Raw genomic sequence first — 60948 nt, forward strand, 5'->3', positions numbered from 1 at the left:
CCACGATATCAGCAAATGTTACAAATCAGGGCCTTTTTTTTTTTTTAAGATGGAGTCTTGCTTTGTTGCCCAGGCTGGAGTGTAGTGGTATGATTTCGGCTCAGCACAACCTCCACCTTCCAGGTTCAAGCGATTCTCCTGCCTCAGCCTCCCGAGTAGCTGGGACTACAGGCCCATGTCACCATGCCCAGCTAATTTTTTTGTATTTTTAGTAGAGACAGGTTTCACTATGTTGGCCAGGCTGATCTGGAACTCCTGACCTCGTGATCTGCCCACCTTGGCCTCCCAAACTGCTGGGATTACAGGCATAAGCCACCGCACCCGGCCAGGGCTTTTGTTTTTGAGAGCCTGTTTACCTGCTCTCCACCAAGTCTGCTCGTCTCTGGTCCAAAGACTAATGTCAGAGAATTGTTGACTGAGGGTGAGGTCGGCAAACTATGCCTGCTTTTGTACTGCCCATGAGATAAGAATAGATTTTAACATTTTTAAAAAGATTGTGAAAGAGGAAGAAGGAGAAGGAGAAAAGGAGAACAAGGCGAAGAAAGATGGGGAGGAGGAGGAGAAGAGGAGAATGAGGAAGAGGACAAGGAAAAAAAGAAGTAGTGATAGAGACTGTATGTGGCCTGCAAGGCTTAAAATGTTTAATATGCAGCTTTTTATGGAAAAGTTTTGCTGACCCCTGACCTAGGGAAGCTCCTTAAATCTGACTGCCTAGTAAAATCACCTTAGAGCTTTTTTTTTTTTGAGATGGAGTCTTGCTCTGTCGCCAGGCTGGAGTTCAGTGGTGCGACCTCAGCTCACTGCAAGCTCTGCCTCCCGGGTTCAAGCGATTCTCCTTCCTCAGCCTCCCAAGTAGCTGGGATTATAGGCGCCCACCACCATGCCCAGCTAATTTTTGTATTTTTAGTAGAGACAGGGTTTCGCCATGTTGGCCAGGCTGGTCTGGAACTCCTGATCTCAGGTGATCCACCCACTTAGCCTTCCAAAGTGCTAGGATTACAGGTGTGAGCCACTGCGCCCAGCCTCAGTTTGGCTGTTAGAAGGACTCATTTGGATGCACGCATTCCACATTAAGGTGGATTTCTAAATCCTGCTCTCCCTATGCTGTCTGAAGAGGATGCTGGCTTAGCCCACTGTCCCCCAACACCCACTGCAGGTCCTGCTTCCCCAGAAGGATTCTTTTGAACTTGTGCAGACTGAAGATACAGGAGAGAAGGGGAGGCTGGGGACAGTAGCCTGCTCCAGATCTCCATATGGAAATTGTGGGAGGCTGGAAAAGTTGACAGTGAGGAACTTGAAACTGCATTTGACATTGGGCATGCCTATTGTCAATATTGAAGAATGAATGAAGGGATGAGATTGTGGGAGGCTCCTAGTCCCCTAATCCCCCTTAGCACCAGATAGAGGGATTTGAAAGTGAAGTGTGAGACGGGTTTACAAGCAGACGGTGTAAATAGATGGGAGACAAAGCATATTTCAAAGACGTTTTGCTGTGGCCCACGTGTAGAGACCCTTTTGCAGAGTTCAGGAAATACAAAATCTAAACAACTTGAGTTTTTAATTTATTTTATTTTAAAAATTAACATCTAATAAAGTTGACATTCTTTCAGAGAATGTATAGTTCTATGACTTGTAATCCATGCATAGATATGTTTAAACACCACTATAATCGGCATGCAGAGAATTCCATCACCCCAAAAACCTCTCCCCTGCTATTCCTTTGTGATCATATCCCCACCCCAACCCTAAGCCCCAGCAAGCACCGAGAGGTTCTACATCATTATAGATTTGTCTTTTCAAACATGTTCTGTAATCATACGGTATGAGACTGACTTCTTTCGCTCATCTTAGTGCCTTTGAGATTCATCCAAGTTACTTCAAGTATCAAGAACTCATTCATTTTCCTTGCTGAGTAGTATTTTATGGTATGGATGTACCACAGTGTGTTTATTGATTCACAGTTGAATTTTCGGTTTTGGGCAATTGTGAGCAGAACTGCTATAAACGTTGGTGTTTTTGTGTGAACATAACTTTTCATTTGTCTAGAGTACATGCGCAGGACTGGTATTCCTGGGTCATCTGGTAAGGAATATGTCTGTTTAACTTTATAAGCAGTTGTCAAACTGGTTTCCAGAGTGGCTGTACCATTTTCTGTTTCCACCAGCATTGAATGAGAGCTCTGGTTACCCCTTGGATCACACATACTGCTAGTGTTTTCTATTGTAGTTATTCTAACAAGCATGTAGTGATATCTCGGAGTGGCTTTTATTTGCATTTCTCTAATGGTGAATGATGTTAAACATATTCACCTTCCATATGGTGTATTTTGTTAAAAGGTCTGTTCATCTCTTTTGCCCATTTTAAAATTCTTTTGTTGTTGTTGTCATTGTTTTCTTATTAATGAATGTTGAGAGTTCTTTCTTTATTTTTTTACTTTTATTTTTTGAGACGGAGTTTTGCTCTTGTTGCCCAGGCTGGAGTGCAATGGTGCAATCTGGGCTCACTGCAACCTTTGCCTCCCGGGTTCAAGCAATTCTCCTGCTTCAGCCTCCTGAATAGCTGGGATTACAGGTGCCCACCACTACATCTGGCTAATTTTTTGTATTTTTAGTAGAGACAGGGTTTCACCATGTTGGCTAGGGTGGCCTCAATCTCTTGATCTCGTGATCCACCGGTCTCGGCCTCCCAAAGTGCTGGGATTACAGGCGTGAGCCACCGCAGCTGACCCAGGATTTCCTTTTAAAGCAGTTTTTAGCCACAAATTTAATTAAAAAAAAAAAAAACAGATGATTCACATCATCTATTTAAACTTGGATGAGTTGTGGTCACTTTTGGCTTTTAAGGAGTTAGTTCATTTCCTCTAAATTATCAAATTGATGTCCATAGAGTTCTTCATAGTATTTCATATTATCTTACTACCTTTTTCAGGTCTGCAGGATCTGTAGTGATATCTCCTCTTTCATTCTTTTTTTGTTGTTTTTTTGAGACAGGGTCTTGCTCTGCCACCCAAGCTCAAGTGCAGTGGCGTGATTATAATCCACTGAAGCCTAGACCTCCTGGGCTCAAGTGATCCTTCTCCCACCTCATCCACCCAAGCAGCTGAGACTACAGATGCATGCAACCAGGCCTGGCTAATTTGTGTATTTTTTTGTAGAGATGGGTTTTTACCATGTTGCCGAAGCTGGGCTCAAACTCCTGAGTCTCTTAACAGAGACTTTTGCAGAGACACTTTAAATGAAATTTTAATTTTGATGAAGTCAAATTCATCATTTTTTTTCTCCTGTGGATTATGCTTTGGATGTCATATTCAACCACTTCTTGCCTAATCCCAGTTCACAAAGATTTTCTGCTATTCTTTTAGAAGTTTCATATTTTTGGTTTTACATTTAGGTGTTTGATTCTTTTTGAGTTAATTTTTGTATTTGGTGTTAGGTATAAATCAAAGTTCGTTTTTAAAAATGTAGATATCTACTTATTTCAATATCAATTATTGAAAGGACTGTCTTTTTTGACTGAATTACCTTTGCATCTTTGTAAAAAATCAGTTTTCCAAATATGTGTGGATCTATTGTTGGACTGTTATTCTGTTGAATTAACCTAATTTTCTTTCTTAATGCCAATACCATATGATCCTATTTAATACAGCTTTATAATGAGTCATGAAATCAGGTACTACTAGCTTTTTGTATTTCCATGTGAATTTTAGAATGAACATGTCAATTTCTTTAAAAAACCCTGCTGAGATTTTTATTGGAATTGTTTGAATCTATATATCAATTTGGAGAGCATTACATCTCAAAAGTATTAAATCTTCTGATGCATGAATATCATATGTCTCTTCATTTATTTATTTATTTATCCATTTATTTAACTTCTCTCAGCAATGTTTTTTAGTTTTCAGTGTAAAGAACTTTTCTTTTTCAGAAGACTTTAAACTGCAAATTCAATTTGTTTAATATATAGAGAGCTATTCTCGTATCTATTATCAATAGTTAACTATTGTCAATAGATAACTATCAATAGTTAGTTACTATTATCGATAGTTGCTATCGATAGTTACCTATTTCTTCCTGAATAAGCATTTATAGTTTGTATTTTCCAGATAATTTGTTTATTTCATTTAATTCATCTAATTTATTGGCATGAAATTATTCATAATATTCATTTAGTATCCTTTACTATTGGCAGAATCTTCAGTATGTCACCTTTCTCATTTTAATTTTTTAATTTTTTATTTTTTTCTCATTTTTAATATTGGTAATTTGTGTCTCTTTTTTTTCTAATCACTTTGGCTAGTGGTTTACAAATTTTACTTATCAAAGAACCAGCTTTGGGTTTCACTGATTTCTTCTATTTTTTTTAATCGACTATTTATTGGTTTTTGCTCTGATCTGATTTCCATTCTTCTGTTTCATTTGGGTTTCTTTTGCAGTAATTTTGCTGATTTTTTAAAAGATGGGATTCTAGGTTGTTGCTTCAAGAAGTTATTTTCTAAATAAGCATTTCAAACTATAAATTCTCTCTAAGTATTGCTTTAGCTGCATCCCACAACTTTTGATAAGCTGTGTATCATTTTTATTTAATTCAAAATACTTTCCAATTTCTCTAATTTCTTATTTATTTCTTCTTTGACTCATGAATTCATAAAAGTGTGTTATTTAGTTTTCACTTATTTAGGATGTATGCATAGATATAGATGTAGATATAGAAGGGTTTATGCATATAAGTACCACAATATACTATTCTTATTTTTGTTTAAACATCTACTTATCTTTTAAAGGGATTTAAATAATAAGGAAAAGTCTTATGTATTTACCCAAGAAGTTACCCTTTGGCTATTCTTCATTACTTTGTGTAGATCTGTATCTCCATCTGTAATTTTACTTCTGCCAGAGGAAATTCCTTTATTATTTTCTGTAGCGTGGGGCTGCTAGTGATGAATTGTTCTAGTTTTTGAATATCTGAGAAATCTTTCTTTTGCCTTTGGTTTTGAAAAATATATTTGCTGGGTAAAGAAATTTTACTTGTCATTTTTTTCCCCAGTACTTTAAAGATACTGCTACATTGTCTTCTTTTCTACATTGTTTTTGATGAGAAATACATTGCCATTCTTATCTGTGTTCCTCTGTAGCATGTCTTTCTGTCTTTCTCTGGTGCTTTCAAGTTTCTCCCTTTATTTGTTTTGAACAATTTCATTATGATGTACCTTAGTATAGTTTGCTTCAGGTTCTTGTGGTTGATTTTCCTTCTCATTATGGGTCACATTTTCCTGCTTCTTTGCATGCCTGGTAATCTTTTTTTGGTTGCCAGACATTGTGAATTTTAACTTGTTTGGTGATGCTAGATATTTTTGTGTTTCTATAAACATCTTGGAGCTTTGTCCTGGGACACAGTTAAATTACTTGGAAATAGTTTAATCCTTTGGGTGGGGAGTTGTTTTTAGACTTATTATTGCAAGACTAGAGTAGCATTTAGTGTAGAGGTAATTATTCTGCACTACTAAGTACTGAGTACTTCACTTAATGCATGTATCACGTGGGTTTTTATAGTGTTTTGTTGGACCAGGCATCCTTCCTACTCCTGCTGAACACCTTCCACTCTCCCCTCCAGTCGTTTCCATGGCTCTTTTCCCAGCCTTGGGTAGTTTTCTCACACACACATGCCAATCAGTACTCTGCTGAACAATCTTTTGGGATTCTCTGCAGATTTCTGTCTGTGCAGCTCTCTCCTCCTATCTGATATTTTGCCCTTCAGACCGTAGCTGATTTCTTCTCTCTGGACTATCACTTCCTTCTAACTCGGGGAGTCTTCCAGCCTCCATTTATGTTCCCCTTCCTTATACCGTGGTCTAGAAACTCTCTAATGCCATAAGCTGGGGCAGTGGTTGGGCTTATCTCTTTTTTCCCATCTTTCATTTATCACTGTATTTCATTGCCTGATGTCCACACTTTTTTTTTTTTTTTTTTTTGAGACAGAGTTTCACTCTTGTTGCCCAGGCTGGAGTGCAATGGCGCGATCGCGCCTCACTGCAATCTCCACCTCCTAGGTTCAAGCGATTCTCCTGCCTCAGCCTCCCAAGTAGCTGGGATTACAGGCATGCGCCACCACGCCAGGCTAATTTTGTATTTTTAGTAGAGACGGGGTTTCTTCACGTTTGTCAAGCTGGTCTCGAACTCCCAACCTCAGGTGATCTGCCTGCCTCAGCCTCCCAAAGTGCTGGGGTTACAGGTGTAAGCCACCATGCCCAGCCTCCACACTTTTGTAAACTATCAGTTTATATGTCTTGTTTGTTAATTTATTTCTTGTTATTTCAGGCAGGAGCATAAATCCAGTCTTTGTTATTCCGTCTTAGCCAGAAGTGACTCTTTAGGGTCTAATTGTAATTCAGAAGTTCTGGAGTTGCTCTATATAAGAATCGCTTGATGAGGCTTATTAAAATGCAGATGCTTCCACACAGCAATATGGTGTCTGGAGAGGGAGAAAATAATCTGCATTTCAGTGAGATACCCTGGCCACAATTTCAGAAGTGCTGACTTCAGACATCCTTCCATCTTTGGCCTACAACTGTAGTCTTCTTTATAGATTTCAAAGTGCTCTGGAGTCAGATTGGTTCCAGTTCCATCTCTACTTGTCACTACTGTAATCTCTTATCTATCATAAAAAGATAACCCAGAGAAGTTAAGAAATTTGTCTGAGATTACAATTGGTGACAAGTAAGGTTACAATAAGGAATAAATTATGTTGGCACATGGTAAGCCCTCAGTAGATGTTAGTTATTATTGTATGTATTGTATCTCTTGAGAGTTATAAGAGCCCATTTTACAGATGAAACTGGAGCCTTGGAGGAAGGTATAGTGACAAGGTCATTTGGCCAGCAAGTTGCAGAGCTGAAACAGAAACCCGGGTCTGACTTCTAGTACAAAACATTCTCTTTCCTCAGTTGACTGTGATATCAAGGTGGAGGGTTACCAGCAAGGGGAGAGGAACCACAGGTGTGTGTGTGTGTGTGTGTGTGTGTGTGTGTGTGTGTGTGTTTGCATTAATGAGGGGACACTGCATTACACTTTGCAAGAGGGACAAGTCAGCTATTGTCATTTAACTTTGTGGAGATTTCCTCCAAACTACGGGGTTTTATGTTATGCTAAGTCCTCACTACACTCCAAATTAAATCCCCTGTTGCTGGAGTTCCACTGATGTCTCTTGCATGCCTCTTACTCTGCCTTCAATATTTAGGAAATTGGAAGTGTGTGTATGTATGGAGGGAGGGTAGGACTCTGGATTTATGATCTGGTTCCTTTGCCACGTCTGTCAGTTTGGCCCCCAGTCCCATCTGCTCTAGTACGGCACATTCAGAAGCTCTTCAAGTGTGAAGCTATTTATAATACCGAGTAGGATCTATTTATAGATAAGGTAAGTTACAGTCACACAGCTCTGAGCCACTCAACTTGCCTGTTTGGTTCAGGTTTGAAGCAATTAACTGCCCGTTTCAAACAATCCACCTCTTTAATTACCCTTTCGTGCTTTTACCCTTTAATTCCATCTCTAGATCTTCTCTGAGTTGAGTTCTCTTTTTAAGCCTCTTTGGCTTATGGGGAAAATGGTATTTTTTTTTTTTTTTAACTTTAATACAGGGTCTACCAAGCCCATTTGAAAAGTTATGCTTATAAAGCACAAAGACTTTCCCCATGTAAGGTAGATCAAGAAGAATTTGGAATGAAGGACAGTACAAATACTAGCCTTATGCCTGGAATGTAGGACTACATTGATTAATAAGTTTCAAACTAATCATGGCTCTTCCCAGTTTGAATCACTTGTGCTACAGTGGGAGGAGTGATTTGTAGGTGTTCCCTCGCTATGGCAGCTGGTCTAAGTTCACCTGCATAATTGACACCTGAGAATTGGCTTTTTTGAACTCCAAGAAATAGCAAAGATAAATGATTTCATCTCTGGAGCCAATTTCTTTCTTTTTTTTTTCCTTTTTTTTTTTTTTTGTTGAGACAGAGTTTTGCTCTTCTTGCCCAGGCTGGAGTACAATGCCATGATCTCGGCTCACCACAACCTCCACCTCCTGGGTTCAAGCAATTTTCCTGCCTCAGCCTCCCTAGTAGCTGGGATTACAGGCATGGGCCACCATGCCTGGCTAATTTTGTGTTTTTGCTAGAGACGGGGTTTCTCCATGTTGGTCAGGCTGATCTCGAACTCCTGACCTTGGGTGATCCACCTGCCTCGGCCTCCCAGTGCTGGGATTACAGGCGTGAGCCACCGCGCCCGGCCTCTGGAACCAATTTCAGTGGCCTGGTGGTGGCTTCTGCAGTCATGGATGGAGACCATGCTGGTGCCCAGAAGTACAGTTATAAGATCCTATGTTGATGACTTACATTGGCATTGGAGTGTGTGGAGGTGGCTCTGGTTCATGGGCCAGGTGTTTGCCCTCCTTGCTACAGAGTTGGCTTCCCTGAGCTCCCCACACTCCACCATGTGTGTTTGCTGAAGTGCAGTAAACAGGGCAAGAGGAGGGAGAAGGTTAGAATGAGCAAAGCTTCACCTGAGCCTTCCCAGCGGGGGAGTCAAGAGCCACAACCCACGTTGTTCCACACTTATATGTTTCCAAAGCCTTGTATGGCTGTTACTACCCAGCAGACATCTCACAGCCATCCTCTGGAGTCTATAGTTCTGGCATCAATGTTCCCATTCCATAGAAGAGGTACACAGAGGCTGCCCAGGCACACACCCTCATTCCCCTGTTATGCTGACCAGGTGCTTTGGCTTAGTGGTAGAGGGGTTCCTTGTTTCACCACCAGACTTTTGCTTTCACTCAGAGAGAGAGAGAACGGAATGGCAGAAAGAGCAGTAGGTCAGGAGTCAGAAAGTGTGTGTTCCAGTCCAGCCCTGTGGCCTCGGGTGAGTCATTTTACACCCCATAGTCATTGTACATCTCAGCTTTCTCATGTGAAGCTTGCATAAGAGTGGTGCCTCGGCTGGGCGTGGTGGCTCACGCCTGTAATCCCAGCACTTTGGAACGCCAAAGCAGGTGGATCACTGGAGGTCAGGAGTTCAAGACCAGCCTGACCAACATGATGAAACCCCGCCTCTACTAAAATTACAAAAATTAGCAGGGCATGGTGGCGGGTTCCTGTAATCCCAGCTACTTGTGAGGCTGAGGCAAGAGAATTGCTTGAATCCGGGAGGTGGAGGTTGTGGTGAGCCAAGATCACGCCACTGCACTCCAGCCTGGGTGACAGAGCGAGACTCCATCTCAAAATAAATAAATAAATAAAATATAAAATAAAATAAAATAAAGAGTAGTGCATCTTGATCTTGAGCCCTGACTAATTTGAAACTTATTAATCAAGAGCCTCCCAGCCTATGACAGAGAATTGCTGCCAGCTATGAGAATTCCTTCTCAGCTGTGCTGTGTGGCTGTCTGGGGGTCCACATCGTTGTGCCGGAGGAAAGTTAAACCTGCAGGTAGAACGAAGACATTATACTTGAAGATCTGAGGACATTTAAAACACAGTGAACAAGCACAAGTGTATGATGGAGTAAAAGGTAACATTCATACACACTTTAATGATAAAAAGAGACTTTCAAGATATTCTTTGTTCGAGGCTGGCCTCTCCCAGCTCCATCCCCAGGTCTTGATTCTTCTCTCCTCTGTCATTAAGATGTGTTGGTTAACAAGTGTCCCAAGCAAGGAGAGGGCAGGCCCCTCCAGCCAGAAGCAGGGGCAAAGCCTTTGTCATGGGAGGGGGAGAGGGATCCTGAGCATATGGTCTCCATCGCTCCATCTGCCTCCCAGCTCCATTCTGCCATGAATTCCTGTGTGAGCAGGGCCCTGCGGGTGGACACGGGAAATATAATTTTCTAGCACCTTCCATCATACTGTGGCCCAAGCAGCATGGCTCTGAGATTGCTGTGACAGAGGGGACCGCTGGGGCACCAGGCCTTGCCTCCCTACTCTGCCACACTGCCATGCAGTCTGGCATTTTCTGGTGGATTTAATGGTGAAAAATGAAGCCCTATTTTGCAGGAGGTGGAGGTGGGGTCTAGTAGGGGCTGCCAGGTTGGGAAAGGCTGAGCAGTTGGGGACAGGCAAAGCAGCAGCCAGCCACAGACCCCACTGAGTTAGTACTGGGTGTGTTTGTGAGCCCACATGAGAAGCCACTTGGGGATTCCCAGAAAAGGGAAGGGGTGGGGTTTGTGAAAGGGGACAAAGTCCTGAGTAGCTGAGGGTTGGGGGACAGTGACAAGTGCCAACAGGCATTTAGTTGATTGGGTCTTTTGCTACCTTTGTTCACACAGGCCTTTGAGATCTGGATCTCTGGTTTCATTTGTTCCTCCCAGATCCCCAGGGGTTTATGGAAATTGTAATGGATTGTTTTAAATGTTTCAAAAACTCTAATGGAAATCATAATACATTTGTTTTATGCTTTTTGTATACCCGGTTATGGGGTTATGGATATGTTTGATTAATAAATCATGGGGAAATGAATTAATTATTCCTTAATGATTACAGTCTCTTTGGCAGACAACCTATGTCAAGACAAGGGAGAGAGGAGATAAAACTATAAAGGAGGGTTTTGATATTGACTAGATTTGGAAATGACAGCACCAGAGGCAGCCCAGTCTAGAGCTGCCCTAGGCTGGCGGGACCAATGGCACAGCGAGAGCCATGGAGGGAAAGGCAGATATCACAGCCATTTGTCCCCATGTGTGACTCAGGAAGTTTTTAGGCCAGCGCAAGAGGTGTTATTTGAGAGCCACATTAGAAGAATCCCCATCTCTCTCCTGAGCCACTATGACCAGCAGAAATTTGAAAACGAGAAAACCCAGCCTCAAGGGGAGTAGGGTGCTTGCTTAAAGAAATAGAGTTGTTTTGCCCAGTGGTTCTCAGACCATAGCTGGCATCGGAATCACTGGGAAGCCCTTTTTTTTTTTTTTTTTTTTTTTGTGAGGCGGAGTCTCGCTCTGTCACCAGGCTATAGTGCAGTGGTGTGATCTCGGCTCACTGCAACCTCTGTCTCCCAGGTTCAAGCGATTCTCCTGCCTCAGCCTCCTGAGTAGCTGGGATTACAGGCATGCATCACCACGCCTGGCTAATTTTTTGTATTTTTAGTAGAGATAGGGTTTCATCGTGTTAGCCAGGATGGTCTCCATCTCCTGACTTCGTGATCTGCCCGCCTCAGCCTCCCAAAGTGCTGGGATTACAGGCGTGAGCCACTGTGCCTGGCCGGGGAGACTTTTTAAACTGCAGACACACAGGGACCCAATCCCAGAGTTTCTGATTAAGTAGGTCTGTGGTGAGACTGAGAATCTGTATGTCTCACAGGGTTCCAGGGGCTGCTGCCGCGGCTGGTCCACTGGAACCACACTTTGAGAAACCTTTTCCCATTTCTCACTTTCTCTCTTCCATGGCTTTGCCACTGCTGTTCTCCATCCCAGCCTTCTTTTAATCCTCCCTTCATCAACGTCATTCCCTCAATACCTTTCACCCTTCCCCCACCCCACCGAGACCCCTCTCCTTCCTTTTCCCTCCTTTTTTGTACACCAGGCCCAGCAAGCTTCCCCATCCCACATGACTTTTTCCCCAAACAAAGGGAAACTCGATTTTCTTGAAAATTGAAATGTGAAAGAGTTGGGAGGAAAAATGAGTGCACCCCCCTAGTTGGCGAGGATACCTGTTGCAGGTGACTTAAGACAGTATAAGCTGGACAGGACTTGAGGTTCTTCACAGCTGACAGAGCTGCTTGGGGCTGGTGCAGTCTGGGAGGACTCCAAGTGACATGGTTTGTTTTCCTATGCCCAGAGAGAAGATGGACAAGAGGGGTTCACCCAGAGGGCAGCCCTCAGGCAGGCACAAGTTCAGCATTAAAAACTCTTTAAGGTGAAGTTCTAAGACTTGAGCGGGCATCAGAATCCCCTGGAGGGCTTGTTGAATACCCATTGCTGACTCCTACCCCCGTAGCTGCTCCGTTAGCAGGTCTAGGATACAGTTAGGATGACCAGCCAGCCTGGTTTGCCCAGGACTGATCAGGGTTCTCAGGATGTGGAATTTTCAATACTGAAACCAAGAAAGTCCTGGGGAAACTGGGATGAGTTTGTTACTCGACGGAGTGCTGAAGTCTTTGCATTTCTAACAAGCTCCTAGGGGAGGCTAAGGCTGCTGGTCCAGGGACTGCACTTTGAGAATCACTGCTCTATTGTTCCCAGGGAGCTACAGAGGTCTGGTGTTGGGTGTTGTAGCCCTGGACTCTTCTTCAGAGTGAGAGATCCTGGGCAGGGGTCAGAGTTCAGATTCTGAATAGCTGCAGCCAGGGAGGTAGATGTGAACTTGGGAAGGGAGGGCCACAGAGCCCCAGATTGATGGGGAGTGGAAGGGATTAGTCAGAAAGATGGGGTCAAGGGGTGAGAGGACATCCAAACTGAGTCTGTGTGTGTTGGGTATATGCCCAACACAGAAAAAAGCTTTGATGGAGGGCCTCTGTCCTTTTCACTGTGGGATAAGCCTGTGCCTTTGGATGGAAGTGAAGTGGGTGAAATAGGTAAGAGCTGTTCTCGAGGGCTGGGGCTGGTGCAGGCACAGCCAGTTTGAAGAAAGAAAAACAAGAAAGGAAAGAAAAGAAATAGATAATAGTAAACTGGGTGCCGAAACTTGGAAAGCAGAGGTGGGCCAAATTCGGCATTTAAGGTGTTAACTTATAAAATAGTGTGTAGAAATGGCATGCAAATTATTTGCATGCTGACTTGGGGGGGTTTGGGTACACACAGACCAGTGCAGTATGGGGTATGGCAGAGATGTCTGATGGCAGGGTGGCTCCAGTGGGAATCTGTACCTTATTTCTCCCTTCCTTTCCTAAAAGTTGCCAGTGTCAAATGCTAAGGAACCTTCCAAGTTCCGGTTGAGGCAGTCTTTGGGACCCAGGCTGGAATGAGGCCCAAGGTGACCATCTGTTGAATAAAGGAACGCATGTAAGCCTGCAACCATGTGGCTACTGTAAAGTCAGAGGCACCTGCTTCTGGCCATTCCCTTTGTTTAGTCCTTGGATCTGTGCATAGCACTGGCTCACACAGCAAAGCTGTGGTATTCCCAGATTCATATTCAGCTTCTGGTATTCTGAGCCTTTCTTCCCAATACCCCTGACAAGAAATGGCTTTTTTGTTATCCTTGTTTTCCTGGCTAGCACCTATTCCCCTTGTGTGCCTGCCCTGCCAAGAAACTTCTGGGAGTCTTGGAAGAACTGATTCAGCTCTTAAACAAGTTCAGTCAGCTATTAGTTGGCATCTATTGTTTTATTTTTCTGCCAGATTATTACTCTGTCTACCAGGAACAAACACAAGTGTATGCTGGATGCCTTCAAGTGCTGAGATGTATATCCCAGTATCACAGAGAGTATGTTTCCCCCGCAATTCTATTCCTTCTTGCAGCCCTTTTTCTCTGAGAACAAACACAGACGTTAGGTAAAGGAAGCTGAACATATCCGTGTGAAGTTTCTGCTACTAGGCCAAGCCTGTTTGCCTGACTCCCTGCACCCTTAGGGTTTGTTTTTACCCAGGAGGCTCTTCGATCCTTTATGCAAATACATTTCTGAGCCTGCCTCAATGGTGGCGGTCAGCTTGTGATCCAGCCAGGATAAGCTCCCCTTCCTCAATCGTACTGTAATTTCACTGAGAGATGAGTTCAATCTGAGGGGCTTCAAGGCTACTGATTGGGGGGTGGGCTGCCCTTCCACCTAGTATGACCACCTTCCCCTGGTTTTGTGGGTCCTGTTGGTCATCTCTGCAATAAGCCATGGGGATGATGTTGTGAGAAATGTGGACTTGATCATTATGGCAAACCTTACTTTAAATAGCTTTGAAAACAACAGGTTTATAGCCCTAGAATCAGGAGGTGATGGCCTAAGATTTACAGCTCTACATTTTGATTTTTTTTTTTTTTTTTGAGACGGAGTTTTGCTGTTGGAGTGCAATGATGCGATCTTGGCTCACCGCAACCTCCGCCTCCCGGGTTCAAGCGATTCTCCTGCCTCAACCTCCTGAGTAGCTGGGGTTACAGGAATGCACCACTATACCGGGCTAATTTTGTATTTTTAGTAGAGAAGGGGCTTCTCCATGTTGGTCAGGCTGGTCTCGAACTCCCGACCTCAGGTGATCCACCTGCCTCAGCCTCCCAAAGTGCTGGGATTACAGACATGAGGCATGATACCTTCTAAGGTATTTGCCAATTCAAGAGGCTGCAGAAGTCCTGAAGACTGGCGCTGGATCACTTGTGATTGTGATGTCATTATTATTACCTCCTAATAGGAGAGGGCTACCTATAGTCACTCAGCCTGTAAGTGGCAGGGTGGACAGAGTTCAGGTCACTGAAAAGGCCCAATTGCCTCCAGAGGGAATGAACAGGAGGAGGGGCCATGAGGTGGGCCTGGGGAACAGTAGGAGGCTCACCATGCCCAGCCCTTTGGTGGAGAGCTTTCTGGGAGGACAAGTCCAGATCAGACGTAGTCCGGCTCAATGTGGAGCTGCCTGGTGGCATTGTGGCCCCTCCTATTTCCTCCTCCCTCTCTGCCCTGTGTGAGGGGCACCCATGGGCTCAGCGCTGTGGTATCTGAAGTGACGCAGAGCAGTGTGGAGGCCCGCTCCTTCCTGGGCACGCGGCACAGCCGGGGTGAGGCCCGAGGGGGAAAGGTGCATGACTCTGCAGTATGAGCGTGCCGCACTTCCACAGCTGCTGACCTGCTCGCTTGCTTGTTCTGCCTGAGGCTCAGCAGGGCTTGGGAGAAGCCAGTCAGCCATTTATGGAGAGGAAAGAGGCCTTTACTGGCAGCCTGGAGACCTGGGCTCCAGACCTGGATCTGTCACTTTTCAGTTGCTTGAACTTGGTGAAGCCGCTTTACCTGCGGTTTCAGTTTCCCCATCCCTGAAATGATGGGGTTGCTTGAGAGCCTTTCTCTTCAAAGTGTCTCAGGAACCAGTAGCAGTAGCATGGCCTGGGAGCTTGTTAGAAATGCGGAGTTTCAGGCCCCTCCCCAGACCTACTGAATCTGAATCTCTCTATATTTTTTTTATTTTTTGAGTCAGGATCTCACTCTGTCACCCAGGTGGAGTGCAGTGACACAATCACAGTTCACTGCAGCCTCAACTACCCCAGGTTCCGGTGATCCTTTCGCCTCAGCTTCCCAAGTAGCTGGGATTACAGGCATGTGCCACCATGCCCAGTTAATTCTTGCATTTTTTGTACAGACTGGATTTCATCATGTTGCCCATGCTGGTCTCAAACTCCTGGACTCAAGTGATCCACCAACATTGGCCTCTTAAAGTGCTGGGATTACAAGCCTGAGCCACAGTGAATGTGCATTGATAAAGATCCCCAAGTGATCTGCATACAGTTGGAGAAGCATGGCTCCATGGTTTTTAAGATGTAATCCCAGCACTTTGGGAGGCCGAGGCGGGCGGATCACGAGGTCACGAGTTCGAGACCAGTCTGGCCAACATGGTGAAACCCTGTCTCTACTAAAAATAAAAAAATTAACCAGGCATGGTGGTGGGCGCCTGTAATCCCAGCTACTCGGGAGACTGAGGCAGGAGAATCGTTTGAAATCAGAAGGCGGAGGTTGCAGTGAGCCAGGATCGCGCCACTCGACTTCAGCCTGGGTGAAAGAACGAAACTCCTTCTCAAAAAAACAAAAGCAAAAAATGATGGCTTCAGGGCTCATGTCCTCCAATTCTGTACCGTAAGGAGTCTCTCTGAGTGGTATCCTTGTAGATGCTCAGGTACGGAGCAAGCCTTGCCCTGGAGGGATTGCCCTGCAATTTCCATATGCACCGTCTAGGTGGCCCTCTCAGTTTCAGTTCTTAAATGTGGTTGCTGGGTGGTCAATGATAAATTCCAGGAAATCCTCCTCTGTGGGCCTCCCTTTTCTTCCTGCAGGCTAATCTAAAGACTAGTAAGTAATCAGCGGGGACTGCATTTAATTCACCCCTTACTCCTATTATCACAGATTTATTCTGTAGTCATTCTACCAAGCAACATGGCCTCTAATTGGGTCGAACAAATGCTCTATATGGAGAACCACCATATATGCATTTAACTTGCAGACTAACAGCCCAAGTGTGAGAGAGGACGATGTAAATAGTGTGGGAAATTCCCTAGAGTGAGTGTGACATGTAAGGTCGGAATCTGCTGCTCAGCCACTCTCAGCTCCTTCAGTCTCTCTTAGACGTGAACATGTGCTCTGGCCTAAGTGTGATCCTAGTTTTTTAAGATTTGCGTATTTTAAACAATGTGGCTTCTACTAAGTGAGAGCCAACGATTGCGTTTGGTACCCAGCCAAAGAAAACAGAAAATGGTTCCACTTCTAGAATTAAAACAAAACAAAACAACTATGCTGGTCTCATTAAGAGAAGTCATGTGGCCTCCAACACAATGTCTTCCCAAGGAATTTTTCAGAGTGATTTTGATTACATTTAACTTTTCCTTCCCTGTGAACTTTAGAACCCCACGTAAGAGGCTCTGGCCCCTCACGGTGTATAGTCAGTTCAGACATTGAAAGAAAGTTCCAACTGGGAAGATGAAGAGGATTACAAGTGAAGGTGGTTGGGGGGAGATTCTGAGTAGGAAAGAAATCTTTCTTCTTAATTCCAAATGCTCTTTTGTGATAGCTCTTCAGGTTTCTGAGTCCAGCCCAATTCAGAGATAGTAGACTGGTGGCAGAGCACAGAGATGCCAGAAGACTTCCTGGTGTCAGGATAACCTGTGGTCTGTCTTTTTTTTTTTTTTTTTTTTTTGAGACAGAGTCTCGCTCTGTCACCAGGCTGGAGTGCAGTAGCACGATCTCGGCTCACTGCAACCTCTGCCTCCTGGGCTCAAGTGATTCTTCTGCCTCAGCCTCCCAAGTAGCTGGGACTACAGGTGTATGCCACCACCCCCAGCTAATTTTTGTATTTTTAGTAGAGACGGGGTTTCATCATGTTGGTCAGGACCATCTCCATCTTTTGACCTCGTGATCCACCCGCCTCAGCCTCCCAAAGTGCTGGGATTACAAGCGTGAGCCACAGCGCCCATCCTTGCTCTGTCTTTATCACACCGTGTTCTACGTGTCCCTTCCCTGGAGGCACTGTACTGAGTGCAGAATTACAGGATTTGCACCAAGGCAGGTTAAACAAATGGGAAAAGGATATCCTAAAACTGGGAGAACTGTTATGAGATCACGAAGACTCGCAAATCTGTCCTGTTACATAAAAACAAAGGCCAAATCTCCTTCTTTATTTAGGTAACCATCTCATACCATGAAAGATCGGAGGCAGCTTATAAGAGACACATACACTTTAAGGGTGAAATATAAATAAAAAGTACAAAATGAGACCGGGGAAATATAAATTAGTGGGGCAGGTCGGGCTCCGGTGGGTGGCAAAGCAGAGAACATCTATCCGGTTAGCCTATGAGGCTTGACCCTCGGAGTTGCTGTCCTTGGGCTGGACTTGACCAGCTGTAACTTAAGATAAAACAGTCCCACCCTTAAGGTCATCAAATGAAAGACACAAGGACAGCATAGCAGAGGCCTAGCTGGCTTGTCAGAAAAATGCACAGGGGATTTCAGTTGGCTAAAAGCTCAATATGAGCCACTGCATGGCCAGGCTGTGCAAACGAGTGGGGCTCCATTAATAGTGCACGGTATGGCCCCGCTGAGGAGGAGAGAGTCCTCCCACACACAGCACTGGCTGTACGTTCACATTTGCGATCAACACGTTGGAATATGTCACCATGTGCCAACTGGTCAGTATCAAAGGGTAGATACAGTGGAACCCTCCAGGAGCTCACACAGTCTGTCCAAAGAGCCAGTGAGGAGAAATAGCAACAATCCTGCTTGATATGTGCTCGCAGGAGATCCCATTTGGACTTTGGTGCTTGTGGTTGGTTCTAATTGTTTTTCTAAAAGGACATGCACAAGAAGAACTACAGAGGATGAGACTTCTCTTTTGGTGTCTAAGCCCCCAGCAAGGCTCCTGATAAAAACTTGCTAGCCACTCAGGCCCTTCATAAACAGCTGGCACAGCAGCAGCGATGTCAGATCTGGTGCAGGGATGCTGGGCTTGTGATGGAGCCTGGAACCTGCCAGAAGCCTGGCATCACAGCCATTCTCGGGCATCCTTGTGAGTACTTTGAAAGCCTCAGCATTGCAGCCTCTCGTTCCTCCTGGATGCTGTTAAAGGGTGTGCTGTAAAGGGAGGGCATCTCCTTGAATTGATTCTCCTCCATCAGATGGGACCTGTGTTGAACAAAGGAAGATAAAATGGATCAGCCCCCAACCCAAATCCATCAATTTCAAGCCTGTGTATGGTGAAACCAGCATAGTCTTTGGAGTTGCCAGACGTAGGTTTGAATCCTAGAGCAGCCTCTCCATGGCACTGTAACCTTGGGCTAGCCCTGAAACCACATGAGACTCAGCTTCCTTTGCCTGGAAAATGGAAATTTGAATCCCGCACTCACAGAGTTGTAAGCACTGAATGAGATCATGAAAATAAGTGATTGGCTTAATAAATATCAAGATTCTCATCAAATCTTAGTTTCCTCTCCTTACCCTTCCTCGCAGGCAAAGCCGATGCCTACCTCTCTCTGTTCTCTGGATTCTGCCTCAACCTCCACCTTGGATGTGATCACAGGTTCATCTTCGTCTATCACGTCAGCATCCTCTTTTCCTCTCTGCTGACTTTCTCTCCTCCACTTACCGTCTTGCTCAATGTTCTATATCCCTTCTCTAAAAATTCCCACCTTAGCACGGTTATGCCAGCAGGTGACTGCCCTACCCTCTTAATCTCATCACCAAATACTTTGAAGATGAATCTGCACTCACTCCTCACCCATCTTCAGCCACCCGATAAGTAGCATCATCTGATTTCTGTCTCCACCATTTACTGAGAAAGGCACATTGCTGGGTCTGCCTAACTGCCTTTCCTTTTTTTTAATGGCTTTGAAGTGTTTGATGATCAATTCCCCTCACTCTTGATAATTGTCCTTCTTTGTCCTCTTTGCCATTGGCATAACGTCTCTTCCTTATTATTACTGGGAACTTCCATTTGGGCTCTTCCATCTGCTTTCCTTTTCCATTTCCCCACATGCAGGCGTGGATCAAGGTTCTGACTTGGCTCCTTTAGGAAACATACGTGACTAGGCCAGGGGCTGGCAAATGTTTTCTGTAAAGGGCCAGGTAGTAAATGTCATAGGCTCTGCAGGCCACATGGTCTCTGTTACCATTGCTCGACCCTGCCACTATAACATGAAACAGCCATAGATAATATGAGAGTGAACAAGCCAGTCTGTGTTCCAATAAAACACTATCTACAAGAACAGGAGGTGGGCCAGATTTGGCCCATAGGTTGTAGTTGCCTACCCCTGGTCTTATGGAAAGAGCATAAACCACAGGGTCAGATATACCTGGTTTTACAATCTGGCTTGATCACTGCCTAGTTCCATTATGCTGGGCAAGTTACTTAACCTCCATACACCTTATTATCCTTATCTGTAATAGAGAGGAATAATAATGATTATGATGATAATAATACTTTCCTCATGGCCTTGTTGATAGGGTGAAATGGGATAATGTGCAACCCTAGGGCCTGGTTCAGTGAATCTTAGTGTTCTTTTCTCCTTTCTTCCTCCCCCCTTTCTTTGCCTCCCTCCCTCCCACCCTCCCTCCTTCCCTCCCTCCCTCCCTCCCTCCCTCCCTTCCTTCCTTCCTCACTCTCCCAATCCCTTTTCTCTCTACATCCTCACCCTCTGTAATCTCATCCACATGTCTCTAACCCCTAACCTCTCCCTCCATATCTGATCTTTCTTCTGAGTTTAAAATCTGCACATTCAATGCCAATTAGGTAGTTCTGCTTGTATACGATTTGCATATCAAACTCTGCATGTTCAAAAGAAAATGAATCATTTTAAACAAACTCATGCCTTCTTCTGACCTCCCTCATTCCATGCCCCAGGGGCGCTTTCTGAAATCTTTGACAATGCCACCCCCCCGACCTGCTGTAGAACAGGACAGGCCGTTCTCCACTCATGCAGTCTCTGCTCTTCTCCCCTCCCCTCCGTGGCCATCATTTCAGCTTGAACCCTTTTATTACCTGCCACCTGAGCTTGCTGAATGGCCTTGCTGTCTCTCTGCTGCTTCTCTCTCATCCATTCTGCACACGATGCTCAGTTACTCTTCTACAGGCAAAGCTTGATCATGCTGCTCTCTAGTATCTAACCCCACTGAAGACTCCTCCCTCCTCTCCTAGTGTAAGACTCCTCACCTGGTGTCCAAAGTCCTGCACAGCCGGCACTGAAGACCCCAACCCCCAGGCAAATGTGCCTGCTTAGCTTTTCCTAGACACCCTAATTCTTTCATTTCTGCAGTCCTTCCTTTTGCCTGGAATGCCCCCCTACCCACCACCCACCGCTGCTGTCCCTGTGCCATCTCTGCTTGTCACATTCTTACCTGTTCCTTAGCAGCCCTTCCTTTTGCCTGGACTGCCCCCCTACCCACCACCCACCGCTGCTGTCCCTGTGTCATCTCTACTTGTCACATTCTTACCTGTTCCTTAGCAGCCCAGCCAGAACCACACACAGCACGCTTCCCCCAGCCAGGAGGTTCTGTGCCTCCTCTCAGCTTTCAGAGCCCTGGCAAGACTGTGCTTATCTCCCGCAATGCATTTTCCCTTGGAAACTTTGTGAAGTATCGTGCACATGCTTTATCTCTCCCCTTAGATTAAAAATCCCTGGAGAGATTAGAGAAATGTTTGCTCCTCCACACAGCCCTGGCACCATGTCTGCATGGGGCACAGATTCGTTGAGCAGGAGAGGAGGGCTTTTTACCAGGCTCACCTTTGAGCTGACTTGGCAGCTCCACTGGCCTCTTCTGTGGGCAGAGGGGAGAGGCTGCCTGTTGGAAAAAGTCGAAGTGGAGGAACAAGTTTCATTTTCCAAGGCTCAAGGCTGTGAGCCTTTTGGCTTTGGTTGGTGTGAGAGTGGGTGTGTTTGTTTCTGTGAGTGTGTGTTTCTGGGTGTGTGTGTGGTAGGTGTGAGTGTGTGGGGGGCGTGTTTGTGTGTGCATGAACACGTGGGGTAGAAGAGGGATGTGTGTGTACGTGTGTGGGGTGTTGGTGTGTGTGTATTGTTTGGGTGTGTAGTCTTGGACACCCTATTAAAAAAGGACAAGAGTCTTCATCTGACTTTGCTTGGGGACTTATCTTTATCTGCAGGAAATAACCAAGAAGTGGAAAATGGAGCAAAAAAAAAAAATCTGAAAATATACAGTGACCAGGTGATAAAATCAAACGGCAGCTTGTCTCTCTTGGAGCACAGTTGATCTATAAAAATCAGCCACTCGCCCTGAAACTTCCTGGGGGTGCCTTTGAGGTTTAGCAGCCACCCTGCCCTCTGTCTCTGGAGAACCACGCAGGCTGTGGGCAGAAGGCTTGTGGGGCAGCCAGGCCCCTGCCTTGTCCTGACCGGGCATGGGACCTCCTCATCTCTGGGGCAGGGTGGGGGCGGGTCCTATCAAACTCATTTTTTTATTTTTTATTTTTTGGGGGATGGAGTCTTGCTCTGCCGCCCAGGCTGGAGTGCAGTGGCACCATCTTGGCCCACTGCAATCTCCGCCTCTCGGGTTCAAGCTATTCTTCTGCCTCAGCCTCCCAAGTAGCTGGGGTTACAGGCACATGCCACAGTGCCTGGCTATCTTTTGTATTTTTAGTAGAGACGGGGTTTCACTATGTTGGCCAGGCTGGTCTCCAACTTCTGGCCTCAAGTGATCCTCTGGCCTTGGCCTTCAAAAGTGCTGGGATGACAGGCATGAGCTATCATGCCCGGCCTCAACCTCATCTTACAGAGCCTCTGAAGGCTGAGCTAGGAATGCTGGCATCAGCTCTGAATGCAGGGAGCCCACATTCTTTCCTTTTACCCCGCTCTGAGAATGAGAGAGCTGGCAAAGCCAGTTACAATCCGCCCGTAAATCGTGAATGTGTCTGGAATTGACATATAGGCCAAAGGTTGTAGGCTGTAGGGGAAGTGAGACGAGCTGCTTTTCAAATATTTTTTGGCATCAGAAACTTGTGTTCATGTAAAGTCTTACGTGCCAGTTTAATGTGCAAAGCTGCTGAGAGCTCCACTGTCCTGGGTGAAATGTGTGTTACGGGGTGGGTAGGGCTGCTGGACTCCTGTCCCCTCACTCTGCCCCTCACCCCAGGCCCAATTCCCTTCCGGGGACATTGGCAAAACACAGTTTGAAACCTCCCTTGGAAACCACATCTTTTTTTTTTTTTGAGACGGAGTCTAACTCTGTCACCCAGGCTGGAGTGCAGTGGCGCGATCTTGGCTCACTGCAAGCTCCGCCTCCCGGGTCCATGCCATTCTCCTGCCTCAGCCTCCCAAGTAGCTGGGACTACAGGCACCCGCCACCATGCCCGGCTAATTTTTGTGTATTTTTAGTAGAGACGGGGTTTCACGGTGTTAGCCAGGATGGTTTCGATCTCCTGACCTCGTGATCCGCCCACCTCAGCCTCCCAAAGTGCTGGGATTACAGGCGTGAGCCACCACGCCTGGCCGGAAACCACATCTTTAAAGGGAAGTAAAATGATTCGCCCAAGGCCGTGGGGTGGAGGAGGGTTGGGCAGCCCCATAAGTGAGCAACGTCCTGAACAGCAGGTCTCAGCACACACGAATCTGTCACTCTGGGCCATCCCTGAAATGTGTCAGGGGATGGAGATTCAGTAAAGAATACAATAAAGAACATATTAAAACTTCTAAAGTTTCTTTGAACCAGGACAAAACTCTAGCATTCTGGAGCAGCATTCAGTCTCATATCTACTGAAAAATCCTAATGTTGTACATTGCCATTAGAATTGGTCATAATGCATCAGGGCCTCACCCTCTGTAATGTGCTGGCTACCTGCATCGTGACTGACGCTTTATTTAGTCATCACTTGCATAGTGCTGAACAAATATTAATCCACCTAATCTGGGCAACATCCTTATGACGTAGTGGCTATTATTAGCACCATCTCCATTTTACATATTTGGAGTAATGGGGCACGGAGAGGTGAAGTAACTTGCCCCAAGTCACATTGCTAGAAAGGAATAAAACTGGATTCAAGCCAGAGTCTAGGTATGGCCCATGCTCTTCAACGCCGGGCTATTGAACTTCTGTTCAATGAGGGAAGGCTGTTCAGGGCACGGAGTCTCACACTGGGGACTCTGTGTTGTTTGGGTACTTGTCTTGGCTCCCCAAATGGATTTCAGCCGGTAATAATCATAACCATGATAATCTATACTGTGGCCGGGGTGGTCTCTTGGAAACACAGGTCCAATTATGTTAAGCCCCTACCTCTGCTTATATCTCTTCAATGGATTCCTTTTTTCTGTTTTTTTTTTTTTTTTTTTTGAGACAGAGTCTCGCTCTGTCACCCAGGCTGGAGTGCAGTGGTGCGATCTCGGCTCACTGCAAGCTCCACCTCCCAGGTTCACGCCATTCTCCTGCCTCAGCCTCCCAAGTAGCTGGGATTACAGGCGCCTGCCACTGCGCCAGGCTAATTTTTTGTATTTTTAGTAGAGACGGGGTTTCACTGTGGTCTTGATCTCCTGACCTCGTGATCCGCCCACCTCGGCCTCCCAAAGTGCTGGGATTACAGGTGTGAGCCACAGCGCCCAGCCCTCAGTGGATTCTTACTGTTCTTCAAGTAATGACCAAAATCCTTCAGAGGGCCCTCGAGGCCCTGCCAGATCTGGCCTCTGTCTACCACAGAGCCCTAACCCTCACCGACATTTGCTCTCTGCCCTTCAATCTCCCTGTCGTCTTTTATTTCCTGTTATCCCAGGACCTTTGCCCAAGCCATTGCCTCTCCCTGAAAGACTTTCCATTCACCTCCCACTCTTCCTTTGGCATTCAGCCTAACATCACCTCCTCCAGGAAGCTTTCCCTGACTCCATCTTCTGAGTCAGTTTCTCTATTGAATATTCTTGTGGCAGGATGCTCCTCTCCTTCCTAGAGCAGACCTGACTTTGTTATTGTACTTCTGTAAGTGTGAATCTTTGGTGAGTGTCTGTCTTTCTCACCTGATGGTAAACTCCCTGAGAGTAGAGCCCCCATGTCATGTGTCTTTTTTTTTTTTTTTTAATTGAGACAGGTCTCACTCTGCCGCCCAGGTTGGAATGCAGTGGTGCAGTCTCTGCTCACTGCAGCCTGTGCCTCCTGGGCTCCAGCAATCCTTCTGCCTCAACCTCCTGAATAGCTGGGATTACAGGTGTGCATCACCATGCGTGGCTAATTTTTTGTATTTTTGGTGGAGATGGGGTTTCACCATGTTGCCAAGGCTGGTCTTGAACTCCTGACCTCAAGTGATCTGCCCGCCTCAGCCTCCCAAAGTGCTGGGATTACAGGCATGAGTCACTGTGCCTGGTCCATGTGTCTCATTTCTTATCCCCAGTGTCTTGCACAGTGCCTGACACATTCCAACGTACCAGCACACAAATCAGGGACCCTTTTTGCTCTGAAGTTTCCTGATGCAAAGTGTGAGTTGACCCCCATCACTACCACTTTGAGAGACACCAAGGTACTTCACATTTGGACTTTGGGTCAGTTAACTCATCCCAGATTATGTGTTTTGTATGCTTGACATCTGGTGTAAGAACCACATCAATTGTACAGCCTTTCCCTGCCTTATCTCTTTTCGATCCTTGCAGCAATAAGGGCCGGAAATATTCTCTTCATCTTACAGATGAGAATCCTGAGGCTCAGAGTGTGCAACCTGGCCAAAAACACCCAGCTAACAAGTGCTGAAGATCAGAGTGGGACTGACTTCTCATCTCTTTCTACATCATTTCCTAGGTATGGGCTTACCTTACTCTACTGAGACCTCTTCAATTTGCTTCTCTTTTCTCTGAGTTCTGAGAGTGAGGTGTAATCCCCCACAAAAGACGCAATTATTATTTCCTTCTTTCAACTCAGCAACGACCTTTGCTCTTACTTCTGGTAAGGGAGTAAGAAACGGGAGTGCCTGGATACACCTGCGTGCAGGTTGGGCCCACCTGGGGAGGAGGGTATGGCTGCCCAATGGACCGTGGCTCTGACTTCAGTCCCCTGGAGACAGCTGTCCCTCTCTAATTCAGGGTTGTAAGGACCAGACCACTCTATCTCTGGGACTCTGTCTTGATGTGAAAAAATCTTACAACTCTCTGCCTCTTTGGTTGCACGCGATAGACTGAGCTGTGACATGCAACTCAGCAGATGAAATCCATGAAGCCAAACTCTCTTGACTTCTGGGTCTTGGAGACTGGCTGGGCACATGTGTTGGCTGCGTGTGAGTGTGAGTGAGGGTGGGGTGGGAATACTGCAGAGAGAGGAGGTGTGTGCACTGAGTGGGCATGGAGGCGAGTAGTCCCTACCCCGCTTCATGTATCCCATCTGGGCAGGTGCAGGGAGGAAGTGAATGAGAGGGGCCGTTCTGGGTGGTTCTGGTCTGTTTGCTTTTACCGTGGCCCAGTTCACACCCCTTCATGCATGCAAGGGCACAAGAGTCATTGGGGAACTTTCCGTCCTCTCCTGTGCTAAAGACTTTTCTCCCCAGCAGAGATTCTTCCCAACAGATAACCCAGATGGGGTCTTTTTGTCCCCAAGTTCCGAGGTAAAGGGATAACTTCCCATTGTGCCCAGAAGCCAGGATCGTTCGTGGTATATCAGGGGTGGAAGGGGCTGTTGAGACTCTCTTTCCAGCCTCTGCGAGGAAAAGGGCCCGGACGAGAAAACACCTGCCCCACATCCTCTTGGCTGGCCACCCCAGCAGGACCTGAGGCCAGGGCCACAGGATCCCCAGTCAGGGTGCAGTGTCTGGCTATTTGCTTATGCAGCCTCAGGAGGCCTGGTCTTGCCCCTGCTTGTCCAAGCCTCTCTGGCCACCCTGCCAGGTAGGTCTTGTGTGCACTCACCTGGTCCCGGCATGGCTTGCTAGGTGGAAGCTGCAACGTGTTGCTGCCCAAGAGCCCCAGGTTCACAGACATGTCTGCATACAGCACCTGCGTCTCTTCTCCTCTTCCCATGGCCAAACTACAGGTCCAGTTTTTCAGGAGACACCTCAATGTTGAGGGAATACCAGATGATCCAGAGCAGTAGGCTGAGAGCCAGGATCAGGGCACCTGTGTAGATGAAGAAGTCCCAGGAACTCAGGGGGGCCAAGATCCCCAGCAGCAAAAGGACCAGGCCGACCGCGTCCAGCAGGAGGGCGAAGATGAGGAAGAGCGCACAGCGCCCTGGATGGCATCTTCCCCACAGACTCCCCAGGAGCATTGCCCAGGAGGAGCGGGAGGAGCCCAGCTGCACTCCCGGGGGTGATTTGCATGGGAGGGTGGCGGTCCTGCCTGCTGCTGCCTTCTCTGCCTGCTGGGTGTGAGCAAATGAGCGAGCCGGCGCGTCTTGGAGCCACAGGGAAGTACACGTGGGTCTACCTTTATGAGCACGGCAGCCAGTGGGGCAGGATATTTCTTAACTGTTTCATGGCTCAGGAATGATCTGGACCCAAACAGTCTGACATCACTGTTAATTGGGCTGCTCATCACTGGGACCTACAATCCACGTGGCAGAGGAGTCAGGGTGCCCTTGGATGCATCTGCCAAGTTGGCGGTCCTGTGATTCTGGGGGAGGGGCTGTTCTGTGCCTTGTTCTCTAATCCCTGGGAGCCAGAGAGCCTGAGTGCCCTGTTTCTGAGACACAGCTGCTTCATCTAGTATAGTGGGGTGGAGTGGTGGAGTTTCCATTCCTCTTCACCTCTCTGCCCTACTCTCTTCCTTGGGGGAAAAGGTTTTATGTAAAGGACATAGACAAGAGTTTGGAAGATCAATCGATTTTGAAGTGTTGCTGTAAGAATTGGTCCATGTTAGCAAGAGAAGTTTTGCCTTCTTGTAGAGCCTTCACTCTGCAGACGGAAGGATCTGAGCTCCCTAGGATAATGGACAGTAAGGATAAGGGCGGGAAAGGGGTAGAGATGGAAAAGACAGAGGGGACAGAGAGAAGACAACAGGGTGAGAAGAAGCTTCTGGCCTCTTCCTGCAGTGGATTCTATGTGGACCAAAGGGCAATTCCCAGGCAAAAGTCAAGGGATGTTTCCGGGGCCTGTTGCCTCTGTGTTTTCTACATGAACTTATTTTATGTTCATTTTCTTTCTCATAATAGATGACCCTGTAAGCCCTTCCAGACACTGCCTGCGTCCCTTCTACATTGATGGGAGCAATCTTATCCCTGTGGCCACTCACGGGGGGTGTGGGGGTGAACATCAAATGAGGAAAATGCAGCGGCAGTCCTTGGCAGGGCTGCAGACAGCCACCCCTCTGTCCCTGATTCACAGGGAGGCTAGAACAGGGCACCAAACCTTTCTGGGCCTCAGTTTCCCCAGATAAATGAAGAAAATAATTTCCACTCTCACTTTTGCTTTCCCCAGAGGGTGAGAATAAGTAGGTGGATCTGATTTCCTTTCTTTTTGAGACAGAGTATCATTCTTGTTGCCCAGGCTGGAGTGCAATGGTGCGCTCTTGGCTCACTGCAACTTCTGCCTCCCAAGTTCAAGCAATTTTCCCACCTCAGCCTCTGGAATAGCTGGGATTACAGGTGCCCACGACCATGCCTGGCTAATTTTTGTATTTGTATTAGAGATGGGGTTTCAAACTCTACTTCGCCAGGCTGGTCTCGAATTCTGACCTCAGGTGATCCGCCCGCCTCTGCCTCCCAAAGTGCTGGGATTACAGGCATGAGCCACTGTGCCCGGCCTTCATTTTTCTATGTGTAAAATAAGCCAGGATGAGAAAGAAACTTTCAGAAAATATTTTGGGGAAGGTGTCAGGGGATGACCTAAACCATAGCTCTTAGGATCTGAAACGCCACGAGACTTGAGCCAAGCCAGGTGAACATTCTGGACATCTCAAAGTGGGAAGTAGCTGAGGCCAATCTCCGTCTCAGTACTTGCCTCCTGTCCCACTAGGTCCTCGGAAGGGGCCAGGTACCTACAGGAACACCTCGCATTGCTGAGGAAGCCATGACTCTTTCAATTTTTTGTTTCCTGTGTAGGAGACAGTCTCTTGGGAAAAACTACTGATGGACAGCAATGGCCTCTTCCCAGTGCCAGGACAAGCACTGGTGCTGTGTCTGCACAGGGCTGGGCTAATGAGTCCTGGTCTAGCCATATACAGGTTCCCAGGTCCCTTTGCAGAGTCCTGTGTGTGTGGCTCTAGTCCACCATGGACAACAATTTAGCACTAAAATTTCTGCATGCTGGAAAATCCTTTGTTTCTGGGTCAACTGGCATGGTTGGTCAATGTAGTCCCATCTAACTGGGCCGCATCATACTCTCAGTTCCGCGGTCTGCGTTCTCTCTCATAATACCTGGCCATTCTGGCAAATCACTAACCATGGCCCCACTCCAGGTGACTGGCCAGGCTGTGAAGTGCCCCTCCACCTCTGCACCTGTGTATCTTTCTTACTCTTGTTTCCCAAAGTTACCACTCCTGTGTGTTGAGGCAGCCTCGGTATTTGCACAGCTGGGAGAGACCTACTGGGACGTTTGATGCAAAGCCAGGTGAGTCTAGAGCCCTGGAGTGGGGCAGGCTAGAAAGAAAAGAAGGGAGATGAAAGTGAGTAAGGAGGGTGGCTCCAAGTGTGGGAACCAGAAACTGCCTGGGCGGAGGCAGGCGTGGACGAGGGGCAGGTGATCAGAGAGCAGTTTGCTGCACCCCCGTTAGCAAGAAGAACACCACCACCCTCTTCTTCTCACGGAGATCCTTTGTGACTTCCTCACTTGCCAAGGCTGGATCCACAGCTGGAAATAGCTGCATGCTTTGCCAGGGCTGCTGTAACAAAGCGCCACAGCCAGGGTGGCTTGAACAATAGAAATGTGTCATCTCCCAGTTCTGGATCCTGGAAGTCTTGAGATCAAGGTGTCTCCAGGGTTGGTTCCCTTGAGGGCTGCGAGGGAGAATGGGGTCCAGGCCTTGGCCCTAGCTCTGGGTGGTTTGCTGGCCATCTGTGACGTTCATTGCCTTGTAGATGCACCACTTTGATCTCCGCCTTTATCTTCACATGGCGTTCTCCCTGTGCGCATGTGCGCATGTCTGTGTCCACATCTCCCCTGTTATAAGAAGCACTATCCTGCTCCAGTATGAACTCATCCTAACTAATTAGATCTGCAAAGATCCTACTTCGAAATAAAGTCCCATTCTGAGTTACGGGGGTTAGGATTTCAGCATATGAACTGGGAGGACAGAATTCAACCACAGCCCATAGCAATAGCTAAAAGGTTTGTTTGTTTATTTGGACATCCTTTGATTTCTAGCTGTAGTATAGATAGAAAATTTAGACTCTCAAGCCAAGTTTTCAGAAAAAACATAATTGCAAAGTCAGCACCCCATTGAAGGTGGCCCTCCATGCCAGCAGGCACTGCTTCAACCCCTCCCTGTCTCTCCTGGGGACACGGAGATGCTGTTGGCTATGTCTGTGTCCCTGGGCGAGAGGCTGAGAAGGTGGGGTCTTCTCACCCTGCTTGGGTTCTGGCTGCTGTCCCCTCTATTCACCAAGCCAAGGTGCTCATTCTCCATGAGTGGGTAACCCTAAGTGACCCCTACACATTTTGAAGTTTGAGCTGAAGTGGGATTTAAATTAAACCAATATTATTAGCACCTACTATGGGTCAGGCAGCAGGATCAAGATCAAGTATGATCTTGACCTTGACCTAACATCACAGACATAAGATGCTAAGAGTGGAGGCAATAATTAACACATGAATGGTATAATTTCAGATTATATTGCAATTTAATAATTTCAGAAAAAATTGCAAAAACAGGGAAGTATAAGACAGTAGGCATCTGTTACACTCCTCTGGACATTTGCTTTCTGAACCATAACATGGTGTGGAAGGCACAGGTGGACGCCTAGCCCCTGGCCTGCAACTTCCAATTTGGTCACTGAGGGCCCCTCTGCCTCTCTCCTTCTGCGATTTTGCTGGGCTGTTGGGGCTGCCGCCACCCCTGTGCCTCTGAGAGGTTTGTCTTTCTGCTGCTGTCTCACAGCTCCGCCTCTTCTCGGCAACTGAGACCTTGTCACTCCCTTGGCAAAGTCATCATGATTTGTCATCTGTGATGTCACCAGATGACAGCCTCTCCATGACCTGGATCCTAAAGGGCAGGCAACTGACACCAGGATGGACTAGCCAGGTGCTCAGCTGACCCAGCGTCACAGATCCCAGACCTGACTCCATGAATGACAAAGGCCCAGTCACATCCTGGGTGGCAGGCTCAGATGTTGGGCGGGTCTAGCCATGCCGGCCTGTTCATTAGGTCTGCTTACCTTTTCATGGTGCAGAACTTAGTAGAGTGCCTGGCTGTGCCACTCACTTGCTGTGTGACCTTGAGCAAGTCACTTACCCTCTCTGAGCCTCAATTTCCTCACAGGATTACTGTGAGGCGTAAGTGAGTGCATGGGTGTGAAGTGTTTAGAACCCGCACTCTGTAAACAGGGACAAGTGTTACTGTTGTGGTTGCCGCTGGGAATCTTTACATTTCTGCCATGATGCTTATGTAAGGAAAACCCCAGGTTGGAAGGCATCCATCCATGACTCTCTGGCACTATCATTTTCTCCCCTTTACCAACCTGGGCTTCACTTGGTAGCAGCTGCCCGGCCCTTGGCCCCCCCATACTACCCTCACTAAATCTATTAGGACGTGCAGTGCTGTCTCACCATTCTTCGATGGGTACAAATCCTTTATTTTCATGAACTCCTCTTCCCAGACCCATTTTATCTTTCAGATCCCTTACCTCTACCAAAGTGGCTCTTTATCTTCACCATCCTCAAATCCCTCAACGCCCCCTAATCTCGTAATCCAGTGTTTATCAAGCTTCACTTATTGTTTAAGTTTACCATTCCCTGCAATTTGTGTCTCTTATTATAGAATATTACATTCATTTGTTAATATTATATTATTTTGTTAATTTTTAAAAATGGATTTGTTGTCTCTACTAAAAAAATACAAAAAAAATTAGCTGGGCATAGTGGCGGGTGCCTGTAGTCCCAGCTACTCGGGGGGCTGAGGCGGGAGAATGGCGTGAACCTGGGATGCGGAGCTTGCAGTGAGCCGAGATTGCGCCACTGCACTCCAGCTTGGGCGACAGAGCAAGACTCCGTCTCAAAAAAAAAAAAATGGATTTGTTAAAACTGCAATCAGTTATTGTCACCATCAGTGAAAAACTGGTGTGACTTAGACAGAAAGTACTTGGGAATAAATATACTGAACACAAAACAATTGTAATTAAATCAGACCGGGGTACTCAAACTTTTTCTGTATTGGGCCAGATAGTAAATGTTTCGGGCTTTGCAGGCAATCTTGTTGGTCTCCGTTATAGCCATTCAACACTGCCATTGTAGTGTGATATGGTTTGGCTTTGTGTCCCGACCCAAATCTCATCTCAAATTATAATCCACATAATTTTCATTATCCCCAACTGTCAAGGGAGAGACCAGGTAGAGGTAATTGGATCATTGGGGTAGTTTCCCCATGCTGTTCTTGTGATAGTGAGTTCTCACGAGATCTAAGGGGCTCATCCCCCTTTGCTGGGCACTTCTCCTTCCTGCCGCCTTGTGAAGAAGGTGCCTTGCTTCCCCTTTCCCTTCCACCATGATTGTAAGTTTCCTGAGGCCTCCCCAGCCATGCTGAGCTGTGAGTCAATTAAACCTCTTTCCTTTATAAATTACCCAGGCTTGGGTATGTCTTTATAGCAGTATGAAAACAGACTACTGCATGGTGAAAGAGCCAGAGATGATATGTAAATGAATGAGTGTGGCTGCATTCCAATAAAACTTTGCTGTAATCCCAGCACTTTGGGAGGCTGAGGTGGGCAGATCACCTGAGGTCAGGAGTTTGAAACCAGCCTGTCCAACATGGTGAAACCTTGTCTACTAAAAATACAAAAAATAACTGGGTGTGGTTGCCCATGCCTGTAGTCCCAGCTATTCAAGAGGCTGAGGCAGGAGAATCGCTTGAACCAGGGAGGTGGAGGTTGCAATAAGCCAAGATCGCACCACTGCACTACAGCCTGGATGACAGACGGAGACTCCATCTCCAACCAAACCAAACCAAATGAAACAAAACAAAACACCTTTATTTACAAAACCAGGCAGCAGGTCAGATTTGCTGATTTCCAAACTAGACATTGTTGCCTACTGAAATTGCTCTCTTTCTCAAATAAAGACCCAAGACTCACAAAGTTTAGAGAGGTACATAAAACATAATAGCACCAACCAGTGGCTTTGTCCTGGAAGTCATAGGAAAGATTGAATGAAAATTGAAATGGCTATGCCTTTTAATGTGAGCCTGTGTGCCAACTGAAATCCCTTCCCATACTGCCAGGGATATAGTGCCAGAATTTGGAAAAATGTTGACCCTGATCAATGCTCCCCAATCTTCATTTACTCCTCCTTTTTCTCAGTGTGGGACTTAGGGTCAGTATTTTCAGAAATGTATTCGCTCTTATCTTAGTGACCCCTGACAATTTTCAGAGCTCTTCATTCCTCCTCTCTTAGGCTACCACAGGGTCTTATAAGAATTCCCCAAAGTGCGCTGCCTGGACCTCTGTAATCCATGCTCGAGGACCCTCCCTCCAGCTCAGGAAACTCTAGCCCTCTTTTCTGGTTTTCCTATCTTATTCCCCACTGGGCTGACCTAAACCTTCATGACTCCTGTCCAGATCTCAAAAGCATCCTCCCATTACCACCTCCTTGCTGCTCATCACCTTCCTTCTCTGCAGGTTGGTAACCTTGCCCCCTTTCAGCAGATAATAATAGTATTTCCATGCATTTGTGTTGCACTTTATGTACAATGGACATCAATCTACATCCAGCATCTCCTTGTCCTCCCTGCAGCCCTGTTCCTCTTGCAGAGTTGAAAGCCGTTAAGAGAGTTGCCTAGGTTCAGCCAGCAAGTAGGTAACAGAGCTGCAATTAGAACCTGGTCTTGTCGTCTAATGGGCATTAAATACAAATACCACTCTTCTCCCTTTCCTGTTCCCCACCCTTGTGTCAGTTGTTTCCCAAATCCTCAGATAATCAAGTTAGTTTCTTTCTTATTCCCATTTAATTAATTTTTTTTTTTTTTTGAGACGGAGTCTCACTCTATTGCCCAGGCCAGGCTGGAGTGCAGTAGCACGATCTTGGCTCACTGCAACCTCCGCCTCTTGGGTTCAAGAGATTCTCCTGCCTCAGCCTCCCGAGTAGCTGGGATTACAGGCACACGCCACCACACCTGGCTAATTTTTGTATTTTTAGTAGAGATAGGATTTCACCATATTGGTCAGGCTGGTCTCAAACACCCGACTTCAGTTGAGTCACCTGCCTCGGCCTCCTAAAGTGCTGAGATTAAGGCATGAGCCACTGTGCCTGGCCTTTAATTAAGTTTTTAATTAAAAATTATTTATTTTCATTGTAGAAAATGTATGTGACTAACAATTTGCTGCCTTAACCATTTTTAAGTGTACAGTTCAGTGGCATTAAGTGCATTCGCATTGTGCCACTATCGCCACCATCCACCTCCAGAACATTTTTATTGTCCTGAAATGAAGCTCTGTGCGCATTACATACTAACCCCCCAGACTGCCTTGCCATAAGCCCCTGCAACCACCATTCTGCTTTCTGTCTCTGTGAATTTGACTACTCTACCTACCTCATGTAATTGAAATCATACTATACTTGTCCTTTGGTAACTGGCTTCTTTTTCTTAGCATAGAATCCTCAAGGTTCATCCATGTTGTAGCATGTGTCAGAATGTTCTTCCTTTTAAGGCTAAATAACACTCCATTGCGTGTATTTACCACATTTTATGTATCCATTCACCTGTGGATGGACACTAGGGTTGCTTCCACCTCTTGGCTATTGTGAATGATGCTGCTATAACCATGGGTATAAAAATATCCATTTGAATCCGAGCTTTTGATTCCTTTTAGTATGAGTGTATATACCCAGAAGTAGAATTTCTGGATCATATGGTAATTCTATGTTTAATTTTTTTTTTTTTTTTTTTTTGAGGCGGACTCTCGCTCTGTTTCCCAGGCTGGAGTGCACTGGTGCTATCTCGGTTCACTGCAACTTCTGCCGCCTGGGTTCAAGTGATTCTCCTGCCTCAGCCTCCTGAGTAGCTGGGATCACAGGTGTGTGCCACCAGGCCCAGCTAATTTTTGTATTTGTAGTAGAGACAGGGTTTCACCATGTTAGCCAGGATGGTCTTGAACTCCTGACCTCAGGTGATCTGCCTGCCTCGGCCTCCCAAAGTTCTGGGATTCGAGGCGTGAGCCACACCGTGCCCAGCCTATGTTTAATTTTTGGAGGAACCCATTCTCATGTGAGGATCCCATTCACTTTCCACAGTGGCTGCACCATTTTACAATCCCATCAGTGATCTAGGAGGGTTCTAGTCTCTTTATATCCTCACCAAAATTGGTGTTTTCGGTTTTCTTGATAATAGTTATCTTATCCTAAAGTGAAAACTGGATTCCTATTTACTTTTATACGAGTCCTCATTACATTGATTCAAGTAGTTTGTTTAGTTTTCTGCCCCCCTCATGAGGCTGGGTATCCCTTTCAGTGTAAGCATCCCTGCCTTCTCCTTGGTAGCCCAGCACCTGGTGTTCACTGAATAGATGCATTCTTTATAATTCCTGGGACATTCCCAGTTTATTGGAAAAGCTGAGGCTGCTTCGCCAAATCTCCCCAACTCTACTCAGCTCTACTCAAAGTGCCTCTGTGTTGTTCCTCTCTTCCTTCCTCCCATTTCTGGGGAGGTAGTCTCCCAGCTACCTCCCATCAAAGCAAATTGCTTCCACGATAATACCTTGAAGTCCCATGATGCCGGGGAATCCAGCGCTTCAGTGGTCTACTGTGAATGTGGGTCCCTTCCACACCAGTTTATTTTTGCTGCCTGTTTCTGCTGACACTCAGCTCCAAGTTCATTGCTGGGCACGTTGTACAAGGTGTTGAGATGGAAATCCTGAGGCATCACCACCACGAGAGCAGCTGGGTTAGGCGTTAAAGCCGATCTTTCTGTCACCATTTTCTGGCATCACTGGATTGTCCCAGGAGCAATCAGGTGCAAAGCCTGCTTGCAAAGTTCCAGGGTTAAGCTGCCAGAGGTCTTGGCTGCCACCCCCTTCCTCCCGCAGCCAGGCCCAGTGCCAAGTTCCACAGGCCCTGCCCAGGCAGCTCCACCCAGAGCTTCAGAGCCAGAGCTTCAGGCCTAACTGCCTCTCTAGCCATGACCTCCTACTGGAGCTGGGGTCCAGCACTCCTAAGCTGCCAAGATGTCTTTAAAGATGTGCAAAGCCAGGTATAAGGGAGCAAGAGGAATATGGTGCCTGCCTTCAGGGAGCTTAAAGTGGGGAGAAGCTTTGGGAGGCTGAGGCGGGTGGATCATGAGGTCAGGAGATCGAGACCATCCTGGCTAACATGGTGAAACCCCCGTCTCCACTAAAAAATACAAAAAATTAGCCAGACGTGGTGGGAGCCACCTGTAGTCCCAGCTACTTGGGAGGCTGAGGCAGGAGAATGGCGTGAACCCAGGAGACAGAGCTTGCAGTGAGCTGAGATCATGCCACTGCACTCCAGCCTGGGCGACAGAGCAAGACTCTGTCTCAAAAAAAAAAAAAAAAAAAAAAATGGGGAGAGGGAGGAAGAGGAAAGACAGTGGAAAAGCAGACATGAACTAATCATGTAAATTAACATGTAAATATGACAGAGATGAGAGATCAGCAGTCAGAGGTGAAGGACCATGATCTATGAGAATGTGATAAAGAGGGCGCTGACCAAGGCTTCCCCGAGGCTCTGCTGTTGGAACTGAGATTCAAAGGATGGGCAGGCGAGGCCAGGGAAAGGGGCGTGAAGAGGCTTCCAGGTAAGGCAGGAGTGTATGAAAGCACTGATGGTGGTAGATGGCCCTGCCATGTGGCTGGGACAGAGAGGAGGAAGGGGCAAAGAATCGTGCTGACATCTTTCTTCTAGGAGTGTTGGGAAGCTGTTAGAGAGTTTTAATCAGTAGGGGATGTGATCCCTATTTTATTTTTTATTTTTTAAATCTTTTAAAAAAATTTTTATTTGGCTAGGCGCAGTGGCTCATGCCTGTAATCCCAGCACTTTGGGAGGCCGAGGCGGGCAGATCAAGAGGTCAGGAGATCAAGACCAGCCTGACCAACATGGTGAAACCCCGTCTCTACTAAAAATACAAAAACTAGCCAGGCGTGGTGGTGCATGCCTGTAATCCCAGCTACTCGGGTGGCTGAGGCAGGAGAACCGCTTGAACCTGGGAGGCAGAGGTTGTGGTGAGCTGAGATCGCGCCACTGCACTCCAGCCTGGGTGACAGAGCAAGATTCCATTTAAAAAAAAAAAAAATTTTTTTTAATTTTACTTTAAGTTCCGGGATACATTTGACCCAGAAATCCCATTACTGAGTATACACCCAAAGGATTATAAATCATTCTACTATAAAGACACATGCACACGTATGTTTATTGCAGCACTATTTACAATAGCAAAGACTTGGAACCCACCCAAGCAATCCATATTTTTTTAAGGAGGCTGCTGTACAGAGAACAGATTGGAAGGGGCTGAGATCAGAGGGGAGTGTGGCAAACAGCAAGCACAGTTGCAGCTGAGCTGATAGGAGGAAGGTGAGGACAGTAAAGACACCTCTCTTTCCACAGAGGTGGATCAATTTGAGAGCCTGCAGGGGAGTGAAGTCAACAGAACACCGTGGTGGAGGCAATGTGGGATGAGGGAAAGGGAAGGGGTTATTGTGGACTACCAGCTTTCTGTTTTGCAAAGCTGGGTGCTAATGGTGCCTCCTGAGACACTTATCGTTATATCTACCCTCTTAATAAAGTTTTAAGCACACAATACACCGTGCTGTACAGCATATTTCTAGAATTTATTCATTTTGTAGAACTACAACTTCACTGTATTTTGATTTCCAAACTTGATTTAAACGCTACTAGACATCATAAGAAATTAGAAAAAAACAAAACAGAACACCCTTCAGCCATGTGAACCAAAGAGATCGGGAAGAACAACCAAATGAGAGGCATCACCCAACAGGGCTGTGAGTCAGACCAACATGGTGGACTGACAAGGCTCATCCGGCAGCGTGGAGAGGAGAGAGGGGAGGTAGAAAGAGGTGAGACGTGGTCTCCAACTCACACTGCTTGCCTTCTCTCTGCAGGGAGCCCCTCTGCCCTTGTTTTCCCCTTCCCTCTTCTGGAATGTTCTATCCGAGATCTTCACGTGGCTGCCTCCTCTTCATTCAGGTCTGAGCACAAATGCTCCCTCTCCAGAGAGGCCTCCTACAGCCAGAATCTTAAGTAGCCCCCACTCGTCTCTCTCCTTCACCCAGTTTCTCGGCTTCACAGTCCTCATCACTCTCCGACAGCATCTTCCTCATTTGATGGTGTCCTTGTTTGTGGCCTGTCTGCTCCTGGCAGGGGGAAGTTCTAGAATGCAGGAACTTTTGTCTGTTTTGTTCACACCCTTCCTCTCCCCAGGGCCCAGCTCAGCATTGAGGCCATGTGCTCCGGTGCTCCATAGCTACTCACTGAGTGGATGAATGGAACAGTGTGGTCTTTCAGAGGCCTTATGGGAGAAAGCTTTGTAAGCCATCCCATGCCTTTCCCACATCGGCATCAGCCTCAAGCCCTGGCCACCCCTTCCTCCTCCAGATTGAGCAGCCACTCCTCATTCTCCAGCAGCTCACGTGGGCTCCACCCACGCCTACCTTGGCCTGTCTCTTCTCACACACACAGGCTCTCCCAGGGGCCAGTCCCGCTCCCTTTCATCTGTTTGTTGGGGTGAACCTGAAAGCAGCTGCTCTGGCCTTGACCATGGGTCATGCCTGGTGCCAGTTGCTAGTCTGGTTTCCCTGCCTGTCCCAGAAAGCAGCCACACCCTCTCCCCTGAGGGATGGCAATTCCTGCAGGCACATTCCACTGGCCTCTTCTTCCCTCTTGCCCGTGCATAGGCACCAGGGGAGTTTGGCAATTGCTCCCAGAATTATTTACTTGAAGTTCTTACCTGACTTTTGTGAGGTTCTTACTTGGATTCTGAGCAAAATTCTAAGTAAAAATGTGCATGTGCAAATTAGTCTCGGTCTTAAGAGGATCTCTAATAATTACAGTAATGTTACGGGTAAGACCCTGCACTTGGTTGCCAAAATGTTGTAGCCTTTGTTTGAAATCAGATATCTATGTCCTACCCGAAAGAATCTATATATGGTTTTACATGTTCAAATGTAAAGCTATTTTTATCGATGATTTGGGAATTCTTGCATTATGGTCGTAGCCTGAAATTCTCTCTTCTTGTGACAAAGATAATAACAATATCTGCATTTTACTGAATGCCTACTGTTTTAGTTAGTTCAGGCTGCTGTTACAAAGTGCTATGGACTGAGTGGCTTATATTATGGGCAACAGTCATCTATTTCTCACATTTCTGGAGGCTGGAAGTTCAAAATCAGGGAGCCAGCTTGGCTGGAGTTTGGTGAGGGCCCTCTTCCAGGTTGTAGTAAGTTACTCAGGGTCAAACAGCTGGGAAGCCCAGAGGGGGTGTGAGACCTGGTGGGCCGCCTCCAGAGTCCACTCTTTTTATTTTTTTGAGGCAGAGTCTCACTCTGTTGCCCAAGCTGGAGTGCGGTGGTGTGATCTCAGCTCACTGCAACCTCTGCCTCCCAGGTTCAAGTGATTCTCCTGCCTCAGCCTCCCGAGTAGCTGGGATTACAGAGGCACACCACCACACCCAGCTAATTTTTGTATTTTTAGTAGAGATGGGGTTTCACCATGTTGGCCAGGATGGTGTCAATCTCCTGACCTCGTGATCCACCAGCCTCGGCCTCCTAAAGTGCTGGGATTACAGGTGTAAGCCACCACGCCTGGCCCAGAGTCAACTCTTAAACATACATGATGCTGTATATTCGGTAAGGTTAGGTAATCTTAATTTTGACAACTGCAGAGATTGAGACCTGGAAGAGAGAGAGAGAGCGGTGTCTCCTCCAATACAATTCCTCCTCACCACCCTCTTTCACCCACCCCTGCCTCAGCTCTTAGAAGGGGTGGGCCAGCCTAAGAGGCCACTGAGAAAGCTGGGTGCCGTGTGTGAACCCCACTCTTCCCTGTCCACCACCTGGATGTCTAGTGTGAGAAAGTTCCTGCAGCCTCAGAGATAGGAGGGGAAGAGGACTGGAACCATCAAAGTCATGATGCTTTGACTTTTTTCTCTATTTTCTCTTTCCTTAGAGACTGGAGGAATGCTTTGAAATAGATGACAGCCAAATATAAAATGTGATTGATTCAGAACTTACTTATGAGAGTCTTTGCTCTAAGTATATCAGTTCAGGACCTAATCAAATCATATTCAAAACTCAGAAGAAGAAAATAACTTCTCCCAGTCATGTCACCTAAGTAGGAATTGCAGTTGGCTGCAAGTAACAGACCAAAAATAATGGTGACTTAAATAAGATAAAATTTTATGTGTATCTTCTGTAAGAGTAGCCTGGGGTTGGGCAGTGCAGTTGCTCCCTGGATGTCTTGAAGGTCACAGGCATCTTATAACTTTCTGCTCTACCCTCCTTGACAATGGCTTTTATTCTCAAGGTCAGTTAGTGGTCCCAGGATGGCAGCTGCAGCTCCAGCCATTGGGTCTGCATCCAAAGAAGCAAGGGTGAAGGGACAGCAGCATCCGGCAGGTGAAGAGCTTGTGGCAGACGGAGAGCTTTTTTGGCCTCCAACTAAGGATTTCCAGACACATCTCATTGGTCAACTGCTGTCATGAGGGAGGCTGGGGAATCTAGGAAGGATCATACTTTAGCCGGGCATATTGCTGCCTTCAAAAAAACTAGAGGTTTTATTACCAAAGAAGATGGGGGAAAAGGATATTCAACAGGCAAGTAGTTGTCTCTGACATTTCCTCCAGAAAACCAGATTTCTTCTGGCTTGGGCAATTGGCTAAATGGTACTGAATGGTGGTGTTGTTTCCTGAGACAGGTGACACAGAAGAAGGAAGAGGAGGAATTCAGTCTGAGGCAGGTCGAGTATACGCTGCTGGAGGCATTAAGGTGAAGGTTTTTGTTGTAGGCAGAACAATGGCCCCCTAAAGATGTCCAAATCCAGGTCCCTGGAATTTATGAGTAGGTTACCATACATGGCAAAAGGGACTTTGAGTTGTGATTAAGGGGTGTTATGGGCTGAACTGCATTGCCCCCAAATTCTTATATTAAAATTTGAATCCCCAGCACCTCAGAATTGGACTGTGTTTGGAGACAGAGTGTTTAAAGAGGTCATTAGGTTAATGTTGTCATGAGGGTGGGCCCTAATCAAATCTGCCTGGTGTCCCTGTAAGAAGATGAGATTAGGGAACAGACACATACTGAGAAAGGACCACATGAACACACAGGGAGAAGACGGCCATCTGCAAGCCAAACAGAGAGCCCTCAGAAGAAACCAAACCTGCTGACTCCTTGCTCTCAGACTTCTGGCCCCCAGAACTGTGAGAAAACAAATTTCTGGTGTTTAAGCCATCCAGTCGTGGCACTTTGTTATGGCAGCCTGAGCAGACTCATAAAAGGATTTTGAGATTGGGGGATTATCCTGGGCCATCCAGGAGGGCCCAATGTAAGGTCTCAATATAAGTGCCCAATATACAGCATCACATAGGGGTCCTTATAAATGAAAGACGGAGGCAGGAGGGCCGGAGAAAAGCTGTGATGACATAAGAACACCAGCCGTTTTCTGTGGACATTGGCTACGAAGATGGAAGGGGTCTCAAACCAGGGACTGCAGGCGGCCTCCAGAAGCTGAAAAAAGCAAGGAACAGATTCTCCCCTAGAGACTCCAGAAGGACACATCCCTGCCTGCACCTGGGCTTTAGCCCTGTGAGATCCATGTTGGACTACTCACCTCCAGAACTGTGAGAAATAAATTTTTGTTGGTTTAAGCTACTAAAGTTATGGTGTTCTTTTTTATTTTATAATCACAATAGGAGGCTAACACTGTATATTCAGTAGGCATTTAGATGTATGTTTTGCAAAGTCACCAACACGCAGAGAATAACTGAAGCCATTGTCATGGACAAAATCATTCAGAGAATTATTTAGATTGAGGAAGAGACGGAATCTAGGGAAGAATCTTCCGGGAGACCAACATTCCAGGAAAGGGAAAAAATTGCACTGCTGTTTCTTTGATGGCTGGGTCTCAGGACAGAAGTGTAGCCAGATGGGGACATGTGGGGAGACACTGATCCCCCTAAGTGCCTTCCTTAGACATGACAGCTGCACAACACAATCGAAGGCTATGATGGACAGGTTTCCAAGGAAACAGCAAAAAGCAAGACCGTGAAATAGAGGTGTGAATAGAATCAAAAGGGCATTGCTTTTTATAGGCTGGGGTTCTCCTACTAACCCATAGGCAGCTCCCAGTCCCCCTCCCCCTCCATCTCCCCATTCCTTTCCTCTCACCTCCCACCCCTATGTGAACACCTATCATATCTCCATTCTAGAGAGCTGGAAAGGCAGCCTGGAGCCAGAATGACTTGGGCACACACCCTCTGTGCATTCTGTCCTCCCTCTGTCTCCATCCTAACTGATGATCTCCTTGCTTCTCTTCTCTGGGGACTCTCCTGATTGCTTTCTGAGATGAGAACTCATCTTTCTCACAGCATCCCCAGTTTTGATGTCTGGTGCATGGCAGGTACTCGGGGCCTTGAAATGCTAGGCTAACAGCTACTCTTGAGGGAGGGATCAGAGACCATGTCCGAGAAAGGGATCAGAGGAAGGGAAGGTCCCCAGGCCCTAGGGAATGAGATGGGCAAAGGCTGCCTGAATAGAATCTGCTTCCCTTCTCTTTCAGGTCTTCCTCCCATGCAACCCCACAGGAAAAGGACCATGATTGATGCTTACATTCCTTTATTGATTGAAAAAGAGCCCAACATGGTCTACATGATTATCAGAGGGGCCATTGGCCATCACTCCCCCTCCTCTTTGCAGTCACTTTGGTGGTTTTGCCAGAGAGCCCTGCTGTGCAGTGGGAGATGGTCTTATTTTGGAGGTGACCTTTACCTAAACTTCATTCTCTTTGGAATAGGAGACCTGGACTTGGAGAAGGCCTGCAATCTCTCTTTCCTGCACCTGTAGTCCACAGACGTGAGCACTGTCCCTTAGCCATAGAGGACCGCCCCCCCCCACCTCCCATGGAGACCAGGGGAAGCTGACTGCACAGAGCCAGGGCCCAGCTGGGCTGGTGGAGTGCCTGGAGCTCTGTGCAGGTCTGGATAGGAGGAAACGGCCAATAGGAACTGGACCTCCTTGCAGGTGCTAGGAGCACAGGCTCAGGGCTCTGGGGATGGGAATGAAGGTAGGACCTGGGAGGGCAATTGTCTGCCTTGGTTTCTGCAGGGCGGGGCTTCTTTCCAGGAGCTGGTGTAGTAGGGTCAAGGCCCTTCAGTGACCAAGCCCAAGGTCCTTCAGTGACTCCTCTCTAGTCTTGAGAGATAGAGGGAGGGTCTTTTGAGAAAGAAGGAACAGAGCAAGTGGCCCCTAAAGCACCTCTGCCTGTGGGAAGACCAGGTGCTCAGCAGCTCTTCTCTGGAGAAGTGGTATTTGGTCTTTTTTATTTTTTATTTTTTGAGATGGAGTCTCCATCTGTTGCCCAGGCTGGAGTGCAGTGGCACCATCTTGGCTCACTGCAGACTCTGCCTCCAGGGGTCAAGCGATTCTCCTGCTTCACCCTCCCAAGTAGCTGGGATAACAGGTGCTTGCTACCACACCCTGCTAATTTTTGTATTTTTGGTAGAGATGGGGTTTCACCATGTTGGCCAGGCTGGTCTTGAATGCCTGACCTCGAGGGATCTGCCTGCCTCGGCATCCCACAGTGCTGGGATTACAGGTGTGAGCCTCCACGCCCAGCATGGTATTGGATCTTGATTGCCCCTTTGCTTCTAGGCACTCCCTGTGGGAGGTGGTCTTAGCCTTATGAGGGGTTATGAACTTGGCCTATAATGTGATGCAATGTGAACACAACCTGTGTCAGCAGGTCCTGAATCCTCCTGCTGCTCAGTGAGCCTGGCCCCTGGAACAAAGGCTGTATGTACCAAGGCCAGCTTGCTTTGACAGTGTGGTGATTGGAGCCCCCATTCCTGCCCCTGACCATGCCCATAGAATGGAACCTCATGCTTATGGCCGGGAGCTCAGGATATGAGAGCATATGAGCTCTGGAGGTAGCCATGGGCTTACGCCTCTGACTGGTGCTTATAGGCTGAGACCTGGGGCATGTAACTTACTTTTCTAAGCCCCATTTACTTCACTGGAAAAGGTGCTACGAAGGTTTGCATACAGGGGAGAAAAAGAACAAACTAAACTGTGTGAAAGCCCCCAGCACGGGGTCTGGAACAGAGGAGGTGCTCAGAATGCGGGCTTCTTCCTGGCTGGTAGCTCCTTTTGTCTTCCCTTCTGGGCTCCTGGCCAGGAATTTAACCCCCGTCCTGGGCCCCTGCCTGGTGTGCCCTCCCAGCCTGTCTGGTGACCTCAGCTCCCTTTCCTCTTTCCCCACCTTGTTGATGCTGGTGCCTTCTGCTGCTCCTTAGAGGCCTTTAGAGAGCTGTGTGGAGGTGGAGGGTATGGGCGTGGCCTCTGCAACTAGACCAGCTGGGTTTCAATCATGCTGTCCTAGCTTGATGTCCCTGTGCATTACTTATCTCACCTGTAAAGTGAGGATGATGGTAACAGTATTTCAGGACAGGATTTTGGAAAGGATTGAATGAGTCAATGAATAAAGTGCTTAGATCAGCTTCAGGCATGTAGTGAACACCCAATAAACAGTCATCATTTCATTCCTCTGCTCTTCAGACACCACCCCAGAATGCCTCCTTGCCAATTGCCTCTGATTACCCCTCCTTCTTCTGTCCTCCCCTCCCCAACCCTACCCTCCAAACCCCCATGGCACAGGGTGGTTGCCACCCAGCAGCATCCCCAGGTACACCCCCTGGGTAGTTTCCTTGCCCACATTTAATATCAGACATGTTTGAAGCTCTGGGTTTTGGTTTTCTGGTGCCCTCTGATCTTTGACTGCAGGAGATAGTGAGGAGATGGGTATGAGGGTCAAGAAGGGTGGGGGGTCATGACTCTGGCAATGTTGCAGGAATTGAAGGAGGAATAAAATATCCTTTGCTCTACCCAGACATACCACCAGTTGCTTTCTTATTTCCTTTATGGATTGAGCCAGCTAGTGCAAGCAGAAAGTCAAGGCCACAGTGAGTTTGGTGGGAAGCCAAGTGTAAGAGAGTCAGGATTAAAAGGCTGGAGGGGCAGAGGAGGCCAGCACAGGAGACGAGGAGAAGGGGCTTGGAAGAAAGGAGACCTGGGAAGCTGAACTGCACCTGCTCCTTGTGCCTGCTCTTGTCAGTTACTGGGGACATTGATAGGCTGACCCTGGAGCAGCTGCCTGCCTTGCCCCAAAACACTGATTCATTCTGGATGGTTCTTTCTTGATATCTCTTTTTTTGGTCTCAGTACTTGGCTTGTGAGGATGGAAAGAGTTGGAAGCTGCTGGTCTCTGCCCCGTCAGCATCTCAGAGTAGGGTCATCAGCTCCTACAAGATGCCTGAGGAACCATGCACAAAATCCATTCTGTCCATTTTCTCCCAGGCAGCAATCTGGGGAGAAGGATGTGTGGCAATGGAGGGTGGGGTGCATTTTAGATGAATTAATTGGTGGACATGGTCTTGAAATTCCTGAAGAGAAGAATGAAAACACAGCAGACAGTGTTACATAGAATACAATTCAACATTACATTGATTCCTTTAGGCTTCGGGTTAGATCAAATTCTCCCAAACAGAATAGCCATGGGGAGCGTGATACAATCTAGTGAGCCTAAAACATGGAAGCTGGTTCTGTCCTTTGACCCACTGACGTGAAAAGAGTCATTGCAGGTGATGCTTTGTTGCAGAAATGTGGAGTCTGACCTGGGCTGCATTTCCAGATCAGGTGCATCCGTACCTCAGCCTTCCATGGGGCAACAGGCATTGGCAAAAAATGTCCTGCCTCAGTGTGACCCTGGAACCTTTCCAGCCCACACTCATGTGGAGGATCCCAGTGGGGATGATGATGTTTGGGGATATTTCCTCATATTCTCTTTGCTGAGAAACTAGCTTGAGTGGGCAGGGAATGGAGGCAGGTACTGCTAGAGTCTGCAAAGTGAGTCCAGAACCTGGACTTCTAGAGTTGTGGTTATCCCTAAACTTCCTTCCACTAAGACATCCATGATAGCAGTATCCAAATGGGCCCTCCTCATATAGCTGTGCCCAGGCTACAATCTCCTGGGCAGAGGAAATGAGGCACCTGGAGTGTGGGTTTCCAGTGAGTGATCTGGAGCCCATCCCATTTGCTCCCATTTAAGAATGCATCGAGGAATGCAAGAGTAATATTATAGGGCCATCAAATCTGCATTCATCTCAGAAGAAGGGAAATGATCTGCAAGGTTTGTCACTGAAGCACTAAAACTACAATTAACGACATAGCACTTGCAACACTCCCAAGATTGGTCCTGACCACCTGTGTGCAGGGCTAGAGGTGAGCTAGAGACATGGCCACACTGGCATGGGTCTCCATGAAGGCTATGGCCATCCTGGGTGAGCCTCAACGGCCATGAGTTCCCCAAACTCTGACTCCGTGGGTGGGTCAGGTAAGGGGTGGTCCCCATGACACAAGTGCTTGCCTCCATGGATTTTCTCACAATGCAGAAGGAACAAGGATGGATTCTGGCTCTGCATATGGAACTGCCATGCAGGATGGGGATATCTGGAGGGCCATGGTGACTGGGAAGGCCACAAGGCTGAGGAGTGAAGAGAATTAGCTCAAGACAAGGGTGATTCTGGTGCAGGATGCTCTCCTCTCACACCTCATTACCAAATGCTCTCCAGGGGTCTTTGGCCTAGGGCAGCGTGGCTGGCTCCCTCACAGGTACTGCTTCTGTTCTTTCACCTACGGGCCTCTTGGTTGCCACAGGGAGTTACAGAAGCACTTACTTCTCAGGGACTCTTTGCTTGCCAGGCCCTCTGGAAACCCACTTCCCGTCTCTATCATAGACACCAGGAGGCCCTCAATGTGCCTCCAGGAGAAGCTGCGCCAGGCACTTGGTGAAGAGGTGGGAAGCCAGGCAAGAGAGGGATGAAGTAAAAACATCTGGGAGGTCAGACAAATGGCCGTGCAGTTTCCTAATTCCATCATGTTTCTCCTTCCCCAAGCTACTCCTGCACACGCATAGCAGCTCCTGCTGCTTCCAATGCCGTTCTTTCCCCTCTTTGGTAACTCTTATCTTTCCTTTTGTTTTTGGGTTGGAGGACGTGGCCTCCAGGAATTTCTCCGTCCTCTATCAAGTCTAGGGTAGACACCGCCTGTGTTCCCACACCCACCCACATTTCGCCAGTTGGCTTGGCTGCCTCTCTCACCTCGGGAAGCAAGAAGACAGCAGGGACCGTGTCTTGCCCCCAGCCAGGGCTTATCCCAGAGTGCGACACTTAATAAATGTTGGCTTTTATGGTGGGTGGGGGCAGGGATAACAGAAGTTGGAATTTTCTGACGTGAATTCCATCTCTAGAAACCTACAGATCATTCAGATATGGAACTTGATTCTCTCAATTTTGATCTTGATGGACGTGAAAGGGAAAACAACCTTACAGGATCCCTCTGTATCTTTCCATTTAGCTGTTCTAGATGCAGAGATAGACGCAGGGGTAGGAAAGAAATTAGGGCAACATGCATTTTGTCCTTGGCTAATGATCAAGTTCAGAGAAGACAGTGGTCAATGAGAAAGATAAGGTCAAGCGGAAACAGTGACATCCCCTAGCCTACCCCACTGCCTCTGATGTAAATATTATATAATTAGGAACTAAACTTCTTCAGCTGACTAACCCCTAGAGTCATGTTGTCATGTCCAGGGGCACGTGCCATCTTGGAGAGTGTTTTTCCCAGGCCTCCCTTCGTTGTTCAGTCTTTGGAATGTTTGATACTTGTGATCTTGAAAGTCTGCTAAGGGAGCTAGGGCTGTCAAACCCAATGGGTCAGAGCTCAGCCATCCCTCCCTCCTCTGTAAAGGACCTCCGTGGGTCAGTTTTGGTTCCAGAAGTATGCAAATGAAGAATCCAGCTCTGGCACTCAGATATGTAAACATGAGGTTCTCCCTTGGGCATAGCCCACCCTCGAAGAATTTCCCAGCATGCATTGCACTTGGCAGAGAGAGTTGGATGAATGATGCCTGGATGCAGGGGCAGGGGGTTAGAGTGACCAAAGGGAAGGCCACAGCCGGGATCCAAGGAAGCATCAGTCAGAATAGAGATCAAGCGGATACATCTGGCAACATTCCCGGCTGCATGGAGGGTGGAGCTCCATCTTCCCCACAGGGTCAGGAAGAGCATTTTCCTGGATCAGTTTTATGGCACCCCACAGAGGAGACAGGGATGTCAGATGTTGGTCATCAGATCTTCTCCCAGTCAAGGTGGCAGGGAGATGTGGAAACCACCATCAGCGAGTCAGGAAGAAGGACTTGAGGCTGCGTAAGAAATTCGACTTCTGTCTGTGCTTCTGTTTCTTTTTGATGATGGGCACCCACACCAGCCCGCACACCAGCATCATGAGTCCCAGGGACAGGAAGCCAGGCCCTACCATTTTGAGGATGGAGAGACTCTTGTCACTCAGCTTCAAGGTGTAGGCCAAGCAGGTGATGACCACGCCGAAAAGCAGGATGGCACCGCCCACTGACATGATAACGATGGGCTTGCGGTAGATTTCCCAGTTACTCCTGGGGGTGGTGGTCCAGACAGACTCGCTCCTGGAGCTGATGCACAGGGAGCTGGCGGTCTGGCTGGGCAGCAGGTCCTTGGCTTCTGGAGACTTCTCATCGACCTCTAGAACCTTGGGGAGAGTCTCCATCGTCATGGTTGCTCAGGACTGGGCGCCTAGGACCGGCAATAGTTGGAAACAAGAGTGGAGCCAAAGGAATCCTCACACACCCTTCCTGTACTCAGCATCCATCTCTAGCCCCGCTCTCAGTGGAGGGTGAACAAGGTTTTTGTGCTGAAGCCAAAAAAGAAAATGAAATGAAATTCACATAAATAAGAAACCACCCAAGCTGGTATAATTTTTTTTCTTGCAAGAGATAAATATTATAATATTTTATTCAATAGCTTTTAATATTTAAAACAAGGAACAGTGATGCCATTTTAGAAACAAACAAGTTATAGTTTTTTGTTTGTTTGTTTGCTTGTTTTTTTTTTTAGATGGAGTCTCCCTCTGTCACCCAGGCTGGAGTGCAGTGGCAGTGACCTCAGCTCACTGCGACCTCCACCTCCCGGGTTCAAGTGATTCTCCTGCCTCAGCCTCCTGAGTAGCTGTGATTCCAGGCACCTGCCATGAAGCCTGGCTAATTTGTGTATTCTCAGTAGAGACGGGTTTTCACCATGTTGGCCAGGCTGGTCTCGAACTCCTGACCTCAAGTTATCCACCTGCCTCGGCCTCCCAAAGTGCTGGGATTACAGGCATGAGCCACCACACCCGGCCAGCTATATTTTGTTGAATGGCATTTTATTTTCAGACCCAACCACTTTCTAGTTGTCTGATCTTGATGGAATTACTCAACCTCTCTTTGTCTCAGTTTTCTTATCTATAAGATGAGGATAATGTTACTTCTTTCATAGAATTTTCAAAACGGTGTGAGTTAAGGGATGTAATGCATTGAAATAATGCCTAGCATATGGCAAGTACTCCATAAATGATATCGTTTGTCTATTAGAAGAGTGATGCTTTACAGATAAATTCTGCATGTGTGTCCTGTGCCAGACACTGCATCAAACACTTCCTTTATTAAATTGAAACCTGACAATAAACCTGTGAATTAGGCATTAGTCCTGTTTTCCTGATGAGATAGTGAAGCTTCAGAGAGGTGAAGCAACTTCTTGAAGATCACACGATAAGGAACAGCCTGAGCTCAGATTTGAACCCTGTCACTCCTACCAGGCTATGCATAGTCTGGAGAACACCGTTTCGTGCAGCCTGGGCTTTCACGTGCTCTGTCAGCAGAGGACAGTGATGTCACAGGTTCACAGTGCAACCTTCTTTTTTTTTTTTTGAGATGGAGTTTCACTCTTGTTGCCCAGGCTGGAGTGCAATGGCGTGATCTCAGCTGACCGCACCCTCCGCCTCTCGGGTTCAAATGATCTTCCTGCCTCAGCCTCCTGAGTAGTGGGGAATACAGGCATGCACCACCACACCCAGTTAATTTTGTATTTTTAGTAGAGATGGGGTTTCTCCATATTGGTCAGGCTGGTCTTGAACTCCTGACCTCAGGTGATCTACCTGTCTTGGCCTCCCAAAGTGCTGGGATTACAAGCATGAGCCACTGTGCCTGGCCCCCACAGTGCAACCTTCTAAGATCTAAACGCCACCCTTCCCTACCCTCCATGTTAATTACATCAAGGCCAATTTCCAGCTTCCTATTCTCAGGCCTGGAAAGGTATGGAGTCTCACTCAATTGCCCACCCCAGGGTCTAATCGAGAGCCCATCTGCATAGCTCTCAGCCACTGGGGCTCCCTCATCACTAACCCTGACTCAGGGGGGGTAGATGGTCACCCATGTGGAGCAATTTCAGGGCTGGGCTGCAGAGAAGCACTGCTTGCCCGCCAAATACTTCACCAGACCAGTGCTTTCTCAAATTCTTTTAATGTCCGATTAAAGCATTTCATTCTTTTCTTTCTTTTTCTCTTCTTTTGTTTTTTGTTTTTTGAAGTGGAGTTTTGCTCTTGTTGCCCAGGCTGGAGTGCAGTGGTGCGATCTTGGCTCACTGCAACCTCCGCCTCCCAGGTTCAAGTGACTCTCCTGCCTCAGCCTCCTGAGTAGTTGGAATTACAGGTGCCCACCACACCACACAGCTAATTTTTGTATCTTTAGTAGGGACAGGGTTTCACCATGTTGGTCAGGCTGGTCTTGAACTCCTGACCTCAGGTGATCCACCCTCCTTAGCCTCCCAAAGTGCTGGGATTACAGGTGTGAGCCACCGCACCCAGCCTAGATTAAAGCCTTTCATTTCATAATCAGAAATGTGGGTTCAAGGCAAAGGTCTATATACTTACAACAAGATAATAAGATGTAAATGACTGATATTAGATACTTTCCTGAGGATAGGTTCTGTCTGAGAGAGCCCAGGTTCCCTGCCTGGAGGTTTCACAGTTACTGCCCTGATTCATCTTTCAGATGTCTCCAAGGTGTCTGTACAGTGCTTTGTACCCCAGAGATTTTATACATCTTTAATTGAATGAGTAAGTAAATGAACAACTCTCTCTCCCTTCTTTCCCTTCCTCTTCCTTCCACTGGTTGCTAAGGACAAACACAGGACCTGCTCCACTTATATAGAAACCACTTACACACTTATTTATCTTCTAGCAGGAGCCTGGTGCCTCCCCTGCAGTAAGCTCAGGCGGTTGCTGCTCTCTGGGACAGAGCCCACAGGCTCTCTCCTCCTGTACCCCGAGTCCTCAAGCTCTCTGGCTGTTCTCTGAGGGTCCCTTGCCTGCTTGGGATGACTTTCCTTAAGCAGCTCTCCGAGGCTTCTGCTCTTTCTGCCTCTTCAGATGAAGAGGGAGACCTTGGCCTCTGGACCTTGGCTTCTACCCTCTTTCCTGGCCAAGAATCCTGCGATTCCTCTTCTGGCTTCTTCTTCTGTTTCCTGTTGGGCTACTCATGCCCCACTCACGTCAGCATTTACAAATATCTCTATTTGTGAGTGGGATGTGGGAGATTTCTTTCCATAGCAAAAAATTGTATTGGGGAAGGTGGGCTATTCATCCCGGTCACCATGAAACCACTCGCCCCAGCTCAAATAGGGTGCCTGCTAGGGAGGCTAGAATAGTCTCAGATATGGGGTGGGGTGCACTTTGGGAAACCATGTTACTTGGGATAAAGGAGGTGGTGTCTGGAGCTGGTGGCTCCCAAGCCCTGATACATGTTACATTTATCTGCAACCTGCCCCTTCCTCTTGACCAAGGCACTTCTACACAGAGAGGAGTCCTTTACTGAATGCGTTCTCCTTCAATCCTTCCGATGACGTCAATTTCAGCGGAGTCCCTCCAACCTGTTCATTCCAACCCTCACTGCTCAGGCCTGAACTTTTCTGAACTAGTGTCTTCCCTGACCCCAAGAATAATGATTCCATTCTCTAGAACAAGCAGTTACAGATCCCTCACCATTAACAGGGGGAAATAGGAGTTGTAACCAAGGCCTTCAGAATTCGGCCTTGGTAATGTTACAGTTTGGATCTCTGCTTCCTAAGACTCTGAAAATATTACAAGGTGCTTTTGTAACTGTAGGCACCCAGTGTGTGCTTCCCTTTGGAGCCTGTGGTATATTTGCATAAGCAAAGTAGCCATTTAAAAAGTGATTTTTTTCCCCCCTGTGGGCTTGGGGGTAGGGATGGGTTCATAAAGCTGTTAGGAGACCTTGTGCTGGTTACTGCAATCTGGTCTCATATGAGGATGTTTGATCATCTTCAGCAGAATTTATTTTTCTCAGTAGTCATTTCCATCCCTTTTCAGTGAAGACATGGGGCAATATGATGGCTGTTTCCCGAGGTTGGAAAGGTTGTGATGAAGGAATTAAATGCAGTGATTCTCAGTGGTGCCAGAGAAGATAGCTGGGGCTGGGCAGGGGAAGGGCTTGCTCCTGGGAGCTGCCATCTGGGAGTGAGGGGGCTCAGGAACAGGAAGTGTTGAACTGGAGGCTGGGGCCACTGCAGGGACATTGGACTGTAGATTCTGAGAGAGGAAAATGGGCCTTGCTGGAAGTAACTAAGACCTTCTTTCTGGCTCTGCAACGCGGTCGCTAGTTCAGTCTCATTTTCTAGGGGCAGAGACTGAGGCCCAGTGGGGTTTAGGAGTTTGGCGAACTATACCAACCCCCGCATCAGGCCAAGGTCTTCGGCCTCAAAGCTCCTTGCACTGCACAGCAGCTAGTCTGGATGGGTCCCAAAGGTTCCTCAACTACAAGAATCTTGAGATTTTCACTTTGTGGCTCCATTCTGTAGTAAAATAATCTCTCAATGAATACAGAATGACTTAGATTCATAATCCCCTAACATTGACCCACTACGTGATGTGAGAAAGAAGAATTCTGTTGTAAGTTTTTCATAATGTTACATTTATTCAGTTTGAAGGACTATTTTTTATTCTGAGATCATAATGTAATGGAGTGGAGTCCTTCCTTGGCATTAGAATAGTCTTCATTTTATGAAATAATTATGATGGAAGAGGATCATTGGTTTTGTTAGTAACTGCTCAGAAAAAAATTGGCCACCACTATGTAGATGTCTGTCTATGTATCTATCTATCTATCTATCTATCTATCTATCTATCTATCTATCTATCTATCTATCTATCATCATCTATCTGCAATGGTCCATGAAATCCCAAAGAAAAGCAACTATTCATTTGTTGGGAGGGAGGATGTGTCTTTGGGAGAGTGAATGGGCAGGGAGGCACTTCTAGGCAATGACTGAAAGAGAAGCAGTTCTCTTCCCCTGAGCAGAGGGAATGCCTACCCTCCTCTCCCTCCCACACTACTCTCTGTAACTGTGACCAGGCAAAAGGCAAGGAGCATCTATAAACAGAAGCAGGCAGGCAGGGCAGGGCTGTGAGTGGAACTCTGTACTGGGAAGAATTAAGCCTACTTATTCACAGTTCCAACAAGTCACTAAACTTACTTGCAGAAGCTGCTTGTGATGGAAAGACCCAGGTCTTTGGCATCAGAGTGACCACAATTTGAACGCAGTTTGCCACTTACATGCTGTGGGACCTCGGTCAGGTTACTTCAGCCCCTGAGCCTTACAAGCCCCATATAAAACAGGGATAATGGAGTGTCTACCTCATAGGGTTGCAGTGACAGTCACATTTCAAATAACACTGCTATATTGTCTGACACATTCTACGTGTTCAGGAAATGGCCTTGGTTGCCATTGCAATTATTTTCTTTCTGGGTCTCTGTTTTTCCATTTATAAAATGAAGGAGTTTTCTTAGCTATTTCAGATAAGTCTATAGGTAATGAATCAGCTTGAAATCTGAAAATTGAGGTTTTCAGAAAATCACCAATTCATGGGCTGTAGTAGTTTTATAACATTTTATTAAAGCCCCAATAAGATTCCATTTTTTCTGTATACCAGGGCTTTTTAACAATGGCACTGTTGGCATTGTGGATTGGAAAATGGATTGCTGTGGCAGACTATAGGATTGTAGGATGTTTGTATTGTAGGATAGTTAGCAACATTCCTGGCCTCTACCCACTAGATGCCAACAGTACCTCTTCCTCCCTGTTGTTATTATCACAATAAAATATATCTCCAGACATTGCAAAGGTCCCCTGGGGTGGGCAAGATCAATGTGGTGGATCAAAGGCTGCTCTGGCCAGCCTTTCCTCCTGCCTAGCTTGAAAATTCAGGATAGAGACTGGGCTTCCTCATCTTCTACCCCATGGCACCTGGCTCAGCCTGGCACTTGGCAGTTGCTCAGAGGACGTGGCCCAGATGCTGCAGCTCTGTGGGGGACAAGGTAACACTCAGGGGGCTGGTCCAGTGAGAACCACCCTTTTCCGCTTCAATTAAGTTACTGGTAGTTTGGTTTGTGTGATTCAGGAGATCCTTCACTCACTGTAGGGAGTTGAATTGTGGCCCCCAAAAGATATGTCTACCCAGAACCTCAGAATGTGACCTTATTTGGAATAAGGGTCATTGCAGATACAATTAAGATAAGGATCTTGAGATTAAAACATCCTGAGTGAGAGTGGGTTCTAAATCCAATGATTGGCATCCTCCTTCTAAGAGAAGGGAGAAGGGAATTTGACACACAGAGGGGAAGGCTATGTGCAGAGGAGAGATGGAAGGAATGTTTCTACAAACCAAGGCATGCCAAGGGTTGCTCGAGGCTGGGAGAGAGGCAAGGAGTGGATTCTCCCTCTGAGCCTCCGGAAAGACCCAACCCCACTACCACCTTAATTTTAGACTTCTGGCCTCTAGGAATGTGAGACCTTCAATTTCTGTTGTTTCAAGTCACCAAGTCTGTGGCAATTTGTCATGGCAGCCCTAAAAATTAAGTATACTCAGTTTCCTTTAAGGTCCTGATGCCCCAGACTGGGCAAGGACTGAGGCCCCAGAGAGGATGGGCCTATGGAGGAGCAGGAGAAGCCTGGAGTTGCAGGGCCTCCTGGACTCACCTCAGATTTGAATGTCAGCTCGCCTGCAGGGCAGCAACTGGAGAAGGGCGGATGGGTCCTTCTCCCCTGGAGGCCAGTTTGGAGCTTCAGAAGGCTGAGTTAGTGGGTGGGGACTTAATTACAGTACACAACCAGGCTGAGCAGGCTGCAGGCTGGCACCAAGAAACAGTGCCAGTCTGGGACTATACAGCAACCAGAAGCCAGACAGAGAAAGAATGCATGCGATGTGATCTCATTTCCGTAAAATTCAAATACGTGTAAAACAGTCTATGCTATGAGAGCTTAGGATAGTGGCTGCCTTTGGTGGGGGTAGTGACTGGAATGGGGACTTTTGAGGTGCTGGCAACGTTCTGATTCTTTTTGAGTCGGAGTTTTGCTCTTGTTGCCCAGGCTGGAGTGCAATGGCACGATCTCGGCTCACCGCAACCGCCGCCTCCTGGGTTCAAGTGATTCTCCTGCCTCAGCCTCCTGAGTAGCTGGGATTACAGTCATGTGCCACCATACCCAGCTAATTTTGTATTTTTTAGTAGAGATGGGGTTTCTCTATGTTGGTCAGGCTGGTCTCGAACTCCCAACCTCACGTGATCCGCCCACCTCAGCCTCCCAAAGTGCTGGGATTATAGGCGTGAGCCACCACACCTGGCTATGTTCTGATTCCTGACCTGGCAGCTGGCTACAAGGGTGTGTACTACTGGCACAGTACACTTGAGTTGTGACCATTTTTGTGTGTGTGCAATCTATGTCAATAAAATGCTTAAACAAAGACAATTAAAAGATATAACTAAATGCAATACGTTCCTTCCTTTGGATTCTGATTAGAACAAGCCAATTGTACAAAGGCACTGGGGATAATTAGGGAAGTTTGAACATGGACTTGGATACGTCTCAGCCTCAGTGTGAACCATGATTCCTTTCCCTTTTCCATAAGCAGATTTATCCCTAGAGCTCTGTGACCTTCCATCCCCCAAACAGCACTGGTTTTCCCTAGGTAGTTGCTGACCTCTAAGGTCAAATCAACTGCATAGACCCTTAGTGCTAAGAGGATGAGAGGGGGTCTGGGGATCCACCTGACAGGCCCAGAACCCCGGAGTGATGATCCCTGACTGTATAACTTGGGGCCCATTTCCTGGTTTAAAGAAATAACTTATTCACCTCTTACATGGATATGTGGTAGGGACAGGGATGCCAGACAAGAAAAGGGAAGGGAAGAGGGTGGAAAAAACACAGAGGACAATTGATTTTCAACAAATGCATCAAAGCAATTCAACGTGGAAAGGAAAGTCATTTCAACAAATGGTGCTGGAACAACTGGATATTCACATGGAAAAAAGAATGAAACTTGATCCCATTTGACGTCATCAACAAAAACTAGAGCTGGATCCTGGGTCTAACCTAAATGTAAAAGGTAAAACTATAAAGATTTTTGGGGAAACCACAGGAGAAAAATCTTTGTGACCTGGGGACAGGCATAGATTTTGTAGACAAGATAGAGACAGAAAAAAAAATCAATAAAATAGATATCATCAAAATTTAAAATGCCTGCTCATTAGATGACACCATGAAGGAAATGAATAGGCAAACTCTGAACTGTGACAAAATATTTACAAAATATGTATCTGGGCTGTGCACAGTCATTCATACCTGCAATCTAATCCTAGCACTTTGAAAGGCCGAGGCAGCAGATCACTTGAGGTCAGGAGTTCGAGACCAGCCTGGCCAACATGGTGAAACTCTGTCTCTGCTAAAAATACAAAAAATCAGCTGGGTGTGGTGGTGCATGCCTATAATCCCAGCAACTCTGGAGGCTGAGGCACGAGAATCACTTGAAATTGGCAGATGGAAGTTGCAGTGAGCTGAGATCTCGCCACTGCACTCCAGCCTGGGCAATGGGGCGAGATTCCATCTCAAAAAAAAAAAAAGTATCTGTCAATGCTACATATGATTAATAGACAAAGAGCCCAGTTAAAATGGGCCAAATGTTTAAATAAACTCATTACAATATAACAAGTGAACAAGGAACCCAGGAAAAAGTGCTTGACATTGATGTTTAACAGGAAAATACAAATTAAAGCCACAATGAGACATCACCACACATGCACTACAATGGATAAAATGTGAAAATCTCACAATACTGTAGGTTGGTGTGAACGTGGAACAACCCGAGCTGGTGGGAATGTAAAATCGGTTGTTTTTTACAAAGTTAAATATACATCTACCCTTTGACCCAGCAGTTCCACTTCCAAATGTTTATTTGTCCCAGAGAAATGAAAAGGCATGTCTGCAAAAAGACTTGTTTAAGAATAGTCATAAAAGCTTTATTCATAATAGCAAAAAAAAAAAAAAAAAAGAAAAAAGAAAAAGAAAAAGAAAACAACCCCAATGTCCTTCAACAGAAGAAAGGATAAATGGTTGTATAATCACACAATGGAATGTTACTAAGCAGTAGAAAGGAGCTAACTTCTGAAGCGCACAACAGCATGGATGAGCCACACAGACATGCTGGGTGGAAGAGATCGGATATGAAAGAGTACCTATATGGCATGTTTCCATCTACCTGGCATTCTGAAGCCAGCTAAGAACTAATTAAGGTGGCAAAGCTCAGAAAATGGTTGTGGGGCTTGAGGAGGAACCAACTGGAAGATACACGAGGAAATTTCCCAGGGTCGATGGACATGTTCTGTGTGGTGACATTGGTGGGGGTTGCATGAGGGACCCATTTGTCAATATGGTGTTGTTAGATCTGTGCATTTCTTTTTCTTTTTCTTTTTTTGAGACAGAGTTTTGCTCTGTTGCCCAGGCTGGAGAGCAATGGCGAGATCTCAGCTCACGGCAACCTCTGCCTCCCGGGTTCACGGCAACCTCTGCCTCCTGGGTTCACGCCATTCTCCTGCCTCAGCCTCCCGAGTAGCTGGGACTACAGGCGCCGCCACCATGCCTGGCTAATTTTTTCTATTTTTAGTAGAGATGGGGTTTCACCGTGTTAGCCAGGATGGTCTCAATCTCCTGACCTCATGATCTGCCCGCCTTGGCCTCCCAAAGTGCTGGGATTACAGACGTGAGCCACTGCGCCCAGCGTTTTTTTTTTGTTTTTTTTTTTTTTAACTACAGAAGGTTAGAACCTGACTAGCACCGCTTTACCAAGTCACTGGTCCTGTTCCTTCCCACCCGGTGGTTGCAAAAATCTCCCTTTGATATTACAGCCAGGTGTTAGGATGGAAGTAGCTCACAAGGCGGCATGGAGGCAGCTGTGAAGGGGCAAAGGCAGGACACACTGACCAACTCCTCCCTGCCTCCCTTCTTTGGCCTAAGGGACCGCTCACCTCACCAAGGCAGGCTTCCTTCTGCTGGCCGAAGTTCCTACAAAAATCTCCAATGTACCTCAGCTGCTTCTCCAAAGCCAAAGAAGCCATGAGGCTGGGGAGGGCAGGTGCTTTTTATACAATAATAAAAACTACCATTTATCAAATGCTTAGTGTGTGGTGGGAGCCATGCTAAATGCTTTGTCTGCATTGCCTCATTTCATCCTCCTACCCAGTCACTCCTCTGGGGAAGCTATATTCTTGCCCCACTTTGCAGGTGAGGAAACTGAGGATCAGAGAGGTATAAGTGATTTGCCCAAGATGACTCACAGATGAGGAGAGCATCTGGATTGGAATGTGAGTTTTGCAGCCAGCCTGGCTCCAGACTCTGTGTCCAAGTCTATTCCGCCCCTCTTTGGGGCGGTTTTAACGTTTATTTTCAAATTATGGGAAAAGCAAGTGGGGAGGATGCCCAAAGTAGGACATAGTGAACAGAACTGCAGCCTTGGCTGAGGATATAGGCCTAGGACTGTTGGTTAGAGCTGCCAAGGATGCCGGGGTCCCCGAGCTGGGGCCAGCAAGCAGCAAGAGGCCAGCAAGAGGCCTGTGGCACAGTGGCCTTAAAGTCACCACTGTCACCATGCCACAAATCCAACATAAGATGCCTGGCATGTGCCACTTTCTTCGCCTGGGGAGTCTCTTTTAATCCTCTGCTTTAGGAGGGTAATACTATTATCATTCCCATTTTGCAGCTAGGAGCACAGGCTCAGAGCTGCCAGCCTCCAAATCCTGATTTTTTTTTTTTTTTTTGAGATGGAGTTTCGCTCTTTTGCCCAGGCTAGAGTCTTCCTTCCATCTCTCCTCTGCACATAGCCTTCCCCTCTGTGTGATCTTAGCTCACTGCAACCTCCACCTCCCAGGTTCAAGCTATTCTCCTGCCTCAGCCTCCTGAGTAGCTGGGATTACAGGTGCATGCCACCATGCCTGGCTAATTTTTGGATTTTTAGTAGAGACGGGGTTTTGCCATGTTGGCCAGGCTGGCCTCGAACTCCTGACCTCAGGTGATCCACCTCCCTCAGCTTCCCAAAGTGCTAGGATTACAGGCGTGAGCTACTGCGCCTGGCCAGTCCTGCTCTTTTATTTATGCTTTCTCAAGGAGAGGGCCCTGCCTTTTTTTCTTCTTGTTTTCTTCACCGCCTTCCTTGCATTCTACCACCCTATACCTGTACATCTCCACCTCCGAACTCACTCCCCAGCCTTTCCCTGGTGCTGCCCTCCTTCGAACGTGCTGAAATACAGTTGGTATTAATAGGGTTGTCAGATTTAGAGAATAAAACTACAAGGTGTCCAGTTACATTTCAGCCTCAGATCAACAACGGATAGTTTTTTTCATGTAAAAATGTTCCAGTATTGCATGGGACCAACGCATGCAAAAAATGTATTTGTTATTTGACAAATTCAAATTGAACTGGGCATCTGGCAAAACATCTGGCACCCCTAATATTGTAAGAGATCCCGCTGTGCTGCTGTGCTTGGGCCTGGAGTTATCTGGCCCTTCCTGAGCTTCTGCCCCTCAGGCCCCACCATCTAGAGAGCTCTGATAGCACCTGGGCTATTCTGGAAGTTGCAAGAGCTGAAAGCAGAGGAGAGAGGCACACATTACCTCACGGCTGGGAGGCTGGGCCCAGCGAGGGGAGTCTGGGGGAGAAGCGGGGAAGGCAGGATGGAAGTGGTGGGAAAAACACCATGTATTATTCATGTGGAAGACCCAGAGTGGTAAGAAGTGGAGGGTCCTCCTGTTTCCCTCACGGAGTCCCCGTTAACGCCCCACCCAGCTCCAGCTAGCCAGTGGTCGTCCCCACGGTCCCTTATCTTCTCTGGCGGTGCTGTCTTCCCCTCACCAGGACATTCAGTTGGTGACTGTCCACCCCTCTGATAAGATGAGTGGGGGCCAAGTGTCTGGGCTAATAGAAGCTAGAGGGTTTCTGAGTAAGCCGCTGCTGTCACCATGGCCATGGCCACCCATCTGTCACCTGCTCATAGCGCTTCTAGGAAGGGAAGTTTCCCAAAGGTCACAGTCAACCTAGAGGGTGCCACCCACCTCCCTTGTTGGGCCACCCAGCTGGTGCCCAGACCCTGGCCAGTGACAGGGTAGAAAAATAGCTCGGGCGATTGCGTGTGTGACCACAGCTGGCTTTACCCGGATGCAGGGTCCTCACGGCACACAGTTGCCTGACTGAGCCACGTCTTTGTCCGTGTTTGCATGTGCCTGCCTTGCTCCCCCTGTCTGAGATAAAACTCCCGAGGCAGCCAACGCACTCCACCTTGTTTTTCTGGCACCTGCCCCAGACACCTGCCACAGCTGCAGGAGGAAGACATTGGCAGCTGCAGAGGTCTGATACAGGGTGCTCAGGAGGACGGCTGGGGTCTGAGATTCCACCCATGTACTCTGGGGTCTGGGGGTGGCCTTGCACTTTACTGTCTGGCTTTTTTGCTTCTTCTTCCACTTAGATTTGGGAGGAGAGTCCCTGCCCAGCCCTTCCCACAATGGCTGCTAAGAATGAAGGCTAGATGCTATAGACGCAGGACTGAAGCAGCCCTCTGCCCACAAATTCCCTTCTTCCCGGTACACAGCAAGGGGCGGCCCCCCTTCCTCTGGCCACCACTGTCTGCCAAGACCCTCAGCAGGCAGTGCCTCCAGGCTGACTTCACCCCCTCCCAGGGCATAGCCCCCTCTTCTCCGCTTGTTGTTCATGCTTGCCTTCCAACCCCAGTTTAAAGACAACATGCTCCAAGGCAAAGTTAAAACCTGCTCCTTCCTCCAGCGAGATGGAAGGAAGGGCAGAGGGAAATGTTCCCTCCTTACTTACTGTCCTCGATGTCCCAGGGGAGGATGGGGGACCTGGGAATCACTCGGTGCTCGTGCAAGGAGGAAGCCGGCAACGAGTTTCTGCTCAAGTCCATGCCAGCCAGAGAAAGCCACCCTGACCACGTCCAGAAGTCAGTGTGTTGTGAATCCCAGCAACTGAGCAGGCTCCAGCAGGGATGGATGAGCTCACCAGGCGATGGCCTAATGGGTTAACTCTTTGCGAGCTGCTGGCATGGGTCCTCAGACTGTGGCTTTCTCAGCTCTGCTCAGCCACAATTAGTTGAATCTTGTGAAAAATTCATGATGCTTCTCTGCAGTCTGTCTTCAAGTTTCATGGAGGCGTGCGTTCCGTTGGTGCCCGGGCAGGGCAGCTTCTCCTGACCCAGGCTCAGAAATCAGAGGACCTGGAGTTTCTGGGTTGGTGGAGGTGTGTGGTGGCCATGGTGGTGGGGATGAGT

The 60948-nt window shown here is 47.3% G+C and overlaps 2 protein-coding genes across 2 annotated transcripts; both read right to left on the minus strand.

Moving 5' to 3' along the window:
• Nucleotides 1-26072: 26072 nt before the first annotated feature.
• Nucleotides 26073-26356, minus strand: TMEM238L (transmembrane protein 238 like). Its single transcript, XM_055367938.2, has one exon. The coding sequence runs from the start codon at nt 26310-26312 to the stop codon at nt 26073-26075; it is 240 nt and encodes a 79-aa protein (XP_055223913.1). The 5' UTR covers nt 26313-26356.
• A 17666-nt stretch (nt 26357-44022) lies between these two features.
• On the minus strand, nt 44023-60634 carry PIRT (phosphoinositide interacting regulator of transient receptor potential channels). Its single transcript, XM_004058598.5, has 2 exons — nt 60492-60634; nt 44023-48146 (listed from the first exon to the last, which is right to left on the minus strand). The coding sequence occupies exon 2, from the start codon at nt 48006-48008 to the stop codon at nt 47595-47597; it is 414 nt and encodes a 137-aa protein (XP_004058646.1). The 5' UTR covers nt 48009-48146; nt 60492-60634; the 3' UTR covers nt 44023-47594.
• Nucleotides 60635-60948: the final 314 nt, after the last annotated feature.

The sequence above is a fragment of the Gorilla gorilla genome, chromosome 19 (assembly GCF_029281585.2).
Source record: "Gorilla gorilla gorilla isolate KB3781 chromosome 19, NHGRI_mGorGor1-v2.1_pri, whole genome shotgun sequence".
Classification (NCBI taxonomy): domain Eukaryota; kingdom Metazoa; phylum Chordata; class Mammalia; order Primates; family Hominidae; genus Gorilla; species Gorilla gorilla.

What these genes read in the sequence shown, in the direction of transcription:
- TMEM238L (XM_055367938.2), bottom strand. Translation starts at nt 26,312, where the DNA reads ATGCTCCTGGGGAGTCTGTGGGGAAGATGCCATCCAGGGCGCTGTGCG.
- PIRT (XM_004058598.5), bottom strand. Translation starts at nt 48,008, where the DNA reads ATGACGATGGAGACTCTCCCCAAGGTTCTAGAGGTCGATGAGAAGTCT.